Below are 66,252 nucleotides of genomic sequence, written 5' to 3' on the forward strand. Positions count from 1 at the left end.
TGCCATGGACAGAATGGTCCCAGTGGCCAGATGGGGAGAAGGGGGGCTGCCTCACAGAAGCTGGCATCTGGCAGGTCACCTGTCTTTCTCTTCATTGTGTCTGAGGCCCGGGAGTGAGCCCAGCAAAGGCAGAGCAGTTCATCAGCCTCTACCAGCCTCAGTTTCCCCATGGGAGGAATGGGGGATAAACACAGGGTTGTCGTGAGGCCCCAGGGCAACCTCACCAAGAAGTGAGGGCAGAGCCAGGGCTGGGCATGGACGATGGGGAAAGTCTCTGCCCAAAGGGGCCACAGGCTGGTGGGGATTGGGGGTAGGATCCATGCACAAATAGGAAGAATGTGCCAGCACAGCTGGCACCAATATAGCCACCCAGGGGAGGTAGCCTACTGTGTGCCTGGGGCTGGGCTACACCTTCACAAATTTCATTTAATCTTGAGGGTCTGGTCATTCTAGATGGGCCTGGGAAGGTTGGGCCACCCAAGCCCAGCAGAGGGAGGAAGCAAAGGACAGGCCTTGGAGCCGGTCAAAAAGGGGGTTGGCATGGTGTAATGGATGGGGAAATGGAGCCACCCGCTACGTTTACTTTGATGTTAGAGAGAATGAGAGAGATGAGATGGAGAGGGGGGGAATAGATTGTTCCTCCCCTCTCTTTCCTTGGTAAAACCAGCACCAGTTGTCTTAAGAATTACAGAGTATATCTCTTCAGAGACTGGTTGAATGTAAAGTCAAGGACTGAAACATTCTTCTTCCTTGAGAAAGTATAGCTCTCTTCCCCAAGCTTCAGGTCTCTCTCCCTGGATGAGGTAGGCACTTGATCTAAGGAATAACTATTTATTCTAAAGGGACACACACAAGATAGGGTAAATAGGATTATTGGGTAAGGAAGTGGGAAGTAGGAGATCCCAAAGGCTGACAACTGACCCCCTCCCCTAATCCTGAAGGGTCAGTTGTGAGAGCTGTCTTGACTTCTGTCTACCCAGGTTGTAGTACTAAGTTCAAGGACAGACTTTAGGGGATAGAGAGGATAATCTTTGGATGGATGGCTTTATGATCAAAGTCCTATCCACTCCTTTTCTCATCAGCTGGATCCAAGGGCTTTGAGTTCACAGAGAGATGGTCAAATGCTCAGAAGGTCTTTTTGCTTCAGAGATTTCTCTTAGACCAACCACCCTTGAGGAGCTCCCAAAGAGAAGTGAAGTAACTGCTTTTGAGTCTTCTCAGCTCCTCTGTTCCTCCCTAGAATTCTGTCTTCCTTGCTCCTCCCCTGCTTGGGTTGCTTTTTTGCATGCTGAATTTGACTTTCCTCTCTTACAATGGGCAAAGGCATAGAAACAGGCCAAGCGGAGTGAGGAGTCCTAGCCCTGAGCGGGTCATGTGACACACACAGGCGCGAGCGCTAGGGCAAAGCAGGAAAGCGAGAGTTGAGACACTTCCGCCCTCACTGGCGCTCTGGGGGAAGGGGCGGGGCTTAGAGAAGCTTTTCCGCCCGGTTCCAGGGAGAGGGCAGACGGCTGTCGCGAGACTTGAGGTCGGGGCGGGGCGAGAGGTTCTCGCGAGATTTCCCTCCCCTCTTGTGAGGCCGGGAAGCCCCGTTTCTCCCTTTCCTCTGGCTTGCCTCGCGGAGCCTGCACGGTAAGTGCCGTCTGTGGCCCAGAGTGCGGCCGGGTCTCCGAAGGGCCGCGGGGAACTCGGGGGTGGGGTAACACGCAGGTGATGTCCCTCCACGTGGGTACCGGCGGTCGGGGATGCCGGGCCAGAGTGAGTGCCCCCGGCTGAGCCCCGCCGCCCCCTACTCTACACAGATGCCGGGAGTCACGGTGAAGGACGTGAACCAGCAAGAGTTCGTTCGGGCCTTGGCTGCTTTCCTCAAAAAGTAAGTGTGTCCTTGCTCGTGGCCAGGGTCCGGCAGGACGGGCGGGTGCGGCGCCCACTGTACAGCCCCAATCTGAGGGGTGAAAGGAGGTGGCGGCCCTGGCTAGGCCCCTCCCTTCTGGGTTCCCAGACCGTGGAGCGAGGACGTTTTACTGCATCCAGGTCGGCCTGGGGCAGGCCGGGGTCACGGCTTATGGCTCCTACCGGGAGGAAGAGAAGTGGCGTCGCTGATTAGGCTACTGCTGGGTCCCCCAAGCCGGGACACAGGGGGGCGGAGGTCGAGGGGAGCTAACACACTGCTGGGCCAAGTGGAGCCTGGCGGGTGAGGGGCGCCCCGTATCACGGGGGTCCTCAGCTTCTCCTTAGGGTCACTCCCTTCCCACCGCAGGTCAGGGAAGCTGAAAGTGCCCGAGTGGGTGGACACGGTTAAGCTGGCCAAACACAAGGAGTTGGCGCCCTACGATGAGAATTGGTTCTACACGCGGGCTGGTGAGTGGCGGCCTCTTCCGGCTGGGGTTGGTGCGGGGCAGCCTGGAGGATTGAGTGGGGAGGGTTAGCGCCTTTAGGCTCCCTGTCCTTGGGAACATGCCCCTCCCCCCAGGCTGGGACCTCGGGCTCCTGAAGAAGCCTGTGATCTCTGGTCGGGCCCCCCCAGCACCTCTCTCCTGCATGACTTGAGGCTTCCTGGGTAACTACAACCTGTGGAGTCCAGGCTGGGCATTAGAAACAAAGTGGGAGGGTGCCTAGAACCCAAGACCAACCCCAGCCGCCTCTCCCCAGCCTCTACAGCCCGACACTTGTACCTGCGGGGTGGTGCTGGTGTGGGATCCATGACCAAGATCTACGGTGGGCGCCAGCGCAACGGGGTCATGCCCAGTCACTTCAGCAGAGGCTCCAAGAGCGTGGCCCGAAGGGTCCTGCAAGCCTTGGAGGGCCTCAAGATGGTGGAGAAGGACCAGGATGGGTAAGAGGAGAGGTTGGGGGGGGTACCCTTCTTCCTCCCCCCACCCCAAGAAAACTAACCCCAGGAAAGGGGCCCCCATGGTAGCAGCTTGAAGTCTCTCCAGCCCTGAGTTAGACACAGCTGGGTGTCCTTGATCTCAGAAAGTGTAAACTTGTGTTTTCCTTCTTGGTGTTTTAGCTGCCCCCCCCCCCCCTTCAGCTTCTCCTCAGTTTACAGCTCCTGGAGGGAGCCCCTCCTCTTCCTTTGAAAGATTAGGGAGCCTGTGGTGTGGGGTTCAAACTCCAACTCCCTACTAGGCTGTCCCCCAGCCTGCAGCAGAGGGTTTGGTACAGTTACCTTGGAAACAAGGCTTGATCTCCATCCCCAAAATTGGGCCCAATAGCTCAGGCCCTGAATTGGCCCCATCCCCCAGGGGCTGAGGTTCTTAGGAAAGCAAACGGCACTGGCTCACCCCAACCTCTCCGGGCTGGCTGCTTCAGGGGCTCTGGGAAGGTAATTTAGTGACTGTCGGCTTTCATTAGGCCCCTCGTTAACTTTTCCCAATTGATTTTTCTCCTCCCCACAGAGCTCTGTGGATGGAGGCTTTGCAAGCCCTGTCAGCAGGTGCTGGGCCTAAATAGCCTGAGCAGGACTTGGGGGTCCTGGGTTCTCACCCGGGGTGGTGGGGGGGCTGCAGCGAAGCCTCCTGTGCTCTAACCTGCTCTCTGCCCACCTCCAGGGGCCGCAAGCTGACACCTCAGGGACAGAGAGACCTGGACAGAATCGCAGGACAGGTGAGGCCCGACGAGGGAGGGGATGTTTACCCAGAGCATTCCCCACCCTGGCGTCCCCCGGGCTTGGGAGTCATGGAGGCAGAGGAGCCCTAGACACTGCCTAGCCCGGCACCCTGACCTTTGTAGATAAACTCTTCTCAGAGGTAGTTGCCAAACCCAGCATTTATTAAGCTCTTAACTGTATAAGTATGTTAAGCCAAGGCTCAGGAGCTCTTCCTTTCTCACAATTACTGGCATGTTGTGTCTCTGCTCATTAAAATTGCCCCGGTGGGCTAGAGCCCTCTTCCCTTTGCTCTGTCTTGATGCCCACCACAAGAGGGGACTGGGTAACCCCAGGGCACTGGTCTTAGAGCTCTGGCCAGGAGGGCTTCCTTTTCTGCTTGGGTGCCTTGTGTCTGCTGGGGCAGCACAGCCGGGCTCTTCCTCACCTGGCTTTCCTCTCTTCCAGGTGGCAGCTGCCAACAAGAAACATTAGGACAGACCACACCGGATTCATTAATAAATTGCCTTGTTCGTAACTGTCTGGGTCCTCCCTTTATTGACCAAGGATGCTGGGGGGGGGGGGGTGACTGGAGAATGGGGACTGGAGGCCCGCCTGCTACAGGCCTTTCTTCTGGATGGATTTCCAGTGGCCCCTATGTGGGGAGAGGGATGGGGTAGGAAGGAGTGATCTTGGAAATTGGGAGGGTCTTCCCTGTGGACATTGTCTCCTCTTGGCCTGTTTTCTGATCAGTTTTATGGCAGGCAGGCGAGGCACTGGGACCATCGGCCACAAAAGGAATGCATGGGGAGCCAGTTGGGTACAGTAGAAGGCAATGGGTGGCTGAGCCCCTTGTGCTTTAGGGCTTTCTAAGGCATTCGTCAATGCTGGCTCCCAGCCACTCCCAAAGCACCCCATTTGTCCAGTGTGGGCAGTGGTGGGTCTGGTTTGTCTGAATAGGTCCTTGGGAGGAAGGTGCCCTGCCCAGGGCCCAGTGGGGCTCCTTCAGGCCTAAGGCTTCCCTGAGCTCTGGGGCTGGGATGGACCGGACCCTGCCTGGCTGGCCCACGCTTTTGGGCCACAGTTTGTTCTTGTGTACCCTGAGGAATAGGGCGCTTATCCTGGGCCGAGGTGAGCTGTGGGCCAACGACCTGCCTGCAGGGCACCCGTCCCAGCATCCCCAGCTTTCTGCTGCCCGGGGAAGGGGGAAACAGCCCTTCAGGGGACCCTGACCCTTGTCTCCTTAGGCTGCACCCAGGGTCAACGGGGGGCTTGCGGGGAGCTGCCTGGGCTCTGCACAGCCACAGCTTGGGCTGTCTGGGTACACGTGTTCTCCAAGCGGAAACTCCTAGCCCGAATGGATCTTCGCGCCTGCGCACAGTGATGTCCTCTGTCCCCAGCGAAGGCCACGCGGTGGCGCCAGAGGCCGGCGTTCCCTGCTCCAGTGGGCCACAACTCAATTGGCTGTGGCAGCGCGCGGGGGTGGGATGAGAGCGGGGCCTCTAGTTCTGATTGGCTGGCGTGAGGAGGCGGGGCTCAGCGCGGGAAATTGATATTTGGCCCACCAGCTGGTGCTCTTTCCACCTCTCCCCTTGGTCTAGATTGAGCTTTTGGCGCAGATCTCCAGGGCAGAGCCGGGGGCGGGAGGTGCAAAGAGGCGGGCGCAGACTGCGTGACCAGCCGAACTTCCCAGCCATCCAGGCTGCTCAAGAAGGACCGAGAACCTTCCGGGGGAGCAGGGAAGGGAGACTCCTACCAGATGGATTGCATCCTGTGGCCCCTGGGGGCCTTCCTAGCCCGAGATAATGCCCAAAGGGTATTGGGGCCCTGAGACGGGAGGCCTCGGTGTGTAAGGTCGCTGCCACTCTAGAACTAACATCTCTAAAATAAGAGGTTCAAGGCAGAGGGATGATGGAAAGGGTCTGACTTCATCAGCTTGAGTAAGTTACAGAATGTCAGAGTGGTCCAAGGATCTCAGTGAGGGAAGTTGGGCCACTCCATGCCTGCATAGGAATTCCCTCCAGATGATCCACCAGAAGTTGTCATCCAGCCTCCCCTTCCCTTGTCTCCCACTCAAGAGTTCCCTTTCTCCCAGGGGAGCCCATTATTTTCTTTGGGCTAATTCTTCCTGACATCAGGTGGAAATCTACCTCTTTGTCTCCTACATTCACCTTCTCATGCCAAGTACAAGTCGAATCTGTCTTCCACCCAATGATCCTTCCTTCACAGACACAAGGGCAGGTGGTATCTTGCCTCACTCATCCCACTTAACACACACTCAGTGCCTACTATGGACAAGACGACTTCAGAGATACAAAGGAAAGGAAATGGATTAATCTCTGATCAAACTGGAATGTTTCCCTAAACAACACAAGAACAAAACAAAGGACTCCTCAACTCAGTATGAAGGAAATGATGGAGTCTAGGGAACATCTGGAGCAGAGAGTCTTAACCTCTTCAGTATCATGGACCCCCTTGAGAGTCAGTCTCATGAAGCTTATGGGCCCCTGCTCAGAATCATGTTTTTAGTCAAAGGAAATGCTAAATGTTAGTTTAGTGAGGGAAAAAAATCTATATTTTTCCCATGCAAGTAATGAATTTCTGAATCTATCCATGGACCCCCTTGGAGTTGTATAGTTCTAAAGTTAAGAATTCTTGTTCAAGAGGAACAAGGGGAATCAAGGGGAAAGAATCAGCAATGCCTCTAGTGGCCTCTAAAAAGAAAGAGTCACTTGTTGAAGCAGGAGTCATCTCAGAGAACAGATTGCTCTGAACCTTCTCCCTTTCACTTCTTAGAAAATGCAACAAGAGATAGGGGGCGTTGATGTCTTTCTCTTCTTCACCATTAATGATGCCATTCAGAAAAAGCATCCATGAGAGCAGAAGGAATCTAACTCAAGCTAGTCAAGAAATTCATTTGGCCAGAGGAGTTGAGGGAACTGTCCCTGGAGCTGAGATCCTGCATGGGAGATGGTGGAGAATTTTGTGGCTCTGAAACATGGATGCCAATTCTTCCTCCAAGTTCAGAGTAGTCTCATCCAGGCAATAATTTCATTTCAAGCGCAAAGGGAGCCACCAACCTCATCCAGGAGCAGTTTCAAGGGATCTTTGGACCCTTTGGAGCAACTCACCCAGCAGAGATGCAGTGCCCATGAAGAGCAGAGTAAAGACATGAGAAAATATATTCAGGGGAAGGGAGTCAGCAGCTCTGAAGGCCATGTGTGTTTTTCCTTAGCCATATGTGATCCCTACAAGTGTGCCTCTCCCCTTATGAATTCTGTGGACATTCTTTCCACTGACACTGAGTACTTAGAGGGAAGCATGTCCCAACTTCATGAGGAAGATGTTGCTACTATACCTTCTTACTTGGCTTGCCTTTTCACTAAATACCTCAACTTTGATTTTGGCAAGGAGAAACTTTGGCAGATTTTATTTCTGCCTTCTGTCTAGGTGGTCTGTAGTATACTACGAGGACAAACATTCCTTCTGTTTCTTCTTCCATTTATTTTTCCTCATGTTTCTACCCTCTAGTTCCTCCACATTTCCTCAAATATCTTTTAAATATACAGTGTTACTCCATACTCCCCCCAATTTTATCTATTATATTTCTTTCTACCCTTAGATAACTATAATCCAATCATGAGCTCCCTTCCATTATCTTATCAGTTCCTGCAAATTCAGTTCAAAAGGTTGAATTTCCTTCTTTTCATGAATCAGTCATGGATTTATTAAGTACTTATTATGTGGTAGGCACTATATACTAAGTGCTAAAATCCCAGCAGCCTAGTCTAGTGCCCCATGCAGTAGGACTTTTGCTGACCTGACAAATATAAAGAGTGAAATGATCCTTACTCATCATGAGCTTACAGTCTAGTGGGGAAGACATTCTAATTGGGGAGCCAAAAAGTACATGTAAAAATATAACTAGCATAAATATCTCTTGTTCAATTTATTTATTACCTCTTCTTTATACATTTGTGTATAGCTATCTGAGCCCATGGATTTTATTGGATTTTGGTCTCCTGTGAATTATTGGACTTAGCCACTACCAGTCTTCCTTTGTTGTAGCTGCTCCTTTCCATGGTGGCAGATCTATGGAGGGAGGAAGTTTTCTCCCTCTTCCTCACTTTTTTATTCTTTAGCCTTCTCCATAAAAATTGTCAGATAAGTCAAATCCATATATACACACACATATATATATGAGCACGTGTATATATTTCTCTCAAGTCATATTTCTCTATAAAGAGATGTCTATGTTTCTAGATCTCTCCCTCCCTCCTTCCTTCCTTCTTCTTTCCCTCCCTTCCTCCTTTCTTCTTCCCTTCCTCCCTCCCTCCTTCCTTCTTTCCTTCTTCCATCCTTCCCTTCCTCCCTTCCTCTCTCCTTCTCTCCTTCCCTCCCTCTCTCTCTCCTTCCCTCCCTCCCTCCTTCCTTCCTTTCTTTTTTCCTTCCATCCTTCCTTTCTTTCTGCCATAGTTACTTTCCTGGTAGATCATGGAAATGCTATCAGCATCTCTGACCTAGATTTTAGCAAAGCCTTTGGCAAAGTAGCTCCTGCTATTCTTGTGGACAAGATGGAGAAATGTGCATGAGATCAGAGGTATCAAACCCAATAGAAATGGGGGCCACTAACCCAGACATAAGGATCCCTGCAGGCCTCCTATTGAAATGTAATGTTATCTCTATCTTATTGGATTTTTATTTATTTTGCTAAATATTTCCCAATTACATTTTAATCTGGTTTGGGCAGCCCCAGGAGCTGTGCTTCTGCATCAGGGCTGGATGCGAGGAGCAGCCCCCAAGTGTTTACTAGCTCTACTTAGGGGATGGTCTGATTAGGTGGATTTGGAACTTGTCCAATGAATGAACCCAAAGAGTTGTCCTCAATGGTCAGTTGTTAACTTGGAAGGAGTTTCCCATGGAGTACCCAGTGTGCTATTTGGCTTCTTGCCACCTCAATGAATGCCATGAAGACTTTCATTCAATCCAACCCAGTCCAATCTAATCCAGTGAATTAACATCTATTAAGTATCTCTTGTTCAGTTGTGTCCAACCCTTCCTGATCTCATGGACCATTGATATCTATGGGGTTTTCTTGGCCAGGATACTAGAGTGGTTCACTATTTCCTTCTCCAGTGGATCCCTTTGTCAGGTAATTAACTGACAGCTAGGAAGTGTCTGAATCAGGATTTGAACTCAGATCTTTCTGTCTCCAGGCCCAGTGCTCTAATAATGAAGCATAGTTGTCTCTGCATTAGGTAGCTACCATGTACCAAAGAGCCAGGGATATGGAGGCAAAAAATGAAAAGTATCTGCCCTAAGGAGTCCTGAGATAGTTGCTGTACCTCCATTACAAAGTGGTTTTGAAATAACTCCTTTGAAAATCACTCTAGAAGATCCCGATCAGCTCTCCCTGCTCCTTCTGACATACACCAACAAGTGTGGTCTAAAGACATCTCTTCCTCAGTTTCTCTCGCACTAAATCTGCAGATGACCCAGTGTTTGGAGGGTGGGCTGATTCAAGGAATGCCAGAAATCAGGGGCCAGCAACATCCTGAGAGACTAAGATGGTGGGCTTAATGCAAAGTTCTACTTTGGGGTTCCAAAGCCCAACATCCTACCTGCAAGGTGGGAAAAGAATAGACGGAGCAAAGTTCCTCTAAAGCAGGTCAGGGGGTTTTAGTGGACCCCAATCTCATTAGAGTCCCTCCTGTGAAGTGACAGCCTCGATGGAACGTGAGGCCACTTTTTAAGAGGCATGTTATTCAGGAGCAGGAGGTGACGGTCTCTTGTTCATCCTTCCTTTTCAAAGAGGGACGATGACATCATGGGGTGATCCTGACTCGTCTAAGAATCGCATTTATGGGAGGCCCAGTTGTCCAAAGTCATCGGCCTCGCCCTGTCTTCCAGAGCCATCCAAGGCCAGTGGCAAGACCAAAGCTGGGATGACGGTAATGGGCTGTGACGATCTTCATGATGCAACCAAGCTCCGTGGAACAAACTTCTCATCCACCCACTCTGTTGGGACGCTTGCCATAGACCTCTTCCAACTCGTCAACACGCTTGAGGTCTGTTGGTTTTGCACATCTGTGGAGAAGGTTTTGCAGGATCCAACGATATACATAGGATGCTCCCTGTCCATAGATTATCATCATTATCAATGCCTGGAATGGTGAGATCAGGGAGAGGTACAAGACATTAATTACCCAGAGAGTGTAGAGGAGGCCAACTAGGATGGGGGAGCTCCGGGAGTTCATGCCAAATGAGGATTCGTGCAGAGAGCTGGGCATGTTTAATCTAGAGAAGGTGGGGAATGGAGAGGATCATGGGAAGGGGGAGATTGAGACTGACTTTAATGATTTGAAGGACTCGCACACAGAGGGGTCATTAGACATGTTCATCTTGGCTCCAAAGGGCAGAACGAGTGGGGAGAAGCTATGGAGTCAGATTTTGGCTTGATACCAGCAGGTGTGGGGGATTCCTTATAATTAGACTTGCAAAAAGTGGGCTGGATGGGCCCAGGAGGTAATGAGTTCCCTTTTGGTGCAGGCTAGGTGATCACTTGTCAGGTAAGCTGAAGAGAGGATCCTCAGTCAGGTAAGGGTTGGACTGATGGCCTTGGAAGCCCCTTGTAACCCCGAGTCAATTCTGTGATTCTGAGGCCTCTAGCCAAATCCAATTACTTGCCATTTCTTGCCTCCCAGAACCCATTCTATTCTCTTGCACCAATGAGATTTTAGAAAACACTTTACCATTGTTTTTCTTTCCTTTCAGAGATGGAGGGTTGGGGTGGAGAGAAAAGGAGAGAGATGTGGGGTTCAAGCGGCATGGGCAAACGAGACAGACAGAGAAATGAGGGGTGGAGAGAGGTGTGGGATTGAGAAAGCTAGAGAGACAAGAGACGCTGAGAGGGATGGAGAGAGATGGGGGGTTTGGAAAAAAGGGAGATTGATGAAGTGAGGGCCTGAGAGAGCAGGAAAGAGTTTAGGGATTGAGAGTCAGCAAGAGAGAAGTTAGGGATTGAGAGTCAGCAAGAGAGAAGGGGAGGGAAAGAAAGAAAGAAAAAAGAAAGGAAGAAAGAGAAGAAAGAAAGAAGAAAGAAAGAAAGAAAGAAAGAAAGAAAGAAAGAAAGAAAGAAAGAAAGAAAGAAAGAAAGAAAGAAAGAAAGAAAGAAAGAAAGAAAGAAAGAAAGAAAGAAAGAAAGAAAGAAAGAAAGAAAGAAAGAAAGAAAGAAAGAAAGAAAGAAGGAAGGAAGGAAAGAAGGAAGGAAGAAAGAAGGAAGGAAGGAAAGAAGGAAGGAAGAAAGAAGGAAGGAAGGAAAGAAGGAAGGAAGAAGGAAGGAAGGAAGGAAGAAGGAAGGAAGGAAGGAAGGAAGGAAGGAAGGAAGGAAGGAAGGAAGGAAGAAAGGAAGGAAGGAAGGAAGAAAGAAAGGAAGAAGGAAAGAAAGAAAGGAAGCAAGGAAGCAAGAAAAGGAGAGAAAGGAAGAAAGGAAGGAAGAAAGAGAGGAAGAGAGGAAGAAAGGAAGGAAAAGAGAAAAAGAAAGAAAGAAAAGGAAGAAAGAGAGAAAAGAAAGAGAAAAAGGAGGAAAGAGAGGGAGAAAGAAAGAAGGAAGGAAGAGGGAAGGAAGAAAAGGAGAGAAAGGAAGGAAGGAAGAGAGAGAGGAGAGGAAGAAAGGAAGGAAGAGAGAGAGAGAGAAGGAAGAAAGAAGAAAAAAAGGAAGGAGGAAAGAAGAGAGGAAGAAAGAGAAAAAGGAAGGAGGAAAGAAGGAAGAAGAGAGAAAAAGAAAGAAGAGAAAGAAGACAGAGAAAAAGGAAGGAGAGAAGAGAGAGAGAGAACGAAAGAAAGAAGAAGAGAGAAAGAAAGAAAAAAGAAAGGAAGGAAGAAGAAAGAGAAAAAAGAAAGAAGGGAAGGAAGGCAGAGAGAAGAGAGATGGAGAATTGGGAAGAGAGAGATTGGGGTTTCAGGGATGTCGCATTTGAGGTGCCTCAGGAGCATCCAGGCTGACCGGAGCCCTTGGTCAAGGGCCGAGTCTGTAGGCCTGAAAGCGTCTCCTAGAAGTAATTCTCCCTGTGGAAGTGGGGGATGGGCCCAGGGCCAGGCACATGGAGAGCAGAGCAGAGGCCACACAGGGAGGCCTGACAAGAGGCTGGCTGGTGCCCTGGGGAAGGACGACCTTTTGTGGTGGGAGCAAGCTCTTCCCATTGGTTGGTAGGGCCGGAAATGGGTGTAGATGACCCTTTCTAGAGTGGAGGGCAGAGACATGGGCTAACTTGAGGGGACAGCTGGGTTTTATTTTCATTCTGAACTTGAATAATGAATAAATTAATCAATAAACATTTATTAAGCACCTACTGTGTGCCAGGCAGATAGGGGGCACAGTGGATAGAGTGCCCAGCCTGGAGTAAAGAATACTCCCCTTCCCAAGTTCAAGTCTGGTGTCAGACTCATACCAGCTCGGGGACCCTGGGTAAGTCACTGCACTCTGCCTCAGTTTCCTCATCTGTAAAATGAGCTGAAGAAGGAAACAGCAAACCACTCTAGTATCTTTGCCAAGGAAACCCCCAATGGGGTGACAAAGAGTTAGACAGGCCTGAAAAGTGCCGGGCCCTTGGGTTATGCTCCGGGAATACGAAGTGCCTACTATGTGCACATACAACAGGAGGACAGGAGCTCCCGTTCTGTCTGGGCAGACCACAAGCAATAGACAGGACAGGAACTCTGGTCCAGACCCGTCTCCTAATTGGACGGAGGAGGAACATGGGAGGAGGTGGCAGAGCCGGGACTTCGGCAGGACAATGAAAACCCTAAAGGCTTCAAAGACTTCAAAGAACGCTAGAGCAGAGGGCGCAGACGGGGCCTGGGGAAGGTGCTGCCTGGGACACGCTGCCCCCCTCACTGCAGAGCTTCCCTTTCGGGGCCTCAAGGCCCTCCTCCTCCCTCAGCTGCTTCTCCCATTGGGCGGCTCCAGCTGGGGGCCGCCATATTGGGACCGGCCCAGGCTGGCTGGGCTCTTGGCCTCTGAGTGCTCTAATTCTTAGAGCTGAAGCGCCTGCACCCCACACCCTTTGAGGCCTCCGATGGCCTTGCGGCCCCCTTGGAGTGGCGCCTCCTCTTTTCACGTTGGCATCAGCCCGCAGTAAAGCACAGTACAGCCTCCTGCCTTGCCCCGCCGAGGGCCCTCCCAGCTGTGACATGCTCTGCCCCAAAGGCCCGCCTGTCCGGAGGGCTGGCCCCCGGGAGCAGTGGAGCTCATCTCCTGGCAGGGGCTCTGCAGGAAGCATCGCCTACGGGCAGACGGCACACTCTTTCCCAAGCACTGTGCCAGCCGGGATGATGCCCGGCCTGAGCCTGCCCTGCGCCCTTCTCCTCGTCTCTGCCCTGAGCCCTGGTAGGTGTGGGCATTGGCATGGAAGGGAAGGAGGGTTTTGGAGAGGGACCCAGAGGCGGAGAGTTCGGGGGTGAGGTTGGCACAGAGAGGAGCCGGGGCGAACCGTCGCGCCAGCGATCGCCGGGTCTGCTTTGTAGAGGCAGGAACGGAGACCTAGAAAAGGGGCAGGAGACTCCTCTAAGGTCCACACCACAGAGCGTCCGAGCTCAGATGTCACACAGACTCAGCCCATCACGTGGGGAAACTGAGGCAAGGCACTCCCTGAGGGCCCCACGTCCCCTTCTTGCGGGGTCTCTAGGAGGCTCTCCCTTAAACTCTTTGGCAGGAATGTGGAAGGTGGCTGGGCTCTGGGGAGAGGGAAGGCTGGTCTGAGGGGTCTGGAGAGCCAGCCACGGAGAGAAGGGGCCCTCCCGTAAGGTCTGCCCTCCTATGGCCTCCTTGCTCACCCGGGTCCCTCCCTGCACCCCTCCAGCACCAAATCTGGGTGGGATTGGGGAAGGGGAGCTGGGGCGGGAGGGGATTTGGAGAATTCCTGAGCCTGAAGTAGAGCAGAAAGCCCCACGTCAAAAGACCTGGGCGCCTTGTGCATGGTGAGCCTTTCCTCTGCCCTCACCTTGTTGGGGGATGCTGGGTACTTCCCTGGCCCTCTGGGGCCTCTCGGCCCCCTCCCACCCTGGCTCTCCAGGGGGTTGGGCTCTGACACCCTACGGGTCAGTGACTCCAAGGGTGAGCCAGGCAAGTCCTCCTCCCTCCCTGGGCCTGTTTTCTCATCACTGGACTCTCAGGGCTTCAATTAAATAGGCCCAGACAAAAGCTTCCATTTTCTGGGATCCCAGAGACGGCCTAAGAGCTGGGAGGGGCCTTAGAACAGAGAATGTTAGACCTGGGAAGGATTTTAGAACTGAAAATGTTAGAACTGGAAGAGGCTTTAGAACAGGGAAGGTCAGAGGTGGGAGGGAGCTTAGAACGTGGAATGTCAGATCTGAGAAAGGCCTTAGAACAGGGAATGTCAGAGCTGAGAAAGGCCTTAGGACAGGGAATGTCAGAGCTGGGGGAAACCTTAGAACAGGGAATGTCAGATCTGAGAGGAACCTTAGAACAGAGAATGTCAGAGCTGAGAAAGGCCTTAGAACAGGGAATGTCAGAGCTGGGAAGGATTTTAGAACTGAAAATGTTAGAACTGGAAGAGGCTTTAGAACAGGGAAGGTCAGAGGTGGGAGGGAGCTTAGAACGTGGAATGTCAGATCTGAGAGGAACCTTAGAACAGAGAATGTCAGAGCTGGGAGTCTTAGAACAGGGAATGTCAGAGCTGAGAGGAACCTTAGAACAGGGAATGTCAGAGCTGAGAAAGGCCTTAGAACAGGGAATGTCAGAGCTGAGAGGAACCTTAGAACAGGGAATGTCAGAGCTGAGAAAGGCCTTAGAACAGGGAATGTCAGAGCTGGGGGAAACCTTAGAACAGAGAATGTCAGAGCTGGGGGAAACCTTAGAACAGAGAATGTCAGATTTGAGAGGAACCTTAGAACAGAGAATGTCAGAGCTGAGAAAGGTCTTAGAACAGGGAATGTCAGAGCTGGGAAGGATTTTAGAACTGAAAATGTTAGAACTGGAAGAGGCTTTAGAACAGGGAATGTCAGAGCTGAGAGGAACCTTAGAACAGAGAATGTCAGAGCTGAGAAAGGCCTTAGAACAGGGAATGTCAGAGCTGAGAAAGGCCTTAGGACAGGGAATGTCAGAGCTGAGAAAGGCCTTAGGACAGGGAATGTCGGAGCTGGAAGGGAGCTTAGAACAGGAATGTCAGAGATAGGAGGGAGTTTAGAACAGGGATATCAGATCTGGGAAGGAGCTTAGAACATAAAATGTCAGAGCTGGGAAGACCCTTAGAACAGGAATGTGAGAGCTGGGAGGGCCCCCAAGAGGTCAGACCAGGAAGAGCCCCTCCCTGTGCCCCCCATAATTCACAGCTTTTAGGCATCAAGTTTGGGGCTGTCCCTTGGCACACATGAGCTGGAGGCTTAGAGATCCTTGCTCTTCCCTGTCCCACACTGCCAGGCTCCCAGACCTGGGCTCTGCAGGTGAATCCTGGCCCACCCTCAGTGACGGTGCCCGTAGGGGGCATAGCCCAGCTGCCCTGTGAACACGACGGGGGCCCCAATGCCAACGTGACTTGGTGGCGAGTCATTTTGGGCAACTTCTCATGGCCCAAAGTCCAGGTGGCGAAGGAGTCTGAGCTCAATGGGACCCTGATCCTCTGGGGAGTGAAAAAGAGCGATGGAGGCGTCTACCAGTGTCGGGTCTCCATCAGGGGCAACCCAGCCTCGGAGTCCTGCGGCACCTACCTCAGGGTTCGAGGTGAGTCAGTTCCCTCCGGCCTGCCCAGAAGGTTCAATGAAGCGACTGGCTGGTCCTGAGGGATGGACAAGCCCCAAAGCTCTCTCAAAGTGGGTTAGGTTGTCATGGCACCCTTTCCCCCGCCCTTACCTCTCCCAGACATGGTCATCCTAATTCTTCAGCTCGTCCTCTCCTGGAGGGCGCCCAGGTCTCTCGGGGCCCAGGTGTCTGGAACCCCGGAGGAGGCCAGGGAGAGGGCAAAGCGTTTCCAACCACCTTCCCCATAGGGGTTCCAGAAGCTCTCTGCCAGACCTGAGAAATCCGAGGCCTTTTGCCTTGGGGATTGGCCTTTAGTTTCTTCTGTAAAATGGGTTCATGTGTAATGTGGAGATGGACTCCATGACCTGGGGGTCCTCTTCTAGTGAGGACCTGAGCACGGAGACTATTCCTATCCCCGTTTGACAAGTGAGAGCTCTGAGACCCACAGAGACGAAGGCACGTGGCCAGGCTCATCTAGATGCTCAGAAGAGGCCATGTTTGATTCTTCATGACTCCATTCGGGGTTTTCTTGGCAGAGGTGCTGGAGTGGTTGGCCATTTCCTTCTCCAGCTCATTTTCTAGAAGAGGAAGCTGAGGCCAACAGGGTGAAGTGACTGGCCCAGGGTCACACAGCTAGGAAGTGTCTGAGGCTGGATTTGAATTCAACTGCAGGTTGGGTGCTCTATGAAGAGGCAAAGACAGGACCATGTTCAGGACTGGCCACCATACTTTTCCCCTCTGCTGTTGAGGAAAACAATATATAAGCTTGGAGTCTTGGAGGGGAGCTGGTGGGACTTTGGCTCTGCTCTTGTCCTTGCCTCCATGGCCAGCTCCCAGGTTGGGAGGGTGGAGGGGGCAGGGGTACGGGTGGCCCTGGGCATTCTGGTCCTGGTGGGTCCAGGCAGGGCTGACGCCCAAGTCAATCTCTCCCTTTCTTCCCCCTCCCTAGAGCCAATACCTAGACCCTTCCTGGACATGGGAGAGGCCACCAAGAACAGGATTATCACTGCAGAGGGAATCATTCTGCTTTTCTGCGCTGTGGTCCCGGGGACCCTCCTGCTCTTCAGAGTAAGACTCCCCTGGGGGACGCGGGGCCTTGTGCTTGAATCCTGATCCCCAAGCCCCATTTCCTAGGGACCTAAACCATCTGGACCGCCCAGTCCCCTCAAAGACCTGGCCATCCTGATCCCATAGGCTCCTCTTCCTTCCCCGCAGGGACTTGGGCCTCCGGGATTCTCACCACTCTGTGGACCTTCGATCCCACTTGGGTGGACCCGACTCCCCCTGCCCAGGCTTCTTTGGGCCCGCTCTCCCAGTTCCTGCATGTACTCCTTTCTAGCAGTTAGCAAGTTCTCCTTGATGGAAAGGGGGCAGGCCAGCCACTTCGGGATGGCAAATGCAGGGGGAGAGGGGCAGTCAGAGCCCAGCTTTGCATCCCAGTTCTTACGGTGGGCAGGCTGCCTTTCCTGGCCTCAGTTTCTTTTTCTGTAAAAGGAGGGGGGGCTAGGTGAGCTGAATCCCATGGTCCATCTCTGCCAGCTTTTAAGTCCCACGGCCCCATGATCCTCTCCCCTTCTCTGGCTGATCCCTCCCCATCCCCACATCTTTCCTCCCTGTAGAAGCGGTGGCAGAATGAGAAATACGCTGTGGACCACCTGGACTACTATGATGATGAGAACCTGTATGAGGTGAGACCCCTTGGGGTGGAGAGTCCAGGGAGAGAGCTGGGAGGATCAGGCTCTGCCCCTTGGCCCGAGGTGGAGGGAAAGCCCCAGCAGATATGCCCTCCTCCCTAGGCTGACCTCCAGCTTCCTCCTCTCCCCTCCAGGGCCTTAACCTCGATGACTGTGCCATGTATGAGGACATCTCCCGGGGCTTGCAGGGGACCTACCAGGATGCCACCACCCTCAGGGTGGGGGATGTCCAGCTGGAGAAGCCGTGAGGGCCCTGCGTGAAGTCTCTAGCTTCGACCTGCCTTAACCTGCCCCGTTTAGGTCTTCTGACTTGTCCCGCTCTCCGTCTCCTCGGGACCAGATGGTTTCCAAGGTCCTTCCCAGCTCTGACGTTCCATGTTCCTAAATCTGTCCCCTTTGCCCTCTCCTCCCCTCCCTTCCTGGCCCTTACTTCTAACTTGCTCCCCCGTAATCCAGGAGATGCCTGAAGCAGGATCCCCCCAAAGCCCCCCAAGCTTTGTCATGGCCACTAATGATCTAATAAATGTGGGGCCCGTTGGGAAGAAGGGGCTCCATTCGCAGCAGGAGAGGTGGACCCATGGACTGTGTCTAAGCCCTCTTCCGCAGAGCCAGGGGTCTCAAAGCTTGACCCTCCCCACTTAGAGAACTTGGTATTCTCAGCCTCCGGCTCGGACATCCTCCCTGGCTAGCCTCCACCGCTCTGGCCCGGGGACTCTGGTGTCTGGTCTTCCTCTCTCTTGAGGCCCAAGTCCCCAGTTCTTTGGAAACCCACCGAGATGGGCAGGTCTGAGATGTTCCTCCCCAGCTGGGCCAAGTCTCCCCAAGCTGGGGAGTAAACAAGCCCCATCCCCCCTTCCCCCCCTCAGCACCTGCTGCTCCACCCCTCCCTTGGGGATGGGGGTGAAACAGGAAGTACTTGCGGGAGGGAGACCATATGGGGATGTATCTCTGCCCTGCACAGGGGCCGGGGCATCCTGGTTCCCTTCAAGCGTTCTTTGGCATCCTCCGTCCCACCCCCAGCCCTTGTCTCTCAGGTCTGATGGCCACCCTGTCTGGGCCGGTGAGCAGCAGGGGAGAGAGGACTCGGGCCACGAGTGGTGGAGGGTGGAGAGCAGGGCCCGGGACGAGATGCTCGGGCTCCCAGAACCCATCTAATGGGGGTGAGGGTTTGCCACGGGGATCCCTATCTGGCGCCCTCCCTTCCCTAGCCCAGTAGAGATGAGCTTCGGCGGGGCCCTGGGCCAGCTGAGCCCACATTTCCCTGGGCTGTAAGGGACAGGGCTTAGGGGTTAGGGCCTGGACTTGTGGCTTCATTGGCACAGGGCATTCCCTGCTCCCTCTGCCCCTTGTCATCCTAAAGGGTTACCCGGGGGACCAGGACTTGTCCAAGGCCACACAGTCTATGTCAGGGAGGGGATGGAAACTTTGGTTTGCCTGACTTGGAAGAGGCCTCTCCATCGATGGCGAGAAAGCGGAGCTCCAGGACGGAGAAGCCTGTTATCCAAAGGGATGGGGAGGGTGCAAAAGGGGAGTTTTCCCGACCTGGAGGGAACCACCCACTCCATCCGATGGCCTCCAGGATGAGAAAGAGCAGAGGGATGGGGAGATAGGCAGGAGGGGTGAGATCTGGTGTGGGAGGTGAGAGGAAGAGACAAAGACCACAAGACAGGAAGAAACAAGCAGAGAGAACAGGAAGACACTGAGAACCACCCAGAGACCAACAGCTAGAAATACAGAGACTCACAGAGAAACAGCCGGAACCCCAATCGCGGGGTCATCCCAAACGCTTCCTTCTCCCTCCCTCCCGTAGACAACCACTGGCCAAGTCTAGTCAATCCTTCAACATCCTTCCCTTTACCAAACTCAGTTGGCCTCAGGCCTTCCTTGCCTCTTGCCCAGACTATTTTCATGTCCTCTCAGCTGGGCCCTCCATCCTTTCTGTTACTGCCAATTATTATCTAAGGCATAGATAGATCTGAGTCAACTGCCCTGCTCAATGAACTTCAAAGGCTCCCAGACCTCTGGGCTACAACACAAAATCCACCGTGGAGTAGAAAGCTCTCCCCAGTCTGGCTGCATTCTTCCTTTTCAGACCTCCCCACAATTCTCCCTTGCACGCCTTCCCCTTCAGTCAGACTGGTCCTACCCCCCCCCCCTTGGCATGTTTATATGGGCTGTGCCAGAGGCCTACAATGACCTCTCTCCTCAGCTGTGCCTCTCAGATCCTTCTCATCATTTGACACTCAACTGGGGTATCACCTCTTCTGTGAAGCCCTCCTGAATCTCTTTTACAAATCTCACCCTCCCAGATATTTTTAGAACATTTTTGTATCTTTGTCCTTGCTGCACTATTAGTATTTTGTGGCCAAATAAATGTAAGCTCCTTGAGGGCAGGGAGTGTGTCTTTCTTCCTTGCTTCCTTCCTTTTTGCTTGGTTCCTTCCTCAAGAGTCCAAAATGGGGCCTTGCATGTAATAGGAGCTTAATAAATGTCTGCATTGAGACAAAGAGACACTGAGTCACACAGAGAAGAAAGAAGAGAAGAGACAAGTCAGAGAGGAAGGGATTTAGGAGAGAATGGTCAAGGAGTCAGGCAGAAAGAGAAAAAGACAGAGAGATGAAGACATGAGAGAGAAAGGGAGAGACAGGCCCACAGAGAGAAGAGAGAGGGGCAAGGAAAGAGATGAGAAATACAGAGAAAGAGCGAAAAGAACACAGAGCAAGAGAAATGAGAGAGGAGAGAGGGGAGAGAAGGGAGGGAGGGAGAGAGAGAGAAAAGAAGGGAGGGAGGGAGGGAGAAAGAGAGAGGAGAGGGGAGAGAAGGGAGGGAGGGAGAGAGAGAGGAGAGAGAGGAAAGAAGGGAGGGAGAGAGAAAGGGGAGAGAAGGGAGGGACAGAGAGAGGAAAGAAGGGAGGCAGGGAGGGAGAAAGAGAGAGAAGGGAGGGGGGCAGGGAGGCTAAGAGAGAGAGAAAGAGGAGAGAGGAAAGAAGGGAGGGAGAGAGAAAGAGGGGAGAGAAGGGAGGGAGAGAGAGGAAAGAAGAGAGGGAGAAAGAGAGAGGAGAGAAGGGAGGGAGGTTAAGAGAGAGAGAATGAGGAAAGAGGGGATAGAAGGGAGGGAGGGAGAAAGAGAGGAGAGAGGGGAGAGAAGGGAGGGAGAGAGAGGAAAGAAGGGAGGGAGAGAGGGAGAAAGAGAAAGAGAGAAGGGAGGGAGGCAGGGAGGCAAAGAAAGAGAAAGAGGAGAGAGGGGAGAGAGGGGAGGGAGAGGAGGGAGGGAGAAAGGGAGAGGACAGAGGGGAGAGAAGGGAGGGAGAGAGAGAAAGAGAGGGGGGAATGGAGGGAGGGAGAGAGAAAGAGAGAGAAGGGAGGGAGGGAGAAACAGAGAGAGAGAGAGGGAGAGGGAAAGGGAGAGAGAGGGGGGAAGAGAGGGGAGAGAAGGGAGGGAGGGAGGGAGGGAGGGAGAGAGAGAGAGAGAGACAGAGACAGAGAGAGACAGAGACAGAGACAGAGACAGAGAGACAGAGAGAGAGAGACAGAGACAGAGACAGAGACACAGAGCGAGAGACAGAGCGAGAGACAGAGAGAGAGACAGAGAGACAGAGAGAGAGAGAGAGAGAGAGAGAGAGAGAGAGAGAGAGAGAGAGAGAGAGAGAGAGAGAGGAGAGAGGAGGGAGGGGAGAGAAGAGATAAGACAGACAGACAAAGAAGGCAAGCAGACAGGAAGAGAGGCAGCAAGAGAGCTATCAGAGAAAGTGATGAGAAAAACAGAAAGGGGGAGAAAGGGGCAGAAAGGGGTAAGCCAGCAGGCAGGCAGGCAGGCAGACAGACACGCAGACAGCCAGATAGGAGAACCAGGCGTCCTGAGCCAGAGGAAGGGAGGGGCCGGTGGCAGGAGCCCCTGGCTGGGCAGACCGAGGCAGTTCAGCACTGATAGTGCCCCAGGGCCAGAGAGACAAAGACGAGGAGGGATCCAGGTCGGGACAGGGACCGGTGACTGGGAAAACAAGAGAGAGGAAGAGAGAATCTAAGACGGGGCCCACTGGGCACCCCCGGCTGGGCTGAGCCTCCCGCGGAGGAGGAGCTCAGAGCCACTGGCAGGGAAGGGGAAGGAAGCTGAGGGGAGGAGGTGGGTGTGGGGTGTGGGGGGACCCCTCCCAGTCAGGGCAGGAAGCGGGGAGGGGCAGGAGGGCCAGGGCCTCCGGAAAACCGGCCCAGCTCCGTTTCCTGCCCCGCCGGAGCCAGGAAACCCAAGCCGGGACCCACGGCCCGGGATCCCCATACCCCTGTACCCCCAAGACCTTTGGGGATCTCCCCGGCCTAAGCCCAGGTACATCTCTCCCACCTCCTCGCTTTCTTTAGCACCCCCTGGGCTATGCTTCCCTCCGGTGGCTGAAAAGCCTCTCACCTGGGAGAGAGGGTGGCTAAGGGGAGAAGGAGCGGGCAGGACAAGGAGGAGAAGGGGTGCAAGGAGAGCTGAAGGGAGAGCCAGGTAGGAGGAGGAGGAGTGCCAGAGCCGGGAGGAGCACAGAGGGGAGAAGGAGGGGAGCAAGGAGGGATGAAGGGAGAGCCAGGTAGGAGGAGGGGAGAAAGGGGTGACTAAGAGGAAGCCAGACCCGGAGGGATGAAGGGAGAGCCAGACAGGAGGAGGACCAGCAGGCACCGGGAGCTGAGGGGAGAGCCAGGCAGGAAGAGAAGGGGTACAAGGAGGGATGATGGGAGAGCCAAGTTGAGGAAGGGAGAGGAAGGGGCGACTGGAGGAAGCCAGACAGGAAGATTTGAGGAGCCCATGGGGCGCAGGGGGCCCTAAGGGTGAGGTGGGGGGGCAGGGGGTACATGGCTCCGGGAGGGAGACGGTCAGGTGGTGCGGAAGTGATGGGAGAAGTTGGGGCCAGGTGGAAGAAAGGCGGTGGTGCTGCAGAGAGGGTCTATCCCGGCCGGGACGGGGTCCCTCAACTGGGAGATGTTGGGGATGGAGCTGCAGGGGCTGGGCTGGGCCAGGCCGGGCAGGGCAGGGCAGGGCGGGCTAGACACCACGCGAGCGCCCTGGGTGGGGTGAAGGGTGGGGGTGGGGTGGAGGGGGCGGGGCTTTTGCAAACTCCAGTGGAGCAGTCGAGAGCGCGGAAGGGACTGGTCCTCCAGCTGGGTAGAGAGGTCCGCATCGGTGCCCTGGGAGCAGTCGAGTGTTGGCAGCCTAGAACGGCCCCAGGCGGTGATGGGGAGCAGTGGAGTTGGGACTGCGGCGTGGACCACTGTGGGCGGACTAGAGAGACCTGGGCGGGCCTCCGAGAGGAGTAGAGCTGGGAGGAAAGGGCTCACGGGGGTGGCTAGAGCGGCTCGGCCAAGGGAGGGGAAAGGGGGCGGGGGAGTCAGGGAGCTGGAGCCGCAGGACCAGGCTTCGGAGCAGGTGAGGGTCTCCCCCCAGCCCCGACCCTGTAGACATCCCCATGAATCCTGTAGACACACCTCACCCCCTCCCACCCCATATAATGTAGACCCCTGTTTCCTTTAGACACGCCCCATCCTTACAACCCGGGGACCCTGTAGGCACCCTTACCTCCCAGGACTCCGTAGACCCCGTGAATTCGGCCCATCCTGTGCAATCCCGGGGCTGTTTTGACACTCTGTTTAATAAACATAGACCCATGAAGCTTAAAGACGCCCCTGGATCCTCCAGACAGACCCCGCCCTTCACAACTCTGGGACCCTCTAGACAACCATTGTGTATAATGCATAGACTCCTGGGTCCTATAGATGCTCCCACCAGAAAGGTCCCCCAGACCCTATAGACACGCCATCCCATGTAATTTATGTAGAATGAAGCCTGTACCCACTTACACCCTATATCCACAGGCACAGCCTCACTCTGCCTAATCCCAGACCCTATAGACCCTCACCTCCGAGAGCTTCCTTGGACCTTAGAGACATTCCCACACTGAATAATCAGGGAAGACTAGATGCCCCTGCCCCCAGCATTTCTGGACTCCTGCCCTCTATAATTCATTGTAGAACTAGGTAGCCCACAGACCCTATAGACACCCCTCTCATAGAATTTCTGAGCCTTGTAGATACCTGTCCCCTACAGATGTGAGCAACTAGATAGTCCAGAGGGTTGAATGGTGTCAGAAAGATCTGAATTCAAATCCAGCCCCACACACTGACTAGCTGTGTGATGATGAGCAAGTCACTTAACCCAGCCTGTTCAGGTTTGAACCCAGGACCTCCTAGCTCTATCTCTTGAGCCCCATAGACTTTTCAGTCTTCTATGCTCCTCAGTCTCCCCAGAACCCCCTCCCAACCCAAGAAATCTGGGCTCCTGCAGCTTCCCTTTCTGGCATCTTCCTGTCCCTGGAGAGATTTCCAGCATTGCTGAGTTCCTGTGCATGTCACCCCAGGCTCTTCTTTAGGGACCCTCCACCCAGCCTGGAGTGCCCCCCTTCCTGCAGCCCAGATTGCATTTCCATCATTTCACGGGTAAATGTCCTGTGAGTGAGGCCTGGGCCCAGGCCCTCGGGGGATGACCCAGAGGTCTGCTGGGAACCCGTGCCCTCAAGGATGCCCAGGCAGGGCTGGGGAGGCATCCAGAGAAGCCGGAACTTGGGTGGGGCATTCCAGGCCCAGGAGGAGTGCAGTCAGCTTCTCAGAGCCCAAGGGGCTCCTCTGCCTGGAATGTGGAGAGCCAGAGGAGGGCCCTACAAGGTGGCCTTGGAGCCAGACCGAGAGAGGGCAGCCCGTGGGGGTTCTCAGAAGTGAGAAATTCCACGTTGAAGTTGGGTCATGGGGCACCTCTGAAGGGCCAGATAGAGGCCTCAGGATGATTGCTTGGGGAGGGGGCAGCTGGGTGCCAGGCCTAGAGATGGGAGGTCCTGGATTCCATTCTGGCCTCAGACACTTCCTATCTGGGTGACCCTGGGCCAGTCACTTCACCTCCATTGCTCGGCCCCTCCTGCCCTTCTTCCCTGGGACCTGTGCAGTGTTGATCTGAGATGGAAGGGAAGGGTTAAAAAAGCCAGACAGATGCTTGAGCTGCTGGGTGCATGGCTTGATGGCAAGGGGCAACCTGGAGGCAGGGAAGAGATGATTGAGTGCAGCGACTCGAAGGGAGGGGTGCATGAGGGTGGTTTGGGGCCTGCCACGGGGATGGTGTCCAGACCAGGGCCGGATATACAGGCTGGGACTCAGGGATGGTCATCAAAGCCATGAGGGCCCATGAGGCTGGTTGTAGAGAGAGCACATGGGGGCAGGGGTACCAAGAGCCAGGGCCATCCAGGAGGCTACCAGGGAGCTGGCAGATGGGGAGGAGAAGAGGCAGGAAGAAGCTGGGGCACAGGGAGCATGGGGGAGCGCAGGGTGGTGCCCACTGGAGCCTGAGCTGGTTCCCACCAAGAGGTGGCACCTCTGCCCTGTTACTGGCTCTCATCCCTGTGTGGACCCTTATAGAGGCCTCAGGTGAAACTTTGAGGGTAAAAGTCCCCTGAAAGGGCTTCAGCCAGCTCCATCCCCATGAGCACCCCCAGGTACTGGCAGGGGCCCAGCTTTTAGGGGTGATGACTATTTTGGCAGCCTTGGGCTCCCTGGGCTTCCCCAGACCAACCTCAGATCCATAGGATTCTCCTCTGACCTTCTGTCCCCAGAGAGGTGTATTCTGGGAGCCCCCAGGGACCATCTCCTCTACCTCAAGGGCCCTTGGCTCTCCTTGCCTTGGAGAGAGGCCTCAGGACACCCTGGAATGTCCCCTCCTGTAAAGCACTTTTTATTTTAGACCCTTCCCTTTATCAGTGTTGGGGCAGAAGAGCAGGAAGGGCTGGGCAGTGGGGAAGTGACTTGACCAGGGTCACCCCACTATGAAGGGCCTGAGGCCACATTTGAACCCAGGGCCTCCTGCCTCCCGGCCCGGCTCTGACCACTTAGCCACCTGGCTGCCCCTGTAAAGTGCTTCTTCTCTGCACAAAGTCTTTCTTATCCAGGCTCCTGCCCAGGCCCGGTCCCTGTATGCCAAGGGTCACAGGACCTTCAGTTATCCTGTCCAACTTCTGTTCTATAGATGGGGAGACTGAGGCCAGAGGGGGCCCCCAGCTCCCAAGTTGCCCTTAAGCCCTAGAACATGCTGGTCACCTATGGGACCCCCAGCTGGATGGGGCTTCCTGGAGACCACAGTGTCTCTAGAGCTGCCCCCCAGGCCCTTAGGGAGCCCCTTTTCCTGGCTGAGTATATGGGATAGGGGAGAAGGCCCAGGCTTGGGGGGCTGCAGAGGGGGAGAAGGCCCAGGCTTGGGGGGGGTGTGGAGAGGAGAGAGCTGAGGACCCCCACCCTCTGCCATGGGGGGGAGGGTGAAACCCAGTCAGGCCTAGATGACGTCCCTCCCTGGGGACGTGGGGCCTCCCCTCCCCCTCTCCTCTGGGCTCTGCCCCCTGACACTGGCACACTGGGGCCTACTTGTCTGTGATTAATGTCCTGATTAGACAGACTAATTAACGCCTTGCGGGAGGACAGCCCGAGGGCCTTCTGATCGAGGGGGGTGCAGGTGGGCAGAGGGAGAGCCATACCGGGTCCAGAACCCTGAGTCCTTGGAGGGGCTGGGAAACCAGGCATCCCAGGCTGATGGGAGTGGGGGCTGGGTCCCCCACAGGGCGGGGGCTCTTGGGTTTGGGGGCCCATGTGACTTCCTGTTTCAGGAAGTGGGGCCGGAGGGTGAAGAAGACGACATCCGGCCCCCAGCCTGCTCCGATCAGATCAGATCAGGGCTCCTCGTCCCCCAAAAGGCTGCACCCACCCCCGGCTTGGCCATGGCCCCAAGCATCTGAAGGGCTCTTTGTGGGTTGGGACAGAGGCTCCATTGAGGGAAAGGCGGGTGAGGGGAGGCTCTGTTTACTCACCTCCCCACCTGGGCCAGGAATGTGTGAGTAACCCAGGCGTCTGGGCTCCCAGCACGGCCTGGGCCTCAGCGTGGCCCCGTCTCTTCCCACAGCCTCAGCTCAGCATGGAGATGGAAGATGCAGCCCGAGGGGTAAGTGAGTGCCCTGGGGGGGTGCCTGGTGGTGGTGGGGCTTCAGGGAGGCCTGCTGGGGGACTTGGGGGGCCTGGGGTCATCTCTCTTCTCCGCTGTCCCCATCTTCCAGGCCCCTGGCCCGACCCGGCCAGCCCCGGTCAGCATCATCGGAGCCGAAGATGAGGACTTTGAGAATGAGCTGGAGGCGGTGAGTGGGGCCCCGGCTGAATGTCAGACTGGAAGCGGCCTTGGATGTCATAGATGGAAGGAATTTAGAGCCTAGAATGTCAGGGCCAGGCCCTAGAACAGGGGGTGTCAGGGCCGGGGGGCCTTAGAACATGGAGTGTCAGTGCTGGGAAGGAGCCTGGAACAGGGGCGTCGGGGCCGGCCTCGGGCCCAGAACATGGAATGTTGGGTCTAGAGAGGTCGGAGGCGGCTGCTTTCTGGATGGGGAACCAGGCGGTCAAGAAGGTAGAGTTTTGGCCTGGACAGCCAGAGTGGGGATCCCCGCCAGCATTGTGCTCACAGCCTCCGTCTCTGCCTCCTCTCTGTGCCCCCTTCCCCAGCACCCGGAGGAGCGGAGCAGCGAGTTCCAGAGCCTGGAGCAGGTGAAGCGGCGCCCGGCCCACCTCATGGCCTTCCTGCACCATGTGGCTTTGCAGTTTGAGCCGGGGCCCCTGGTGAGGCCTGGGCTCGGGGCTCGGGGCTTTGGGGGGCCAAGGCTGGGGCGTCTGGAGTGAGGAGGCCGATGGTGGGGCCTCAAGGCCAAAGAAAGGGCCATCCGGAACCGGAGAGCATGGCCAGTGAGGTCTGGAACCGGCCGGAGGGGCCTGTGGGGCCTTGTCTAGAACCAGGCCCTTCCTGGCCTGGATGGGCATTTACACCCGTGCTTCTGTCTGGGTGGAGAACAAGGAGCCTCACCTCGGAGCCTGGGAGCTTCCGAGAACTTTCTTGGTTTCTGTTCTGAGACAGAAGAGTGATGAGGGCCTTGTCCAGGGTCCGAGGCCTCGCTGGGCCTGGTTCTATCCACTGGGCTGCCCAAGTCCATGAACTTTAGAAAAAGTCTCTCCCTCCCTCCCCGTCTTTCCTTAGAATTGGTTTCCTTTGTTATTTGGGACTTTAAACGCCGGATTCTGAGCCCACCTCCTGGCTGCCCAAGGGGTCCAGCTCCTCTAGGTCCCGGGAAGGGGCACCCTGGAATTGGGGGATCCTGGTGGGGGTGAAGAGGAGCCCCTTAGGGGGCCCCCAGAGCCCATGTTGGAGCTGGGAGCTTCCTAAGGAGAAGGGTGCTGGCTGACAGGGGCGAGGGATGGCCTGACCCCCACTCTCCCCGCAGCTGTGCTGCCTTCATGCGGACATGCTGACCATGCTGGGCTCCAAGGAGGCCAAGAAAGGCTTTCAGGACTTTTACCACAACTTCCTGGAGAAGACTGCGGTGAGGACGCCCCCTCCATCCCCATTCCCTGCCCTCACCCCCTTTCATGTCCACCCCCACCCCTTCATTAGGCTTCTTGTCTGGGCAGGTCCTGCGTGTGCCCGTGCCCTCCTCCGTGTCCTTTGAGCTTGGTAAGTTGTAGCAGGGGGCGGAGTGCAGCCCCCTGTGCCCACCCTGCTCCCCATGCTGTCCCTTGTGCCCATCCTGCCCTCTGTGCCCTCCCTGCCCCCTGTGCCTTGCCTGGCCCCCCCCCCCCCCCGTGCCTGTCCTGCCCCTGTGCCCATCCTGCCCCCTGGACCCTCCTTGCCCCCTGTGCCCACCCTGTTCCCCATGCCTATCCTGCCCCCCATGCTGTCCCTTGTGCCCACTCTACCCTGTGCCCTCCCTGCCCCCTGTGCCCACCATACCTGCCATGCCCACTGTGTCCATCCCCTAGACCGCACACGCCCAGAATTGCTTCCTGAGGATGTGCAGCGGCGATTCGTGCAGGAGGTGGTCCAGGCCCAGCAGAGCGCAATCTGCCGGCAGCTCGAGGACTTCCGGTCCAAGCGGCTCATGGGCATGACTCCTGGGGAGCCGGAGCTGTCCCAGCTGGAAGCCTGGGCGGCCCGGGACCGTGTCAGCTTTGAGGGCCGGGAGCGCCTTGTGGCTGAGAGGCTCCTGACCCGCCTGGAGGACATTCAGTGAGTGACCCTGAGCTTCCTTCCCTCCGGCCCCCTCAGCCCCCTCTCCCTGCCCTCTGCAGCCTCCTCTATGCCTTCCTGGGGAGGGAGGCAGGAACAGTGGGCTGCTCCCTGTGCCTCCTGCAAAATGCCTGCCTAGTTGCCCCGCCGGCCCTGCTCCTGCTGGGGCTCCATCGTCTTTGGGCCAGGAAGGAAACTGGCTGATCGGCCTTTCCCCAATCCTCTCCCACAGCCCGACCATCTCCACAGATGAGGAAAAGAGGTGAGCCCTGGGATCAGGCTGGGGGCTGGGGGCTGGAGGAACAGGACCCTGGGCCCCTTGGGGTTGGGGGATCCCTGAGGGCCTGGAGAAGAGCCCCATTCCTCTCTCAACCCCCAGTTCTGGGGAGGGGGCTGGGGGGTGCCCAGGGCCCAGAGCGGATTAGCTCATGGTCCTGCGGCCCCCAGTGTGGCCATCGTGAGCGCCATCAGCTCCTACATGCGATACCTCGGCGTCCGGACCAAGGGCAGCGACAAGAAGGCCCGGGGGAACTTCTTCCGCAAAAAGGTGCCTCTTCTGGGACTTCTTCCACTCTGGTGCCCCCAGACCCTCCTGGGGGATAGGGAGTTGTCCCAACCCTCTGACCGCCCTTCCTCCACAGAACCGACGGGCAGACGATGCCCCCAAGTCCAAGAAAGGCCTCAGCAGCATCCTCGATGCAGCCCGATGGAACAGGGGGGAGGCACAAGGTGAGGGCAGCTGGTCCCCAAGCCGGGCTCTGGCCCCTGAGATCCATTCCCTGATCCCCCAGGCCTGCCTTCTGGTTATTTGGGGGAACTGGGAGTGACCTCCTTTCCCCACTTCTCATCTCCCGTCCTTTTATTTCAGCTCCTGACAGCCGACACCCTAAAGCTGAGAGTGATGGTAATGAGCCAAATGTGGGGTTCCCCTGTCCTTGGGGCTTGGGTTGGGGTTGCTACTGTGGGAGGCCAAGGGATAGAGGGGACAGCCCTGATGCCCGGCCCTGCCCTCACCCAGGTGAGAAGCCGGGGCTCCCCGAGCGGAAGACCATCCATGTGACCCCCCCAAGGGGGGTCGTCGGGCCCCCCGGGCTGGATGCTCCTGGTGTCACTGTGCATCCCCCTCCAGGTGAAAGCCCCGACAAGGAGCCAGGTGAGAAAGAGCCCTGGGGAGACGTGACTCTTATGAGTTTGTGGGTCTGAGGTTCCCTGGGCTGCACCGAGAGCCCAAAGGTTCCATGATGCTTGTGGGGGTCTGGGGCTCTAGCAGTCTTTCTTCGAAGGCCTTCGGGTTCCAAGACCCAAGCAAGCTCCTACTGAAGGGCTCTGGGTGCCCTCAGCGATCAAGAATGGAGAGCTCAGTGGAGAAAGGCAGGTCCTGGGCTCCAGTGTAGCCTCAGACGCTTCCCAGCTGGGTGATCCTGGGCCAGTCACTTCACCCCCATTGCCGAGCCCTTACCACTCTTCTGCCTTGGAACCGATAGCCAGTACTGATCGAAGATGGAAGGAAAGGGTTTAAAGTGGCTCCCCGCCAGGGAACCCCTGAGCAGACTCCTCTAGATTGGGGTTGTGTGTGTTGGGGTCCTGGCTAGCACGGGCCTTTGCCTTCTGGACCCCGGCCATGGGTTCCCTCCCTCTCTGAGTTCCCTTTGCCCCGGTAGGCCTTCTCCTTCTGTCAGGCTCTCGGGGCTGTCCCGGAAGCCCTCCACATCCCAGGTCCCTGCTAGGCCTCCATCTCCCCTCCCAGCCCCACTGAGCTGGGCTCTCAGCGCTGCCTCCCAGGCTGCCCCCTTATGGTGTCACCAGCTCGGCGGCAGGGGCTGCCGCTGGCCAAGGCCCGTTGTCTTCTCAGGCAAATCGTCCCCTAGTATGAGTTCATTCTTGGCCGAGGGAAGGGGCCGCCCAGGTGGCGCACATTCTAGGAGTTGGAGCTCCAGACATCCAGATCCTGGAGGCCGCAAGCCTTCTGGTCTTCTTCCTCTGCAGGGACTGACCCACCCCAAGAAGTGGGGGACCCGCCGCCCCAAGGCCCATCAAACTCTGAGACCCCTGTCCTCCCAGAGAGCAACCCAGAGGATGGGGGTGACACTGAGAGGTAGGAAGACACCTGGGGCAAAGTGGGGGCCTTCAGATTGGGGCTGGGGAGAGGGGATGGGAGTGGGAGGGGGCGTCTGCTTGGGGAGGAAGGGAGCTGTTGTCAGTCCTGCCTGCCTGCCCGCCCGCCTGCCTGCCTGCCCGCCTGCCTGTCCCCCTGCTTTCCCTCTCACTCCACTCCCCACTTGGGTGCACTCAGTGGCGGATGGAGCCTCAGCTTTGATGGAGAAGGCTGAAGCCCTGGTCCCTGCTCGCCCCTTCCCAGCCCTCTGGCCCTCTGGGCTTCAGTTGCTCCTGCTCCAAGTGAGGACCCTCCTAGCTTTGCCTCTGAGCCTGACCAGGCCAAAGGCCAGAGGGTGGCACCAGAGCCTGACACGGGACCTGAGGGAGCCAGAGAATGAGTGCCAGGCTGGGAGGGGAGGGGGAGAAGAGCTGGGCTGAGCTCCATGGGGAGGCCCTGAGATGGCAGGCCCCAGACCCAACCTCTGAGGACAGGTAGGATTGCTGTGGGACTCAGTCTCTGGGCAAGACCCAGCTTTGAATTCATCTCCCTGCTGGGGCCTCCCTCGTCCTGGGCTCAGCTTCATGCTGTCGGATGAGGCCTGGGCCCTTCCAGCCAGCACTGACCTTTGGGGTTCTCTGACGGGCTTTGTGACCTTGGGCCAGTCCCTTCCCCGCTTGGGGCCTCAGTTGTCCCTTATGGAGGAAGGCTTTGGACTAGACGGCCTCTAAGCACCCATTTTCTGTCTTCCTGTCTCTTTTCCTGCCTCTCCTTCATCTTCCCCATCTCATCTCCCTCATCTTCTCCTCCCTCCTCTCTTTCCTCCTCCCTCCTCTTCTTATCTACCTTCTCTTCTTCTTTCTCTTATCTTCCTCCTTTCTTCCCTCTTAACCTCCCTCCTTCTCTCTTCTCCCTTCTCATCTCCCTCCTCTTCTCATCTCCCTTCTCCTCTTCTCCCCCTTCTCTCCTCCCTCCTTAGCTCTTCTCCCTCCTCTTTTCTTCCTCCTCCTCCCTTCTCTCCTCATCTCCCTCCTATTCCTTCTTCTCTCTCCTCTAATTCTTCCTCTTTCATCTCCTTCCTCCTCCTCTCCTCCCTCCTCATCTCTTCTCCCTTCACCCCCTCTTCCCTCCTCTCCTTTTCCACCACACTCAGCTCCTGCCTCCCTACAGTGTCACCCCCCCAACTCGCTACATGCTGCCCTGGGGGCCTCGCCCCCCTCCTGGTCAGGGGGGGCGGGCACTGCCCCCTGCCCGTCCTCGTGCTGCTGCTTTGGGAGACCTGGGGGGTGGGGCCCATCTGGGGCACCTCTGACCCTGAGCCTGCTCTCTCCCCAGAAAGTGGAAGAGGTGGGTGCCTGGGCCCTGGGGTGGGGGAAGGGGTTTGCCCCTCTCCCCCACATCTTCCTGGCCTCTTTCCCTCTCCCCATGAACCACCCTACCTACCTGCCCTTAGGGGGAGATAGGCCCCCCTGGAACAGCTAAGTATCTGATGGCCCCTCTTGGGCTCTCCGGAGTCTGCCCCCCACCCAACGTCCCCTTCCTCACAAGTGCAGGGGTGGAGTAGCTCCTGGAATCCACTGTGGCCCAGGGTGGGACTCGGGCTCCTGCTTCTCCTCCCATTGGGCCCCTTTCCCTGCCTCTGTCCCCTCTGGGTTCCCACAGTCCCTCATGACCTGCCCCCTCCCCAGCCTCCCCCCAGCTGAGGAAGCACAGCCTGGAGTTCTGACTCTGCCTTCTCCTTCCTGTTGCATGTTCTTCCCCACTGGCTCCCTGTCCTGTCTGTCCCCTTCCTTTCTGTTCCCCCTTGTGAAATTTCCCTTTTCTCCATTTCCCTTTGCCTGATGGCTATTCCCTTTCTCCATCTCCCCGTGATCTCTGGCCTGGTCATCCCCCATCACTACCTTGGTCTCTTTTCCAATCCGTCTCACCCCTTGGCCTCTGCCCTGGTCTCTCCTTTTCTCTCCATCTTGGTCTCCTTGACCCCGAGGTCTCTGTCTCCCCTTGTTCTCTATCCTGCTTTCTTGACTCTCCTTGGTCTCCATCCTGGATCTTGCCTCCTATTGGTCTCTGACCTGGTCTTCCCCATCCCTGCCTTGGTTTCTCTCCCCTTGGTCTCTGTCCTGGTCTCTCCATCTTGGTCTCTGTCTCCCCGTGGTCTCTGTCCTGGTTGTCTTGGTCTCCCCGCACCCACTTGGTATCTCTCACTCACCTGGGGCCCAGACTGTCTGGGCGATTGGGGCGCTCCGAGAGCCTTCGGGTGACTGATCGGCGCCGGCCTTCCCGGGGCAGCCTCGGGGCCAAGGGCCGAGCAGGGGGCCGCTCCCGAAGTGACGTGGACACAGACCCTGGCTCTGCCACGGCGGCCCTTGGCTCCGCCCGACGTGCCACGTATGTCTTCCTTTCCTTCCCCCCCCCCATGAGCAGGAAAATGGAGGGTGCCTTGGTCACAGAGCCTGGGGGTTCGGGCGGTCAGATGGAGGCCTTGGCGTCGGCAGTGGCGGGATGAGGGCAGACCAGGTACCCAGATTACAAAGCCCAGAGTCCCTCATAGCTGCTCATCCCACAGCCCCGAGCCAGGTGATGACGGGGAGCCAGGCCGTGCAGGGCTCGAGCTAGAACCCGAGGAGCCCCTGAGCTGGCGGGAGCTGGTCCCCCCTGACACCTTGAATGGGATGCAGAAGAACCAGGTGAAACGGCAGGAAGTGATCAGTGGTGAGTTGAGCTCCTCGCCCTGTCCATACCTCTGCTGGACTAGATTTCCCTCCCCTCTCCTGGAAAGGCTCCATCAGCCCTTCCAAGCTGCCTGATCCCCAAGGGGCTCCATCTCTACTGACGTGCTGCAGCCAGACCCTGACATCAGAGCTGATATCTGTGCCCTGACCAGGAACCATCTCCCTTCCAGCCCCAGGTTCCCTGGTGACCCTGCCTCTCGTGATTCTTCACAGATTCCCTCATCCTCATAGCTCTTGGGCCCCCTAGTCTTTCCTCCATCTCCTAGGCTTCCCTGCCTGCTCCCTGCTCCTTTCTGTACCTAGTGGCTCCCCCTTAGGATGGCGGGCAAAGCCCTTGTGACATTCCTGCTGCCCAGAAACGGGCTCATGGCTCTCTTGTCCTTAACAACCTCCCATCACCACCCCCCAGCCATTGCCTCGTAGCTCCCCTCCCTTCTCCAGCCTTGGCATCATTGTTCTCCAAAGCTGCTTTTACTCTCTCCATGGCCAAATCCACGGTTTGGGCCTGCCGACCTGGGTTCCCCTCCTCTGTTCCCTCACCGGATCATTCTCTTATCACCATCTGCCCCCCTCCTACGCTTGGTGATCTCATTTTTTCCACAGGTTTGATGCCCATGTCTAAAGTCCAGCCTTAGTCCCTCCTGAGCCCCATTCCCATAGCACCCAAAATGCCACCTGGATGGTTCCAAATGAATGTCCCATAGGCATCTCAGATTCAGCCTGTCTAAACAGAATTCATTATCTTCTTGCTGCTCCCACCCAAGCATCCCTGTTGTCAGGAGCACCACCTTCCTGTCCTTCGAGGCTCTCTGCCATGGGCAGTCTCAACTCCTCCCTCCTTTAATATAGCCAGGCAGCCTCCAGATCTCCAGAAGACCCAAGTTCAAATTTGATTTCAGACCCTTAGACATCAGAATGTGTGCCCCTGGGTAGATTGCTTAATCTCTGTTTCCTCATCTGTAAAATGGGCGTCGTAATATCACCTTCCTTCCACAGTTGTGAGAAAAAAGGACATATTTGTAAAGCTCTTTGCTATGAAAACGCTGGCTGTTAGCAGGCTCTTCCGCTGTTCTCTATTGCATGGAAGAGCACATATGGACTCTCCAGACATTTTGCACGCCTTCCAGTCTGGCTGCAGCCTAATCTGTAGACTCGTTCCCCGTTTTTACTCTCCCCCCGCCCCCGTGTGTATTTAAGTGTATACTTATATTCGTGAAATACAATGTGTGTACCGTTCTGATAGAATGGAAGCCCCTCTGGAGGGCCGGAACGGGTTCTTCTTTATTTGTGCCCAGTGTCTTGCTTAGGGCCTGGCACTTCCTAGTATTAACAGACTGTTCCCCTGACCCTGGAGGGCTTATTACACCCTGACTACCCCTGCCCCCATCTGAGGCTGCTCTTCCCAGGGGGCCATCCTGTGCTCTCCAGCCCCCGGTAGGATGGGCTCTGGATCTCTCCTTCTGCCTTCTAGAGCTGCTGGTGACAGAGGCCGCCCATGTGAGGATGCTTCGGGTCCTGCATGACCTCTTCTACCAGCCCATGGCCGACGGTGGCTTCTTCACCATGGCTGAACTACAGAACATCTTCCCCAGCCTGGATGAGCTGATCGATGTGCACTGTGAGTGGGGCCGGGCCTGTGCTTTCCCCATGCTCCGGCAGGGTTCCGGCTGTCTCACTGACTGTCCCGTCCTCCCCTGCTGCCCAGCCCTCATCCCATCCCCCTCCCCACCCCCACCTCGGGCATTTTGGGGAGGAGACCTGATGAAAACCTCCCTGTCCTGGCCAGCTCTGTTCCTAGAGAGTCTGATGAAGCTACGGCAGGAGAGCGGTCATCTTATTGAGGACATCGGGGACGTGCTGCTAGCCAGGGTGAGTTAGGTGCTGGGACCCAAGACTTCTAGGCTCTCCCAAGATCCAACCCCCAGAGGCCACTGAGGCCCTGAGTTCCAATCTGGCCTCAGACACTTCCAAGCTGAGTGACCCTGGGCATTGCCCAGCCCTCACCGCCCTTTTGCCTTGAAACTAAGACATGATATTGATTCTAAGACAGAAGGCAGGAGTTAAAAAAGGAGTGAGCCCCCCCCCCCAACTCTCACCTCCTCATTTATGAGGCCAGGGTTCGAGGTTTCCTGGGCTCATGCATGCCTACCAATAATCTTCCCTCAGTTCCATGGGCCTGAGGGCGCCTGGTTCCAGAAGATATCTTCTCGCTTCTGTAGTCGCCAGTCGTTTGCTCTGGAGCAGCTCAAGGCCAAGCAGCGCAAAGACCCTCGATTCTGTGCTTTTGTGCAGGTTGGGCCTGGGGGCTGGGGGCTCTGAAAGGGGTGGGGGCCGGGACATCAGGCTGCCTGGGTCCCCAAGTCACCTTTCATCCTCTGTCTCCAGGAAGCAGAGAGCAGGCCCCTGTGCCGGCGGCTCCAGCTCAAAGACATGATCCCCACCGAGATGCAACGCCTCACAAAGTACCCTCTGCTCCTGCAGAGCATCTGGCAGAACACAGGTGGGCCCAGGTGGGACAGGAGGGGAGGAGGCAGTGGCTGGTGGGGAGCAGAGCTGGCAGCTGCCCTCAGAGGGCCCAGGTACCATAGGGGAGCCGGGAGAGCCCCTGGGGAGAATCAGAGACTCAGGACCTTAGCTGCCTATTCGACATGTGTTGCCTCAGTTGTTCCCCAATAAAATGGGCTTGTGCCAGATTGTTTCTAAAGGGCCTTGGGCCTCTGGCGTGGGGGGGGGGAGTTGGGAGCTGGCTGGGGGAGGGGGGTCTCCAAGGAGGCCTCTCAGTGTATCCCTGCCTGGCCCTTTAGAGGAAGAAGAGGAGAAGAAGAAGGTGGAGCAGGCGGCCGAGTGCTGTAAAGACATTCTGCATCATGTGAATCAGTCTGTGAGGGACATGGAGGACTTCCTGGTGAGGGTCCAGGGAACTGGGGGTGGGGGTGGGGTGTCGGGGAAGTGGGAGGCATCGGGCTGGACTCTGTCCTTTGTCTGCAGCGGCTCAAGGACTATCAGCGCCGGCTGGACCTGTCCCAACTCCGGCAGAGCAATGACCCCATGCTGAGTGAGTTCAAGGTGGGTCTCGTCCTCACCCGCAGCCCTGCCTCTCCCCAGAACCCCCAGCAGCGCCCCTCCCCCCTCCCATCCCCCTGTGACCCTGGGCACCTCCCCTCCAGAACCTGGACATCACCAAGAAGAGGCTGGTGCATGAAGGGACCCTGACCTGGAGAGTGACCAAGGACAAGGCCGTGGGTGAGTGGGGGGGAGCAGGCTGGGCTGGGGGGGCCGAGGACCTGGCCGAGCCTGACCCCTGCCCCCCCCAGAGGTGCACGTGCTCCTGCTGGACGACCTCCTGCTCCTGCTGCAGCGGCAGGACGAGCGGCTGATACTCAAGTCCCACAGCCGGACGCTGACCCCGACCCCCGACGGCAAGACCATGCTTCGGCCTGTGCTGAGGCTCACCTCCGCCATGACCCGGGAGGTGGCCACTGGTGAGCGGGGCTGGGCCGGGGCCAGCCACGGGGTCCTGGGAGCGAGGCCGGCCCAGCGGCTGACCTCTGCTCCTCCTGCAGACCACCGAGCCTTCTACGTCATCTTTACCTGGGACCAGGAGGCCCACATCTACGAGCTGGTGGCCCAGACCGTGTCCGAGAGGAAGAAGTGAGCCCTGGGCACCAAGGGGGCGCCGGGGAGGAGACCCCCGGGCCGGCCGGCCGGCGGCCCCTAACTGCCCTCCCCTGCTCTGCCCTCCCCCAGCTGGTGCACCCTCATCACTGACACCGCCGGCTCTCTGAAGGTCCCGGCACCCCCCGGGCGGCCCCGGCCCCGGCCCAGCCCCACCAGGTGAGAGCACGCTCCCCTCCCTCTTCCCATTCTCCTCGTCCCCCGCCCCTGACCCCCATCCCGCTCTCCCCCCAGTGCCCGGGAGCCCTTAAACAGCATCTCGGAAAACGGCGGCAGCGGCAGCGGCAGCGGCAGCGGCAGCGGCAGAGACGCCCCCCAGCAGGAAGGTGAGGGAGGGCCCCGTGGGGGTTGGGGTGGGGGCCCGGGAGGCAGCCGCCTGAGCTGGCTCCCTGCCCGCAGCCAGCCGTTCGGACCGCATCCTCAGCGACCTCCTGCCCTTCTCGTGCCCCGGCCCGGAGGGGCAGCTGGCAACGGCTGCCCTTCAGGAAGGTAAGCCGGCGTCCCGCCTCCTTTCCCGCCATCCCCTGCCCCCTCTGGCTCCGCCCCCGGGCGCTGACCCGCCCCCTCTGCCCCTCAGTTCAGTCCCTTAAGCGAATCCTGCTCCCGCCTGAGGAGAACGGGAGCGGGCCCCGCCCAGAGGGTGACGGGGTGCCGGGGGCTGCCCTGGGCCCAGCGGCGATGCCGGAGCTCCGGGAGCGGCTCCTGAACTTGGAGGAGAACGTGAAGAAGCTGGAGGTGAGCGCGGAGGCCCGGCGGGGGCGAGGGGAGGGGAGGGGAGGGCGGGGCCGGGGCTGGCTGGGGAGGGCCTCCTCTGAGCCGCCCCCCTTTCAGGAAGTAGAGGAAGAGTTGTGCCGGCTCCGCTTGGTCCTCTCCCAGCTCCAAGCGGGCAGCCCCACGCAGTCCGGCTGCTCCTGAGGGCCCCCCTCCGAAGGTAAGGCCGCGGCGCGGGGGTGGGGCGGGGTCCTGGGAAGGCCCGTGCCGGCTGGCTCCGCCCTCAGCACCCCTTCTGCCCGCAGGCTCTCTTCTAGGGAGGACGAGAGACGGGCAGATGCCAGGTCAGCCGCGACCTCCATCTTCGGGAGGGAAGGACGGCTGCAGAGGAGAGGCGGGGGGCCCCGAGGCCGGGGCCCGGACACTCGTCTCCCCCCACCTGGACGCGTCCCGGGGGGCTGCCTGCCCGAGGCCGCCCTCCTGCAGTGCCTTAGCTGTCGCGCAGCGTTTTCTATATCGAGGTTTATTTTTAATATATACGTGTTTGTCTGTACGTGTGATGTGGTGCAGCTGCCGCTTCCTGCCAGTGGGGCCTCCGTTTTCTCATCTGGGGAATGGGGATAACACCACCGGCACTACCTAAGGGAGCCCCGGGGCCTTCAGCCGGTCTCTCCTCCCCTTCCGTCTCAGGATCAATACTGTGTGTGTGGGGGGGTCGTCAGTGACTTGGCCGGGGTCACCCAGCCACAAGTGCCTGGCTCCGGACCTGGCCCTGTCCTCGGAGTCCTCTCGCTGCCCGCTGGGGTTGAGTCTCCAGCCAAGCCCCTTCCGTCAACCCTGAAGAAAGTGCTCTGGAGCCCTTCTGGAGCTGTCCCGGGTCCTGTCCGCGCCCCCCCAACACGTGACTCAGTTTGCCCGTTGTTTTTTCTCCTTTTTTATTTTTGTAATAAACTTCCGGAGCGGGGGGGCGGGCGGATTTATTGCTCTGAGCCCCCTGGCCCGGGGTGGGGTGGGCACGAAGGAGCTCCTCCTTCAGACACAAGCACATGACCACTAGGCTGGGGCGGGGCTCACAAACACGTGGGTGGGGCCGGGGTGACACCATATTGCACTTTGGAAGGGGGCGGGTACAGCTGGGGACTCCTGGGGCTGGGGCTGGGGCAGGGGGAGGCTTGTGCACGAGAACCGGAAGAGGTCGTCTCGGACCCGGCCCCGCCGGGCACCTGGGGAGCAGGCCCTCGGCCCTCGTGACGACGAAGCCTGCGTCCGCTGCGCCCGGGGGAAGGACGGGCTCCGGGGGGCGGGGAGAAGGGTACCGAGCGGCCCGCTGGTCTGGGGGAGGCTGCCCTGTGTCCTCTCCTCCGGGGGGCCGGCCGTGTAGGAAGGGCTTCTCGGAGCCAGCTCGGACCCCGGCGCTGTGAGTCTGGTCATTGCAGAGGAGACAAGCCAGGGAGGGGAAGGGATGGCCCCGCGTCCCCTGCCCGTCCCGGGCTGGGCTGTGGGCGCGAGAGCAGCTTGGAGAGGAGAGACGGACCCTTCTGGCCTGGCAGGGAGGGAAGCCCGGCCCCTCTGCCTGGGGAGGAAGGGCGAGATGTGGGGGCGGCTCGCTGGGGCACGGAAGGGACCAGCCGTACCTTCCTTGCCCTGGGGCGGAGCGGGGAGGTGAGCTTGGAGGGGGAGGTGGGGGAAGAGACCCTGGCCCCCGGGGGAGGGAGGCAGGATTCCCGGCGCCCTAGTCCCCTGTCCCCTCAGCTCCCGGGCCCGCCTCGGCCCCCCTGGCCCTCGGGGGGGCCCGGAGCGCCGTCGTCACCCTCACTGTCCGAGCTGCAGCCGCTGACGTCGGTCACCTCCAGCTCCGAGTCGCTTTCCTCCTTGGGCCCCAGAGAGGGAACCTCGGGGACCCCTGTCCCCGGCAGGGCCAGACGGGCACCCGGGGCCAGGCTTGCCCTCTGGGATCCGGGCCCGTCTCCCGTGGGGCCTGCCAGGAGTGGGGCTGTGGCAGGGCCTCCTCCCCCCGGCCCCGCGGGCAGCTGGCCCAAGGATCCCGCTAGGGGGTTGGGGTAGAAATGCGGGGGGTACAGAGAGGCGGGCAGCTTGGGGAAGGGGCTCGCCAAGTAGGGGTTAAAGTTCCAGGGGTACTCGGGGAAGGTGCGGCCGTAGGGGCTCAGGAGGGCCGGGGGTTTCGAGTAGCCAGCAGTACCTGGGGGGAGTAGAATGGAGAGCGAGGTCAGGGGGGCCTCCACCCCTCGAAGACGCCCCTGTCCCTCCCTCCCCCCTCCCCAGAGTCTCACCAGAGCCCAGGAAGGGAAATGGCCCGTCCAGCCGGAGCTTGTCCGTGTCGGGGGCAGAGAGGTGTTGGGCAAACAGAGGGGTCCTACTTCCGGGGTCCAAGCGCGGGGTGGAGAACAGGCTCTGTAACGTCTAGGGGTGATGCAGGAGAAGGGAGGTCCAGGCTTTCCCCTTCCTGCCTCAAGGACCCAGGCGTCCAGAATCCCCCGCCCCCCCCCCAGTTTTCCCATGAGCCCCTTCGCCTCCTTGGGGACACTCCCCCAGCAGGTACTTGCCTTCCCTGCCCTAGAAGCCCAGCTTTAACTCGGGGCTCAGGGGAGGTTGGCTCACCTCGGGAGTGAGGGGAGGCCCATCGGGCCCCGCAGCGCCTCCAAAGGGGCCGGGGGCCAGCAGCAGGGGGGCTGTGGCCATGTCCAGCAGCGGGTAGTTGACCAGCACGACTTTGCTGAAGTTGAACTTGTAGGTGAACCTCTTGCCTTTGGTCTTGTGAAGGATGCGCTTGTTGTAGTAGTAGCTGCAGGGGGGATGAGGGGGGGCCCAGGGAGTCAGCCCCATGCCTCCCAGGAGGATGTCACTCAGGCCAATGCCCTCGTTTTTACAGATGAGGAAACTGAGGCCAAGGGAGCTCTAGGGTCACACAGCTAGCGAGGGGTTTAGCAAAAGGAGAATATTCTGGACTGGGGCTAGATCTGGGTGTAAGAAGCACCCTCCTTCCCCAGTGAGAAGTCCTAAAGCCCCCTCTTCCCAGGGAGCCGGGTGTCTGCACCTCTCCATCCTCCAGCCTGCCTAGAGCCTTGGCACCCTTGCCCCGTTAGGGACCCAGCCATTGTGAATCCTCTCCTGCTTCTGCACCGGCCCCCTGGGGACTCCGGCTGTTCCCCCATCCTTCCTGGCAGGGCCCCTGGCCCCTGGCTCACCGCAGGGCCCGGCTCAGCTTGTCGTAGTTCATGTGGGGTTTGCACTTGCGGATCCCCCACAGGCGGGCCACCTCATCGGGGTCCTTGATGACAAACTCGCCGTAGTCCCCCTGCCACGCAATGACACCCTGGTACTCTTCCTTTTGGAGCAGCTCCAGGATGAAGTGCCACAGCTGGATCTGCCGGGAGCCAGGCGAAGACTCGGGCTTGTAGGCCCAGTCGGGGAAGGCGAAGCCTGGGGGGAGGAAGGCAGAAGTCAGGGCAGAGGAGGCAGCTGGGTGGCTCAGTGGATGGAGAACCAGGCCCAGAGATGGGAGGTCCTGAGTTCAAATCTTCCTAGCTGGGTGACCCTGGGCAAGTCCCTTCACCCCCATTGCCCAGCCCTTACAGTTCTTCTGCCTCAGAACTAAAACACAGTATTGATTCTAGGGCAGAGGCATCCTGACTCTCCAGCCTCTTCTTACTTGGGCCCCCAACATCTTTCCAGTTGAAGACTCAGGAGTCCTGATCCCCCCACCCTCTTTCTACTTGGGATCCCCCAGCCTCCTCTCCTCTGAAGTCCCACAGGCTGTCTCCGAGGGGGTGCCTCAGTGTCTCGGGGCCAAGGGTTGCCAGTACTTGCTCTCACTTCCCACCTGGGGCCCAAAGCCAAGGACACTTTTGATCCCAGAAGCCACCTTCAGGGGCTTTGCATCCCCCCAGCTCGGGGTCTCTTAGGCTCTTGGGGTCCCCCCCCATCTCCCAGATAGCCTGGCCTCTTCTCAAAACCCATCACCATCTACTGGTGGGAGAAAGGCAGCCTCGAGGGCTGTGCAGGCAATCCTGGGCCTCTCTGTCCCCCAGTCCTGGCCGCCCAAGTCCAGAGAGACAGACACCCCAGGGATGCAAGCACCTGTCACCCTCACAGGTATGGCCCAGGGGTGCTCCTCAGAGGAAATGCCCCCATAACCTTCCCCCGGCTCTCTGACAAAGTCCCTTGCCCACCCCCTCACATTTCAAGGGAGCCAAGGACCAGGGGCAGGGTGTGGGTGAGTTGGGTCACACTTCGTTTCCCTGGACCCAAGTGTCCCAGCACATGAATGAGCGGCCCCCGGGGCCATGTTCCTATGGACAGTGCTGAGATCTGTCTACACACAGCTTCTTCCCCTCAGAATGATTATGGGAGTGAAAGGGCATCTCAGGAAAAGACGGGCAAAGGAAACCTTCTTAATGGCCAGCTTTGGCCCCCTCCCACCCCCGCTGTTCAGCTCCCCATCTCCCATTCCCCACTGGCCACTTGCCAATTCTCCAGGCTTGTCCTCCCTGGACCATGCCTCCATCTCCCAAGCAATCTCCTCCTCTCCACTCCACACCCATCCTCCGTGATGGTCTGCTTCCTCCATGTTCTGGAAGCCAACCCCCCCCCTTCCTGCCACCTTCCAAACCTTGGGGTGACTGGAGGAAGCTTTCCATTTGGGAGAGAAGACAGAGTGGAGAGACAGACAGAAACCAACAGAGATGGGAATTTGGGAGAGACGCATGGAGGAATTGGGAAAGAGACAGGAATTAGGAGAGACAGAGATGGAGGAATTAGGAGAGACACAAAGATAGAAATTAGGAGAGAGGAACTGGAAGAGACAGATGGGAGAATTGGGAGAGAGCAACAGGAATGGGAGAGACACAGAGATGGAGGAATTAGAAGAGACACAAAGATAGAAATTAGGAGAGAAAGAGGAATTGGGAGAGACAGATGGAAGAATTGGGAGAGAGACAGGAACTGGGAGAGACAGAGATGGGGGATTAGGAGAGACACAGACAGAAATTAGGAGATTGAAAGAGGAATTAGGAGAGACAGGAATGGGAGAGACAGATGGAGGAATTGGAAAGAAACAGAGGAACTGGGAGAGACAGAGATGGGGAAATTAGGAGAGATAAAGAGGAATTGGGAGAGAGACAGGAAATGGGAGAGACACAGATGGAGGAATTAGGAGAGAAGACAGAGAGAAATTGGAAGAAAGAGGAATTGGGAGAGACAGAGATGGAGGAATTGGGGGGGAGATATCAAAACCACGGTGGAGTAGAGAATGAGTGAATGACAGAGACGAAACAACGACAGAGATGGCAGAGACACCTCTAGTGAGAGCCAGAGATGCGGCAATGTAGGGGAGAGAAAAGGGAAGGCGGACAGCGGCGCTTGGGGAGGGCCGGGAGAGTTACCCGGAGTCCAGAGTGCGGGCACCGGCGGAGTGAAGAGCAGGTCCGAGACGCAGTTACAGTCCATGTTGGGAGCGCTGCGGAGAGGCCGGGAAGCCAGAGATGCGGAGGGAGACAGAAAAGGAGAGACAGAGACAGAGAGAGAAGGGGGTGAGGCGAGGGGGCCCATGGGCCCAGGGGTCCTTTCCCCACCCTCTCTGGCCACTGTGCCGAGACTCCCCCAATCTTCTCCGACTTCTCTCGTTCCTGCCTGGGGCTCCTACATCCCCAGCCCTCTCCCTCCCACCTCTCAAGGCCCCAGACTCTGGCTTTCGGTGTCTCGCCCTGCCGGCTCTCCCCCAGCTTCCCTCCTTCCCCATTGCTGAAACCACAGCTCCCCTCACATCCTCCGTCTGCTCTGGGCTCAGGAAGCCCCGTCTGGCTCAGGCTCTCTCTCTCTCTCTCTGCCGTTGCTTCTGGCTCTGGATGTCTCTCTCTCTGTGTCTCTGTCTCTATGTCTGTCTCTGGATATAACTGTCTCTGTCTTTCTCTGGCTCTGAGTCTCGCTCCTCTGGGGCTGTCATGACTGCTTCTTTCACTGTCTTCTAAGTCTCTGTGTTGATTACTACCTTCATCCTCCTCCCCCACCCCCCAACTAGTGCAAACACAGACACCTCCACAGGCACATCACACGCACACGTACACACCAGGTTCTCACAGACACCCCACACCTAGAGATACACCTCAGCCAGCCTTACAAAAGTACCCCACCTGCTATTTCTATCTTCCATGCTACCTACGGCTCCCCTTCCCTCATCTTTCCCTCTAGCTTCCATCTCCTCGTCTCCCTAGTACTCCCCACTTACCCCAGATCTCTTCCTATAGCCCCCCCCCATTTCTCCATCTCTCTGGATTTCCCTCTGCTACCCCCACCTCTGTCATCTTCCTCCATCTCTCCCACCTCATGTCTCTGCAAACGGCTATCCAGGACCCAGGTTTACCTATCTTCCCCCCCCCCCCCTTCCTCTACTATCCAGCTTTCCATTTCTCTCCCCCATCTCCCTTCATCTTCCCATCTCTATTTTTTTGCATCTGTTCCCAATCTCCCTTCTCCCTTCATTTTATCTCCACCTTTTTCTCCCTCTTTCCCTCCTCTCTTCTGTCTCTCCTCTAGCTCTCTCCATCTCTTCTTCATCTCTTCCCCACCTCTCTTCCCTCTCCTGCATCTCTCCCTCCTCTCTTCCCATCTCATTTTTCTCTCCATCTCTCCCAGTCTCTCCTCCAGTCCTCCCTCATCTTTCCCCATCTCTCATCTCTCTCCATCTCTCCCAGTCTCTCCTCTAGCCCTTCCCATTTCTCCCTCATCTTTCTCTATTTCTCATCTCTCCCCATCTCTTCCCCCCGGTCCCCCATCTCTTTCTATATCTCCCTTAACTCCCTCATTTCCCCATCTCACATCTCTTCCCCATATCTCCCCCTTTCATTTCTCCTCCATCTCTTGTCCACTTCTCCCCCGTCTTTCCTTCATCTCTCCCCATCTCTCTAGCTTTCCCCCATCTCTCTCCTTGTCCCCCCCTCTAACCCCCCGGCTCCCCCTCCCTGGGCCAGCTCATTTCCGTGTTGGTTTTGATTTCTCTTCCCGACGCTTTCAACTCCCCGCCGCCTCCTCCGGACACGTTATAACGAGGAGCCGGGGGACCGCCCGCCCGCTCCCTCCCAAGCCCTCCCCCCGCTGCTGCCAACCCTCAGTTTCCCCCTCCCTTGTCTCTCTGCCTCAGTCTCTGTCTCTGCCTCTCTTTGTTTCTTCTTCTCTGCCTCTCTCGTTGCTGGCTTGCTTCTTTTTAAGGCCTGCCTCTGTGTGCTTGTGTCTCCATTTCTCTCCGTCTCTGCTTCTCCTGGTGCTCTCGCTGTCTCTCTCAGTGGCCTCTCCCTTCTTTGGGGCTGCCTCTGGCTCTCTTTTTCTGCCTCGCCATCTCTATTCTTTCCCCCCTTAGCTCTTTCTGTGTCTGTTTCCCCATTTCCTTCCCTCCCTTCTTTTCGCCAGGTCTGTGTGTCTGTCTGTCTCTGGGCATCTGGCCATCTTGGTAGAGTTCGTGTGGCTTTATCTCCCTGCCCATCTCTGCCAGCGTGCCATCTCTCTCCATCTCTAGGGCTCCTTGGTGGGCATTTCTCGCCTTCCCTCTCCCCTCTGAGCCTCTCGCCTGCTTCTCTTTCTGTCTCTGTCTCCCCCTCCATGTCTCTCTGTCTCTCCGCTGGGCTCCCTGGGTCTGTCTCTGTCTCTGCCAGCTACTCCCACCCCCAACCTCTCGCTTTGATCTCCCTCCCGCCCCCGGCTCCCCTCCAGCCCCATTGATTCCCGATCGACCCAGAGGAGCAGGAAGGAGCCTGGGGCAGCCCAGCATAGCCCAGACGGAGGGTCCAGCCAGGATGGGGCAAAGAGCTGGGATGGAAGAGCAGGGGCGAAGCTGGCAGTCTCTGGGGCTCCCCCTCCCCCCAGCTCCCAGCCTCTGCCTCGGTCATCCCGGCCTCCGAGGCTCTCTGGGTCTCTGGCTCGGCTTCTCCTCCTCCCCCTCCTCCAGTCCGGGGCTGAGACTCCCACTTTCTCCTTTCCTCACTCACACAGGGATGGGGGCTTCGGGCAAGTTTTAATTTTTAATTTTATTTTGCTTCCTCTGCCCCCCCCCCCCCCCGCCTGGCCCCACAGCCCCCAGCACAGAGAGGTGCGTGTGTGCACAGATTGGACACACACAGAGAAACACCCCGCTCCCCGTCACACACTCACACACTCACACACACTCACAAGGTGTGCCGGCGCCCATCTCTGTTCCTGCCCAGACCCACAGCCTGCCGCTGCGCAGTGTCTAATTGTGGGTGCCCCCACCCCTCTGCCTCTGTGTCCCCTGCTTCCCCCTTCCCCTCGAGCTGGGATTTAACCAGTTGTTTTGATTCCTTAAAGCTCCCGCAGCTGCCTCTGGAGCTGCCTCGGGCCTGGCTCCCTCCTCCCCACCCTTCGCGGCCCTCGGACCCCTCCCTCTCGCCTTCCCTCCTCCCTCCCCCTCCTCCCCGGGACACTGTCTGCACAAGTGGAATGAAAATTGATTTTTTTTTTTAAATTTCATATCGTCTCCGGGCTCAGTCTAAGAAGGAGGCACCGAGACATGGCCCAGGCCCCCGAGCCACACACTCACCCACAGATCCCTCGCACACACACCTCCCGCCCGGGCCCACATGTGAGCCAGTGAGGTGTGCTCACACCCATTTCTGTGCCCCCCCCCCAGACGTGCCACTCCCCCCAAATGAAAAGCCCCCCCACCTGGCCAGACACGCTTAGTTACTCATTCAACAAACACAGCCGGGCCAGGGGCACAATCCTGCCCAGATACACACAGGGGTCTACACGGGCACCCAGGCCCCCCATCTCCCCGGATTCTGCAGCCACTGCCCGCCACCCTTTCCTGGCTTTCAGTGTCTGTCTGTCTGTCTCACGCACACACTGCAGATAAAGACATTCACTTCTGCGGGAAAGAGAGCTGGGGTGGTGGGAGGCTCAGGTGGGGTTCGGCCATGGAGTGTCCAGGGTTTGGCTCTGAAAGAGCCACTAATCAGACAGAGGAGAGGAGCAAGAAGAACCCCGGCTCCTTCCACCTGGTCCCTTCTCCCTCGGGGGCTCTGTCTGTCTGTTTGTCTGTCTGGATCTCTCTGTCTCTCTCCTGGTGTCTCTGGGCTGAGTGGGCCATTGGGGGAGGGGGGGATGGAAGGGAGGGGAGTGTCTCCCGGGAGGTGGGAGCCGCAGTGCCACGCGCCCCGCCTACCAAGCAGAGCTCCAGATAGGGGGCTGGAGATCTGGGAGCTCTGACCCATCTGGTCTCCTTCTGCCTCAGCCAGGCAACCCCAGAGCTGGAGGAAGAGACAGCAAGCCAGAGACAGAGTCAGGGAGAGAAAAGGAGCAGGTCTGACAATGGGGGGGGGGCAGAGAGTGAGAGAGAGAGAGACAGTGAGAGGGAGAGTGACAGACAGGGAGGGAGAGAAAGGGAGAGAGATAGAGAGAGTGAGAGAGGACAGGAAAAGGGAGGGAGAGAGGAGAGGGAAAGAGGGAGGGAGAGAGAGAAGGAGAGAGATATAGACAGTGAGAGAGAGATGGAGAGAGAGAGGAGAGGGAGAGAAAGGGAGAGAGAGACAGAGAGGGAGAGAGGACAGGAAAAGGGAGGGAGAGAGAAGGAGAGGGAAAGAGGGAGGGAGAGAGAGAAGGAGAGAGATATAGACAGAGAGAGAGACGGAGAGAGAGAGGAGAGGGAGAGAGAGAGAGGGAGAGAGGACAGGAAAAGGGAGGGAGAGAGAAGGAGAGAGATAGTGAGAGAGAGATGGAGGAGAGAGGAAAGGGAGAGAGAGAGAGAAGGACAGGAAAAGGGAGGGCGAGAGAGAGGAGGGAGGGAGGGAGAGAGATAGACAGTGAAAGAGAGATGGAAGGAGAGAGGAAGGGAGAGAAGAGACAGTGAGAAAGAGAGAGAAGTACAGTAAGAGGGAGGGAGAGAGAGGGAAGGAGCGAGGGAGAGACAGTGAGAGAGAAGGAGAGAGAGGGAGGTAGGGACAGAGACAGAGACAGTGAGAGAGAAGGAGAGGGAGGGAGAGAGAATGAGAGAGACAGAGGAGAGGGAGGAGAGAGAGAGAGAAGGAATAAGGGAGGTGATGGGCAAACAGAGAACGAGAGACCCAGCCCTACTGAGAGAGAGATCATGAGATGAAGAATGAGAGACTGGTGATCCCTAGGACTGCAGAGAGCACAGAGAAACATTGACCAGAGAGAGATTGAGGCAAATCAGGGTGTAGGGGGACCAAGAGTGAAGACTAAAAAGACTGAGAAAGAGACTGAGCCCCAGAGGTGAGCTAGTGATGGAGAGACCTGGAGTCAGAGAGAGAGGGATGGGGAGTGGGGGTGGGGGTGGTAACAAACATCGACCTCAAGAGAGAAGGAGAATCAGGAAGAAACATGAAGTATAGACAGTGTGGACAGACAGGCAGACAGACTGATCTATCAGAAGAAGCCAGAAATGAAGAGAAAGAGAATGGCAGAGATGTGGAAAATTGAGGGATTAAGGGTCGAGGAAGAGCAAGTGGCTGAGAGAAAATAAGAGAGGCAGAGATGGACATGAAGGGGGTGGCGGGGAAGAGCATCCAGTAGCAGTAAGTAGGAAGGCCAATGCTTGGCGACAGCAAAGAGATAATTTGTTAATTCATCACCATGATATCCCATCTCCGACTCTTAATTAGTCAAGTAAGGTCTGTCCCCCTGAAGGGGAAAGGAGAGAACCTGGCATTGCTAGGGCCCAACCCCACAGACTAAGGGAAAACTGAATGTCCAGGGGGGGCTAGGAGAGCCGAGTGCTTTAACCAGTATCTATTCCCGTCTTCATTTTCCCCTCTGCCATAACCCCGGCCATCTCCAGCACTGTCTTCGTGCCCATCTCCACCCCTAACGCCACCATCATAATTTCGATCCCTGTCTTCATCCCATCCCTAACCTTACCACCATCGCTTTTCCCATCCTAATCATAGCCCCAACCTCAATTGCAATGGCATTCCCAACCTTAGCTCCATCCTTCTCTGAGATGCCATTGTAATCCTTCTCCCTATTCCAGTAGAACGGGGCCAGAGAGAGAGAGAGAGAGAGCAGCAGAGACATCATAAGATTTTCGAGCTGGCCGAGACCTTAAGCTTCACGTCCTCTGAACCCCTTGAGAAAGAGGGATGGAGGACTGAGGGATGCCAAAGGACAGAGAAGGGTAGCTATGTTTAGGGGACAAGAATGGTGGAACAGAGGGAGCTGGGACAGAAAGTGAGAGGAAAGGGACAGGAGGCAGTGGGAGAGGGTTGAGGACAGAGGGATAGGGAATGAAGAAAGGAATGAGGGTCGGAGATGTGGAAGAAGGGAAAGGGGGATAGGAGGAGGGAGAAACAAGATGAGCAGGCAGAGGGATCATAAGACTCATTGGAATTTTAGAACTGGAAAGCACTTTAGTAGAGGTCATTCAGTGGAATCGTGTGAAGTGAGAGAATGAAAGAAGGCCAAGTATGAGACAGAAACAGGGGAAAGAGACCTTGGAAACAAATATTGAAACCAGACCAGAGGAATGAGAGCACCAAAGGATAGGAGGACAGAAGACTGATGGTCCTTTGGGATAGAGCAAAAGACTGGAAAAGGGATGAAGAAGTTAAAGGCCCAGGGTGAAAAATGGGAATGGAGGAGAAATTGTTGAAGGGCAAAGGAATGAGGCCTAAAGAACAGGGCAGAGGACAGAATAGAGAGGTGGAAGACAAAGATGGGTGGATAGAGAAATGAAGGGACAGAGTGATAGAGTGGCAGAAACATGGGAGTGAGGGAAAAAATGAGGACGGGGAAGAATTCCTTTCAGAGATAGGAGGATAGAAGGATGGGGACAGAGAGATGAGGATGAAAGATTAAAGGACAGAAAAATGGGAAGAGATGGATGAAGAGCATAGAACCAGAATTCTGAAGGATAGAAAAATAAAAGGGTAGGGGACAGAGTTAAAGAATTTTGGACAGAAGGAAGGGAATTTAAGGTTAAGGTGACAGAGGGAAGAGAAGAAAAGGAGGGAGGGACAGCAGGAGAGGAAAAGACTGGGGAAAGAGAAGGAAGGATCTAGAGAGCAAGCAAAAGATGGTGACAAGAATGGAGGGGCAGAGAGATGGTGGACCGAGGAAAAATGGGAAGATGTTTAAGGGACCCAAGATAGGAACCTCAAGATGGGAGGAATGGAAGAGACAAAGGGATGAAGAGACAAATGTCTAAGGGAGAGGAACAGAGTATGGAGAAATGGAGGAGTATGGCTATGTTCAGGTAGAAGGATGGGGGCCAGAAAGATAGGGGTCAGAGGAAAGGCACTTTCTAGTGATGAGGGCTGGGGGAGGGGGAACAGAGAAAGGGAATGGGAGATAGAAGGATGGGAACCAGAGATGAAGGCTAGAGGAACAAGAACAGGATGAGGAGCAGAAGGATGGGAGGCAGGAGGTAGAGAAGGGCCAGAGATCAGGACATGGAGGTCCCCAGGACAGAAGCGTCCAGACCAGTGGGCCTGGACAGGGCCAGGGACTGGGGGGCGGAGGGTGCAGGACTAAGGCGGCCCGGGTGGGCGGCCGGGCGGGGGAGGTGCTAATTCAGCGCCATCGATCAGGCGGGATGAGGCCATAAATTATTGTGACAAGATGCAATCCCGGGCCCAGCGCCTCTGCCGCCGCCGATCGATCCCCTAGCCCGGGCCCCGCCGCTGCCACTGCTGCCGCCGCCGCCCCCGCCCAGGGGCCCTCCCAGGGGCGCCCAGGGAAGCCCCGCCCCCAACTCGGAGACCCCGCCCTTGGTCTCGGAGCCCCTGAGCCCAGGTCAGGTATATGCCTCCTCAGAGACCCCCCTTTCCTCCTCTTCAGACCCCCAGACTTTCTCCTCAGAGACCCCTTTCCCCAGGTCAAAGAACACCCTCGTTTTCAGACTCCTTCCCCAGCTCAGACTTCTCTCACTTCAAAGACCTGTGTCCAAGGTCAAAGACTTCTTCCTCCTCGGAGATCCCTTCCTTCTCCTTCTCGGGGACCTTACCTCTATGCTACCTCAGCGGCCTCTCTGCCAGGTCAGAGACTTTTTCCTCCTCAAAGCCTCTTCTCCCTGGGCAGGGAGCCCTACCTCACCCCCAGAGACCCTATTCCTCGTTAGAGATTCTTCTTCCAAGTCAGTCCTTCCTCCTTTTGAGGCTCTCAGGTCAGAGACAAGCCCAGAGAACACTCTTCTTTCAGTCCTCTCTCCCTTTCCCAGAGACATCTACCTCTCCTCAGTGACCCCTCTTACTTTTCAGAGACGGCTCTCTTCTGTTCCAAGCCTCTGTCCCAAGCTCAGAGCCCTTTCCTCCAGACATCCCAGTTCCCAGCTCCTCAGAGACTTCTCTTTGACTTTCCATGAGGCTTTTCTCACCAGCTCCTTCCTGGCTCCTTTTCCCTCCTGGTAGTACCGTGTCCCCATGGATTCCCCTTCCCCTCAAAGATTGTCCCCCTCTAAAACCCAGGTGTGCATACCTCTGCCCACACACACTTCCACAAGCTAGCACGCAGCTCTGGAGAGAAGGTGGAAGAAACTGAGCTGAAGAGACAGAATTCTGGGTATCCCCCACCTCGATTCTGAGGAAGGTGGGAACCCTTAAAGGAGAGGAAGAGAGGCAGGAGGAGGCAATCCAGCACCTGGAAGGGGATGGGGAGGGAAAGGGAGGGATAAGGAAAGTGTGGGCTGCTTACGGAGGTGTGTGTGTGTGTGTGTGAGTGTGAGTGTGTGTGTGTGTGTGTGTGTGTGTGTGCTTGGGAAAGGAACTTTCCAGACAAGCTTCTGGTCCAGCTTCTTCATTTTACAAAGAGGGAAACTGAGGACAAGAGAAGGGAATAGGTTTGCCCACAGTTAGGCACAGGTCTGCAGATAACTGTTCTGGGGCTCCACATTTGCTTCACCTTCTGAGAGTATTGTGTGTGTGCGTGTGTGTGTGTGCATGGAAGTGGGTTCCCTGTGATAAAGTACAAATGGGGGAAAAGGAAACTGAGCCATGGAGGTTAGAAGGATGAGGACCAGGGGTGGCAGCTCTGAGAACTGTGAAGGAAATGATTTGTGGGAACAACTGTTGCCTGGGCCAGGTTTGACCCCCAGGGCCTGGAGGCAAAGATGGGCAGCAGTGTTACCTGAGAAGACAGGTGTGGGGCCTCAGTGTGACTTAGGGACAGGTGTGTTGGCCAAGTTGTGTCTGAGGAGCCAGATGTGGGCTGGGGCTATCTTTGGAGGCAGGCAGGTGGGATGTTGTCACCTGATAGGACAGATGTGGGCAGTGGGGTTACTTGAAGGACTGGGGGGGGCAAAGGTATTATTTGAGGGGAGGGAAAGCTGTGCTCCAAGACTAGGATGACCTTGAGAGGGAGGGTAGCCCATGAGTGGATCCCAAGGGAGGGCCACAAGTCTGTAGAATGGGTATCAGCTGGGGGAGCTACTCTCCCACAAGTGATAGGTGTGGATGCCAGTCCTTAATACCTGACATTTCTGTTTGAGGTTTGCAGGGCAAAGGTAGGACCTGAGGACAAATGAGGAACAGGAGGGCTTGGAGGAAAGGACAAGTAGCTGAGGGTCAGAGGAGTCCCCTCGATGGGTAGAAGGGAAGTGTAAGCACTTCCCAGTAGGGCCAGGGCTCACGGATAGGTGGTGCCTGAGCTTGGACCCAGGGTAGCTGGCTGCTCTCTGTGTCCAAACAGGGGCAGGCAGGCTGTTCCCCCGCAGTGACAATGCTAGGGGTCATCTGTGGACAGCTCCCTCTTTGGGGGATCGGGTGCTCTCTTATATGGGGAAATGGAGAGAAGGTGCTTGGGGTGCTGATGAGGGGCCGGCGTTTGGAGGGATGGCAGGGTGGGGAGGACTGGGGTCACCTGGGAAGGGGCTGGCCGGCTGGGGAGTGTTAGTAGAGGGGCCAAATGTCTGTGGAGGCACTACAGAGCCGGAAAGGTCTGAGAGGGGACAAACGCGGGGAATCAATGGTGACAGAATTAGGGTTTGTGGGGACGGCGGAGGGGGCCCGTGTCCCATGAGAAACCACGAAAGAGGGGCCAGGCTTGAGCCTGGGGGTTGCGGGAGGGAGGGGTGTGACCGGCGGTGCTGCTGGCACCCCGGCCCCAGCTCCCCTCTGCGGCTTCTCTGCTGGGCTGCGGACTGGGGCTGCGGGCGGGCTCCGGGCCGGCCGGGCTGTTTGCGATGCTGAGCGCGTCTGGGCGCCCAGGGGGGAGGGGGCCGGGCCGGGCCGGGCGGGGGCGGGGGCGGGGGGGCCGTTTAGCTATGATGGATCCGCGCGCCGCTTGTCTCTTAATCTCCGGAGCGACCGATCGATTCGCTATTTCCCTTTGTTGCCAGAAAATTCGATCCTGGCCCTGGAATTAGGTCCCCGGCTTAATCTAAGCGGAAACCGGCGGGAGGAGACACGGAGCCAGAGACACCGGGAGACACAAGCAGAGACAGAGACACGGTTTGGGAGGCAGGCAGAGACCCGGCAGAGGGAGACAGAGACAGTGAGAGACCGAGAGGGAGGCAGAGACCCGGAGAGGAGGGCAAGAGACCAGGAGAAACAGAGACCCAGGGAGAGACAGAGGGAGGCTGAGGCACATAAAGAGGGAGCCAGGCCGAGACAGAGGGGGAGACTGAGGCACGGAGGAAGATGGATGTAAAAACACGGAGAGAAGACTGCCGTAGAGACAAGGAGAGACAAGGACTGGGAGCCAGGAGGGAGAGGCAGTGATCAAAGGCCAGGCAGGTGGAGATGCCAGCAATGAGCAGAGTCTGGGAGGCGAAGTGTCCACATCAAGGGACAGAGGCAGATGTGCCTTGAGGGACATGGAGGGACAGATGTAGAGGGAATAGACCTGGAGGAGGGCAGGGACAGGGAGACCAACAGGTAAGACTCTGAGAGTCACAGAGTCAGTCAAAGAACAGAGACAGACTAACACTGAGAGACAGGAGAGAAAACAGGAAAAAGTGTTTGCTTTGCCCAAGCTTCTGGAAGATGAAGCTCTCCAGTGGCCTTAGGGTCTTTAGGAGCAAAGCAGGGATGGAGCTGGAGGGAAAATAGCGCTCTCTCTCTCTCTCTCTCCCGTCCCTCTCCCCCCCTCTGTCTGTCTCTCTGAATGTCTCTCTCTGACTCTCCATCCCTCTCCTCTCCCCCCTCTGTCTGTCTCTCTGAAGGTCTCTCTCAGACTGTCCCTCTCCTTCCCCCTCTCTCTATCCCCCCTCCCATCTGTCTCTCTGAATGTCTCTCTCTGACTCTGTCCCTCTCCTCTCCTCTCTCTCTCTGTCTCTCTCTCTGTCTCTGTCTCTCTCTCTCTCTCTCACACACACACACTCATATCCAGAAACATTCACACTTACTCTGCTATGCTTAGACTCACATAGACCAACCCTGTGAGACACAATTACACACACACACACACACACACACATAGCAGTGATAGATTCCCTGCCTCAGTGGGCCCCATCCCTTGATTCATCCCCTGTCTCCTCAGTCTGCCCTCATGGATCATGGGGCCCTGAACCCTAAGAACCTTGACTCTCAGTCTGTTTCATCCTCTTACCTCTGATCTTTCAAACCTTTCATCTTATGGTCTCTCTTCTTATCTCTGACCTCCATGCCTCTAGATACCTGTATCTTGACACCCTTCTCTATCGATTTTTACTTCTGTGTGACCTTGGGCAAGTCATTGCACTTCCCTTTCCCCTGGTATCCATCCTTCCCTGTAAGATGACTCCTTGGAGAAGAAGGCCTCACTTGGGCATCTATTAGCCCCTGATCTCTAATCCTAGGTCACTGGTCTCTCCTTATCTCTGACCCCCCCCCCATATTTCTAAATATGTCTCTGATCCTCTGTCCTCTACTCCCTGTTTATCTCACCCCATTTTCTCCAACATCTAGCCTCCCTCATTCCAGACACCCCTCATCTCTGATCCCCATGACTTCAACACCCCCTTTCTCTTTGACTCCCATGCCTCTGCCTCAGTGCCTTCCCAATAGCTACATTTTCCCTTGTCCCTTCTGTTCCCCACATCCCAGTCTCCCCTCCATGTCTCTCAATCTGTCTGTAGCCTTTGGTCTTCTTATCTTTTCTCTCTACTCTCCCTCCTTTCCCTTAGTCTCCTTTTCCCCTGTGCCTCAGTCTCCCCTTCTGTCTCTACTTTCCACCCTTCTGTATGTCCCTCAATTTCCCATTTTCTTTGTCTCTTAGGGGACCAGGGTCCCTCAGTTTCCCTTTTTGTTCCTGTATCTATCTACTTGCCTTCTCCCCCACTTGGTCTCCTCTGTTCCTGTCCTTCCCTTCTCAGCACCTCTGTTTCCCCTTCTTTCATTGTGCCCATCTCCTGTTCTCCATATATGTCAGTCCCCCAGGCTTTTTGGCTCCCCTCAGTGTTCCTCAGTCTCTCCTTCAATTCTCATTTGGAAATCTTCCTAAGCCCTCCCCCCTCATTTCACCCACCCTGCACCCAAAGGCCCAAAGGACGAGGCCCCCTAGCTCCAGCCCCCCCATACCCTGCCCCTTCTACTCACTTTCCGGGGCTCCGGATCCCTGGGGAGTTGGCAGGGCCAGGCGAGCTAGTAGGGAGCGTCTAAAGTTTGGGTCCAGCGGCCATGGCTCCCTGTGGATGCCTGAGGGAGGAGGGAGAGAGGGAGGGAGGGAGAGGGACACGGAGAGGGTGAGAGAGAAGAGGAGAGGAGAGGGGAGAGAGCCCGAGAGACACAGAGACACGGAGACGGAAAGCCAGCCACAGCCACAGCCACAGGGAGGCGGGAGACTGAGGCAGCGCGAGGCAGAGACGCCGAGAGGCAGACAGAGATACCGAGAGATAGTTAGAGAGAAAGAGAGACAGAAGCACCCGGGGGAAGACGGGGGAAAGAGAGACCCGCAGAGAGAGAGAGATCAGGAGAGAGAGGGAGAGGAGCGGGAGCCCGGGGGCTGGCCGGGGTGGGGGGCCGGGCCGGGGGCGGGCTCTCGGGGCCCCCTCGGCTGTCTCCGCCTCCTCGGGCTCGAGCTCCGGCTCCGGCTCCGGCTCCTCCTCGCCTGCCAGCCCGCCCGCGCAGCGCTGCCTGGGCTGGGGGGCCCGCGGCGGCTCGGCGGCCGCTCGGCTCCGGGGCCGCAGCTATATGGAGGCGGCGGCAGCGGCTGGGAAGGAGGGAGGAGGGAGGGAGGGGAGCGGAGCAGGAGGAGGAGGAGAAGGAGGAGGAGAAGGCGGAGGGGGAGGAGGAGGACGAAGAGGAGGAGGAATAGGAGGAGGAGGAGGAGGAGGAGGAGGAGGAGGAGGAGGAGGAGGAGGAGGAGGAAGAGAGGGAGGAGAGGAGGAGGTGGAGGCGGCAGCGGCAGGGGAGGACGACTGGGGGGGACTGAGGGGGGGCGGCCCGGCCAGGGACGGAGCCGATCGATGGAATATAATTTTGCTCAAACTCGGAAAATAAAGTTCAGAGCTGATCAAATTTGAAAACAGATGTCGAATCGCGACTCTAAATAAGGTTCGATCCCTGGGCCGGCGTGGAGAATGGGGAGGGGGGGCCGAGCCAGGCCGGGGAGGCTCCCGGGAGGGCGCCCACACCCAACCTGCCGACCCCGGGCCGCCCAGCCGGACTCAGGGAGGCCCCACGGACCACCTGGCCACACGGCCACCTGGCCACACGCCCGGACTGAGGGAGAGCCAGGGCGGGCCTGGGCCCCCCCGGCCCCCGGGCTCCGGGCCATCCTGGGACCCCGAGCCCCGCGCCGCCCCCGCAGAGAGGCTCTCACGCACACACGCGCCCAGAGCCAGGCACTCACACGCACGCAGCAAGGCGGCCGGTCCCGGAGCCGAGGACACGCACACAGTCGCGGGGCCCTCGGCCACACACGCACTCACACACTCCCCCCTCACACACGCAGTGACAGGGACCGGCCCCCAGCCCCGACGCCGGCTCCGCTCCCACTGAAAGAACAATTAAATATCGACCGGCCCTCGCCGCCTCCGGAGCTGCCGCCTGGCCCGGCCAGCCGCCCTCCCCGCCCGCCCGCGCGTCCGCCCGTGCCCACAGCCCGGCCTGGCCCCCCTAGGCTTGGGCCTCGGCCGCCCCTTCTCTCCCTCTCCCCCCGCCCCTCCTCTCTTTGTCCCCGGCCGGGCGGCTCTCCGGGGCTCCCCTGCACGCCGGCGCTCCGAACAGGTGGCCTGCCCTCGGGGCGGCCCGGCTCTGCCCCGCGGTCCCTGCTTCTCCAGCTCACTAAACAGCCCCCTCCGGATCAATCTAAGGCGCTGGGCTGTGGCAAACACCCCCGCCTGGCTCTAGCCCTTCCAGTAACTAGAAGGCAGCCGGCCGTAGCTCCCCCCCCCCCAGGCACAAGCAGCACCCCCCAGGCCACCGTGGGGGACAGGGGACCCCCCAGAAGGGGCTTGAATCCCGAGGGCAGCCGGGTGGCTCAGCCCAGGGAGAGCCAGGCCCAGACACCCGAGTCCTGGGTTCCAATGTGGCCGCAGACACTGCCTGGCTGGGTGACCCTGGGCCAGTCCCTCGGAGCCAGTCCACAGTACTGATTCTAAGGCAGAGGGTGAAGGCTGTAACAAATAGAATGAAGTCCTAGAGCTCTTCCCTCTCCCTGGACTGCCCAGGGCCAAGATGACCCCCTTCCCAGCATGCCTCTCTCCAGTCAGAGCCCGGATAGCCTGGAGCCAAACCCCACCGGCTGCCTCGGTGGAAGACTCCGCCCAGCCTGAGCCCTGCTGGGGATTGGGGGTTCCTCACACCTGGCCTCGGGGCTTTCCAGCCTTCACGTCCCCCCCAACAGGCACACCCGGAGGGGCCCAGGGAGGGAGAGGAGGAGGAGAGGAGCCCAGGAAGAGGCTGACCCAGAGGGCTTCTGGGCCTTCCCATTTGCTGGGCGTCTGGGGAGAGACTTTGGGGAGAGAGAGGGCCTGGGAGGGGCAGAGGAAGGGCCGTGTGGGGGAGAATGCGGCCCGGGATGCGGGGAGTCAGACAGAGGGAGGCCCAGGAGAAGCCAGACAGATTGGAGGGTCCCCACAAATGACAAGACAGACAAATGGCTCCCGAGATGGGGGGGCCAGACAGGGAGAGGTCTTTGGGGAGTGTCAGATAGACAAACGGACAATCCGTGAGGATGCCAGCGAGACAGCAGGAGCAAGGGCGTCCCTGGGGAGCATCCTGCCAAGTCAGTGAAGGTGCCAGGGAATTGGTAGGCTATTAGAAAGAACGCTGGATTTAGAACCTTAGGACCTGGGTTCAAGTTCCTGCTTTGTCATTGATTTCCTATGACCTTGGGTAAGTCCTTGTCTTTCTCTGGACCCCTCCCCCCTAAAATGAATGGTTTGTAGATCTTTTCTAGGCCTTAAGTCTCTAGCACAAACTCATCCCGTTCCCAGACATCCCCTCCCTGATTTTGTCCATCTGTCTGGGATCCTTTGAGCCCCCATCCCGATTCCCAAGGAAGGACAGAGAGAAAATGAACAAGTCATTTATAGAGAAGAGGCCGACGTCCTAGATGATATGACCATAGATTTAGAGTTTAAAAGAATCTTAGAGACCTTCGTTTTACAGATGAGGAAACTGAGGCAGGGGTCAGTTACACACGTAGTGCCTCAAACCCACGTTCTCTGACCCCAGATCCAACGGTTTCCCAAAGGGCGTCTGGCAGATAGATGGGGCTTGTGTTGAGGGTGCTGGCAGGCCCCCAAAGACAGGTGGTGATGCCAGGCTGGGCTGTCGGGGCAGTGGTTACTGGGACCAGGGAAAACCCAGGGTGGCTGATGAAACCTGGCCAAAGCTGGCCAGGGCAGGGGCCATGGGCACAAGGGCTCAGGTCCTAGGCAGTGTGCTGGGAGGCCGAGAAGACTCCAGGAGGGGGACCAAGCTGGACTGGTGGCTAAGTAGGGCAAGGATGGGGGACAGAAGTTGGGCCTGTGCTCAGAGGGGCCAGGAGGGAAGAAACGAGGCTTGTGGTCACTGAGGGTCTGCTGGGTTTAGAATTCAGATCCCTAGACTTGAAATTCCACTGCACCCAACCGTCATGGAGTCGAGGGGAGAGGCAGGCTTCTGGAAATGCCCTTGGTGGAGATATTGGGGGACGGAGGCTGGTGGGATGGTGGGGAGCAGCTGTGGCCATGGCACCCGATGATCCGGGTGTCTGAGAAGCAGGGGAGGGTCCAGAGATGGGAGTCCTGGGCCATGAAGCCAGGTTGGGCCACGTGTCCGAGAGAGATTGAGGAGGGGAGTGTGGGCTCCTGGGGAGGATGGGGCCAGCCTTGGCTGGGCTCCCCTGCCATGATGGGGCATGTGTATCCAGGGGACAGAAGCCGGGGCAGGACCAGCTGTACCTCAAGGCTGGAATCAGGAAGGATGTCCGACGGCTCAAAGGACAGGGGAAGAGCTATGAAGGGGGCTCTGGGGCCAGATTTGCACCCTACACGCTTCTTCTGGGGGAATCTTGGCATGGCATATTTCAGAGGGCAGGGTCTCTGGGCAGTGGGGTCTGACTTATGCTGTGTTTAGGAGGAATGGGAGGGGGCAGTGAGAGCTGACTGGGAGTTGGGGCCAGGTTCTGGGGCCTTGAGTTTGGGGTGGGAACCTAATTGTGTCTGGGAGGGATGGAGGGGGCCGGGGCAGTGGGGTGTTTCCTGGGAGAGAAGCTGAGGATGGGAACTAGGATGGGCTGAGGTTGGACTTCGTGGGGACCCTGGCTGAGTCCTGAAAGGAGTAATGGCGCCAGCCAAGGTCATCATTTGGCTCAGCTGGAAGGGGAGCTCAAGATGGTGGAAGTGGGCAGGGGCCGAAATGTGGCCAAGAGCCTGGAAGAGGGAACAAGACTAAGAGTTTTTCAGTGTGGAGCAAAATTGAGGCAGTGGAAAGGAGGGCTGAGAACATGCCCACAAAGGGGGGGAGGGTTCCTGGGGGCTGGGAGTGCTGGAGGGATTAGAGGAAGGGTCCAGAGATGGTGAAACCAGCCAGGCTAGGGATGTGTGTGTGTGTGTGTGTGTGTGTGTGTGTGTGTACTCACACGCACGGGGGGGGGGGGGGAGGGTTGAGTATGTGAGCTGAGGGGAAGTGAGTGATGGGGTGCTGGAGAGGAATTGAGTAGTGAGGCTGGGATGGGGGAATATGATGGGGCCGGGGTGTGAGAGGTGGGTCTGGGGAGGGAATGATGGAGCTGGGGGAGTCAGTGGTGAATGTGGGGAGGGAGAGAGTGGGGGAGTCAGTGGAGAATCTGGGGAGTCAGTGGTGAATGTGGGGAGGGAGAGAGTGGGGGAGTCAGTGGAGAATCTGGGGAGTCAGTGGTGAATGTGGGGAGGGAATGATGGAGCTGGGGGAGTCAGTGGAGAATCTGGGGAGGGAGAGTGGGGGAGTCAGTGGAGAATCTGGGGAGTCAGTGGAGAATCTGGGGAGTCAGTGGTGAATGTGGGGAGTCAGTGGGTAGACCTAGTCTAGATGAGCTGAGCCAGGTGTCTAGAAGGGATGTGTCAGAGAAGAAGCTGATGAAGCAGAGAGATGCTGTTGGATGAAGGGCAATGCCAGGGCTGGGCTTTGGCAGGGACAAAAATGGGAGCTGTTCCGGGGGCAGGGAGAATGCTGGCCCCGCTGGACTATTTGGCTAGCCGAGGGGACGTGGCTGTTGGGGGAAAGACTGTAGCCCTGCATCTGGGAGTGATAGCTGGCCTGTCTGTCCTGGAAGGGTGTGTGTGCCTGTGACCGGAGAGGGAGTGGTGGCAGCAAAGCAGTAGATGCCGTGGCTGGGGCCATGGCTGGAGGTGCAATGGGGAGGCTGTAGGACCAGGCTTGGATTCTCTGTTGTGATTTCGGAGTGGGAAGGGGAGGGAGGATGTGTTGGGCTGGGCTGGGGAGTGGGAGCTGGCCCAGGTGCCTAAACCTGAGCTGTGTTTCTCTGGGGCCGCACACAGCGGGCCCGGGGCTGGAAGAGGGATGTGCTCTGGGCAGTAGATGGTGGTGGTTGGTGGGTCTGGATGGGAAGGCAGCAGGGGCAGAGACTGGGCAGCAAGACCAAGCCCAGGAGGGCTGGGTAAGTGGGTTGCATAGGAGCTGGGTTTGTCGGAAGTGAGGCCAGGCCTGGGAGGGATGTGGGGCTGTATGCTGGAGCTGAACAAGAACCCCGGGCAGCTGGCAGGGACCACTGGACCCCAGAGGGATCTGAAAGGGGCGCACAATGAGTGCAGGGGTCTGGGAGTGGGCTGCTGATAGTCAGGGCAGAGACAGTGGGCAGCAGAGCTGATGAGGGGCAGGGGCAGAGACCATGGAAATTGGGGTTCCAGGTCCTATAAAGACACGAAAGGGGCAGGTAACGGGTACTGGGGCCTGGGAGTACGTTTGTGGGGTGCAGGGCAGGGAGCCTGGGCAGCTGAGCTGGGAGGGGTGGACATGAGTGGGGACAGAGGCTGGGGCTGTGGGCATCCTGGAGGGAGCTGAAGGGAGCAGGCAGCGAGTGCTGGGGTGTGGGGGAGGTGGAACACTGGTGCTTGGCCCAGGAGTAGACGCTGGTGGGGCAGGGGCAGGGGCAGGGGCCATGGGCAGCGGGCAGCGGGGCCAGGTTGGGCCAGCCGGGCCATGTGTCCGGCGGGAGGCGGCAGCAGCCGCGGCGGGCACACGGAGTGGGTGTTTGCGGAGCTGTCGGCTCTGGTGGAATTATGAAAAATAGCAGGCATCGGAGCCGGCCTTCAGCTTCGATTAAGGGAGATGGGACATGACAGGTGCGATCAATACGCAGCCGTTCTATAAAGTGTCAAGTAATGAATCAATTTCGACTAAATTTTCCATTTTTCAGAGGCCGTTCTCCGAGAGAAGAATATCCTCTTTTGTAAAGATATTATTATCGATTTCGGCGGCAATTTGACATCAGGGGTAGTTAATTCCACTCAGAATAAAATTGAAAACACTTGAGAGAGAAAAGAGAGAGGCGAAGAGTGAGACAGAGGGAGAGAGAGAGGGAGGGAAGGAGGGGCAGGGGAGGGAGAGGGGAGAGGGAAGGAGAGATGGAAAAGCGAGACAGAGGAGGAAGAAGAGATGGAAAGAGTGAGACAGAGAAGAAATGAGAGAGGGAGAAGAAAGGAGAAAGAGGATAGACTTAAAGAGAAAGAAATAGGGGGCAGAAAAGAGATTCAGAGAAAGGGAGAGGAAAGGAAGGAGAAAGAAAGGGGGAGGGAGGGAGGGAGAGAGAAGGAAAGAAAAAGGGAAAGTGAAAGAAGGCAAGAGGGAAGCTTGAAGGACACACAGAGGGAAAGAACTGGAGAGAAGCAATGAGAGGGAGGAAGGAATGAGAAAAATAAGGAAAGAGAAAAGGAGGGGAAAGGCAAAATAGGGAAGCAGAGACAGAGGGAGATAATAACAGAAAGAAAAAAGGAAGGAGAAGGAAGAGTGAAGAATAAAAGAAGTGATCTAGAGAAGAAATGAAGCTGAGAGAGAAGTTAAAAAGGGTGGGGAGAGAGAGAAGGAAGTTGTGAGAAAGATAAATAGAGAGGAAAAGATAAAAATAGTGAGAGAAGAAGAGGGACAAAGAGAATGTGGGAGTGTGAAACATGAAGAAAAAGAATGACAGAAGAGGAATAAAGGAGAGGGAAGGGGAAGAAAATAGAGAAAGAAGGAAAGAAACTGAAGGATGGAAGGAGGAAGAAGGACTGAGATAAAGGAGAGAGATGGAAAGGAAAGGAAGGAGCTCTAGAGAAAGGGAAGGAGAGAATAAGGTGAAGGAATGGAGAAGGGGGAGAAGAAAGAGGGAAACATAAAGAAGGACAGAAAAGGGAGGAGCCATGGGAAAGAGGATGAGAAAGACAGAGGAAAAGAGAGAATGGAGAAAGGAGGAGAGAAACAGGGACAGAAATGAAGTCAGGAGGAGATAAAGAGTGCAAGATAAATGGAGAGACGAGGAAAGAGATGAGGAAACAAGAAGGAAGGAGGTTCCAGAAGTAAGCAGAAAACTTGAGGAAGAGATAGAGGAAAAGATGAACGCATAAAGAGGAGGAAAAGAAAGCAAATAGGGTTGAGAGTTAGCAACAGAAAGGGGACCTAAAAGAATCTATGAGAGGGAAGAGACAGAGAAGAGAGAAATGGAGGGAGAGGAAGGAAAGGAGAAAAGAGTCTGAAGAGGGAGAAAGGAGCAGGTAGTAAAGGAATGAGGAAAGAAGGAATGAGGGAGAGGGCACAGAGTGAGAAATGAAAAGATAGAGGAAGGAAGGAGAGGTGGAGAGAGGAAGGGAGAAGGAAAAAGATTAAGGAAGAAAGGAAAGGAGGGAAGAAGGGAGGAAGAGAGAAAGGAAAGAAAAAAGAAATAGGAAGGAAGGAGACAAGAATGAAGAATGGGAGGAGAATCAAGAAAGGAGGGTGAGAGACATCTCTGTGAAGGGATGGTCACAGAGAGGACACCCAGTGGGGCTGAGAGATGGAGAGATGAGAGCAGAAGAACTAGAGAGTGAGAGAATGAATAGATAGACATTTCTGCTTTTGACATGAGATAGAACTCAAGGGGGGTTCGAGTGGCGGCAGAGATACAGAAAAACAGACAAGAGAGCTATGTAGAGAACAGGGGGAAAGAGTTAACAGTAGAGATGGAGGTAGAGAGACAAAATGCCAGGGACAGGTAGGAAGGAAATGATAGAGAAAGGTTGGGAGACAGAGGATAACCCGAGGGGCTGGCAGTTGCCCCCTGAGTCCCAAATCCCCTCTCCCTCCACCAGGACCCCTGACTGTGGACTGCAGAGTGACTGTGTGAATGGACACGGTCTGTGTGTAAGCTTGTGTTAGTGGGTCCTTTTCTCTGTGGCTTTGAGCACAAAGGCTCCAGTGTGTGTGCTTGTGTCTTGGTTTGGGGTTGTGTGTCCTGGTGGGTCTGCCTGTCGGAATGCAAATGCCCTTGTGTGCCCTAGTATCTGGGGGGTGCGGAGGAGCTGTCCGTGGTAGTGTGCTGAACATGTGTCTGCTCGGCTCTCCCTGTGCATGGGAGATTTGGCAGACGTCTAGGTCTGGATGTGCATGGCTGTTGGCTGTGTCTGGGGGTCCATTTGGGTCTGTTTCTCTGTTATCTGTGTGCTGCTTTCTATGTGCACATTCAGGCATGGCCATGTGTGTGTGCACGCGCCCGCGCTCACAGCCTCAGTGCCTTCTGTGTTCATACCTCATCTGTGCATTTGTATGTGTGTGTGCACAGGGCCCTGAGTCCCAGCCCACCCTGGGAGGGGGCTGCTTAGCGCCTGTCAGGCCCTCGAGCTGAAATCTCCATTTATCCCAGAGCAGGTCATAGCCCAGGCCCCTGGGAGCCAGGAGAGTGAAAATGAGGGAGGGAAGAAGGAATTGGTGGCAGAGAGACAGCCTGGGAAGGAGCAGAATAGGAAAGACCTTGGTGCTAGAAGGGCCTTCACAGGGATGGAGGGCCAGGATGCCTGGCTCCCTGAAGGGAAACAGCTGGAAGAACAGGATGCCTGGGGCCTTGAGGAGCAGAAAATGGAGAGCCAAGATGCCTGGGTTCCTGAGGGGAAGGAGCTAGGGGATCAAGAGTATCTGGGTTCTCTGAGGGAAACAGGAAACAGGATGCCTGGGTCCCTGAGGAGCAGGGAGTGGAGAGCCAAGATACCAGAGTCCCTGAAGGGAAGGAGCTAGGGGAGCAGGATGCCTGGGTCCCTGAGAAGCAGAAAATGGAGATCCAAGATGCCTGGGTCTGTGAGGGGGAAGGAACTAGGGGAGCAGGGGTGCCTGGTTTCCCTGAGGGAAACAGGGACCTTGAGAAGTCAAGGACTGGAATATCAGGATACCTCTATCCCTGGGAGGCTGAGGATAGAGGGATATGTAGACACTTGTGGGAACTGGGGTTGGAAGTTGAGGACTCCTGAGTCAAAGAAGGAGTAGGGCTGGGAGTCAGAATTCCTGGGTTCCCGAGACACCAGAAGCTAGGGTTGGGATTTAGGATTCCTGGATCCTTGAAAGGGCAGGGATTAGAGAATCAGGATAACCTAACTCCCTAAGGGACAGGGGATGGAGAGACACAAGACATCTCTGGGAACTGGAGACTGGGAACTCCTGAGTCCCAAAGGGGGAAAGATTGGGAGTCAGGACTCCTGGGTTCCTGAGACGTTAGAATAGGGGAGGGACGTTAGGATGCCTGGGTCTCTGAGAGGGCTGGGGCTAGTGCACACTCAGGGGCGGGTCAGGAGGGACGGAGTGAGGGGGATAAACTCCAGGTCCAGGAAGTCTGGGTCTGGGAGCAGTCCAGAAAAGCCGCCGTCGGCTGCCCCCTGGTGGGCAGAGAGGACAGGACTGTTAGGAGCCCAGAGAGCAGAGTGGGGAGAGATGGGCACAGAGGCAGAGACCCAGAACGCAGAGACAGATGGATGGGGAGACGGCACTGGAGGAGAGAGACAAAGGGCGGGAGAGATTGACAGAGATGGGGAAGTGAGAGGCCTGAGGGGAGGAGGGGGGAGAGGCGGCGAATGTACGGAGAGAGAAAGAGACAGAGACTGATGGAAAGACAGAGAGAAAAAGGCGGGGGGGGGGGGTGGGGGGGTGGGGGTGGGAGGTGGGTGCAGAGACAGAGCAAAGAGACAGAGATGAGGAGCGAGCCTGAGACGGGGAAAGTGACAAAGAGAGCAGAGGACCGGAGCTGTCCAGAGGCCGAGATGGGGCGAGGAGCCCGGGCCCTGCTGGGCGCCTCGGGGCCGGGGCTGCTGCGGGGTCCAGCCCTGCCCCTCCCCCGGCTTCTAGCCAGCCCCAGCCCCAGCCCCAGCCCCGCCCGGCCCCGCCGGTGGTTGCGGAGGCGACAGGGTGAGTGATGAGCCGCATTACGCAGTTAATCCGCCTGATTGAATGTTTTGCTTTCGCCCAAATTGAAACATTAAACAACAGAGGACGAGAAGAGGCGGTCGCAAATCACTCATGAAAGATTCATCTTCTCCCCGCCCGGCCCCAGCCTTCTCTGCAGCACCCCCTCCTCCCCCCGCTGCCTGGCCCTTCTCCCATCAGCCCCCACCCCAAACCTCCTCCTGCACCCCTCGGCCCCTCTTAATCCTCTTCCCCTTTCTGGTCCCCCCTCCCCCTCCCCTCTTCTGAGGGTCAGACACCCTGCCCGGGGTCCCTCACCCCGTCTCCTTCCGGGGCCTCTTCTCCTAGCCGCCCCTCCCCCGTCGGGTCCTCCTCCTTTCAGCCCCCCTCCCCTCCGCAGAGTGGACCTTCCCCCCTTCAGCACCCCCCTTTCCCGAGACCTATCCCCGATTCGCCCACCCCACCTAGGGCTTCTCCTCCCTTCACTCCCGGGCCCACCCACTCAATCCATCCTGGCACAACCTCTCCCCAGGGTTCCAGGGTTTTCCTGCTCCAGTTCCTCCCAAAGTCTGACCTAGGTCTCTCCTGCCATTTCAGCCAGGGCTTCCTGTAGTATGTGTACCCAGTGGATGGGTGGGGGGCAGCATTCAGTCCTGGCATTCCATCCTGGAGAGATGCCTTGGCAGGATGGATGACCTTGAGCACCTTCTTCCCTTCTCAGTTTCTCCATCTGTAAAATGGGGGAGTTGGGCCGAGATGATCCGTGTCTCAGTCCAAGATGCTTTATCCCGATGGGCCTTCCAACTCTCCCCTTGCTGGGTGACCTTGGGTAAGCCCCTTGCCCCCTCCTATTGGCTTCACCTCCCGCACCTCCCATCCAAGAGCAGAGATCTTCTTCAGCCTTCATTGCGGGGTGTGTGTGTGGGGCGGCAGAGAGAGCTCCCTCCTTCCCTCCTAGGAGGGGGTAGCAGCTGAAACTATCTTTAAGAGCCTGGGGTGCAGGGATTTGCAGTCAAAGGACTGGGGTTCAAATTCCTCTGATGGTTACCTCCTGCATGACTGGGGCAGGTAATTTGGGGCCTCAATTTCCTCATTTGTAAAGTGAAGGGATCCAACGGGATGCCATCTAAAGGACTTCTCTGCTCTGGGTCTAGAGTTCTGTCGTCGCTGTATTGT

The 66,252-nt window shown here is 57.2% G+C and overlaps 5 protein-coding genes across 13 annotated transcripts; 3 read left to right on the forward strand and 2 right to left on the reverse strand.

Moving 5' to 3' along the window:
* The first annotated feature begins 1,498 nt into the window (after positions 1 to 1,498).
* On the forward strand, positions 1,499 to 4,127 carry RPS19 (ribosomal protein S19). Its single transcript, XM_001363693.5, has 6 exons — positions 1,499 to 1,632; positions 1,803 to 1,873; positions 2,261 to 2,361; positions 2,653 to 2,836; positions 3,555 to 3,609; positions 4,058 to 4,127. The coding sequence occupies exons 2-6, from the start codon at positions 1,803 to 1,805 to the stop codon at positions 4,082 to 4,084; spliced, it is 438 nt and encodes a 145-aa protein (XP_001363730.1). The 5' UTR covers positions 1,499 to 1,632; the 3' UTR covers positions 4,085 to 4,127.
* Positions 4,128 to 12,875: 8,748 nt separating this feature from the next.
* CD79A (CD79a molecule) lies at positions 12,876 to 17,604 on the forward strand. Its single transcript, NM_001195409.1, is given in 5 exon segments — positions 12,876 to 12,977; positions 15,030 to 15,329; positions 16,297 to 16,415; positions 16,967 to 17,035; positions 17,176 to 17,604. Coding segments are annotated over 5 exon segments (660 nt in total). The 5' UTR covers positions 12,876 to 12,919; the 3' UTR covers positions 17,290 to 17,604.
* On the reverse strand, positions 17,239 to 26,016 carry LOC130459056 (proline-rich protein 36-like). Its single transcript, XM_056826331.1, has 4 exons — positions 26,010 to 26,016; positions 25,911 to 25,974; positions 22,592 to 22,658; positions 17,239 to 21,031 (listed from the first exon to the last, which is right to left on the reverse strand). Exons 1-4 carry the CDS (start codon positions 26,014 to 26,016, stop codon positions 19,997 to 19,999), a joined length of 1,173 nt encoding a protein of 390 aa, XP_056682309.1. The 3' UTR covers positions 17,239 to 19,996.
* Positions 21,193 to 37,907, forward strand: ARHGEF1 (Rho guanine nucleotide exchange factor 1). Of its 9 annotated transcripts, none has more exons than XM_056797013.1 (29): positions 21,193 to 21,364; positions 25,928 to 26,041; positions 26,154 to 26,231; positions 26,590 to 26,703; positions 27,360 to 27,458; positions 27,547 to 27,589; positions 27,895 to 28,141; positions 28,374 to 28,403; positions 28,589 to 28,688; positions 28,783 to 28,870; positions 29,010 to 29,045; positions 29,160 to 29,294; positions 30,128 to 30,236; positions 32,803 to 32,948; positions 34,440 to 34,586; positions 34,755 to 34,837; positions 35,135 to 35,260; positions 35,354 to 35,468; positions 35,773 to 35,873; positions 35,957 to 36,034; positions 36,136 to 36,211; positions 36,283 to 36,450; positions 36,532 to 36,619; positions 36,716 to 36,802; positions 36,878 to 36,969; positions 37,043 to 37,132; positions 37,221 to 37,378; positions 37,475 to 37,574; positions 37,660 to 37,907. In XM_056797013.1, exons 2-28 carry the CDS (start codon positions 26,015 to 26,017, stop codon positions 37,556 to 37,558), a joined length of 2,745 nt encoding a protein of 914 aa, XP_056652991.1. In that variant the 5' UTR covers positions 21,193 to 21,364; positions 25,928 to 26,014; the 3' UTR covers positions 37,559 to 37,574; positions 37,660 to 37,907. The 9 variants fall into 9 exon arrangements, with proteins under 9 accessions (XP_056652991.1, XP_056652992.1, XP_056652989.1 ...); XM_056797014.1 differs by having other exon boundaries at positions 25,963 to 26,041; XM_056797011.1 differs by having other exon boundaries at positions 26,003 to 26,041.
* A 145-nt stretch (positions 37,908 to 38,052) lies between these two features.
* ERFL (ETS repressor factor like) lies at positions 38,053 to 42,820 on the reverse strand. The gene is made up of 5 exons (XM_056797017.1): positions 42,757 to 42,820; positions 40,561 to 40,795; positions 39,974 to 40,157; positions 39,646 to 39,775; positions 38,053 to 39,554 (listed from the first exon to the last, which is right to left on the reverse strand). The coding sequence occupies exons 1-5, from the start codon at positions 42,818 to 42,820 to the stop codon at positions 39,103 to 39,105; spliced, it is 1,065 nt and encodes a 354-aa protein (XP_056652995.1). The 3' UTR covers positions 38,053 to 39,102.
* Between the last annotated feature and the right edge of the window lie 23,432 nt (positions 42,821 to 66,252).

This window comes from Monodelphis domestica, chromosome 4 (genome assembly GCF_027887165.1).
Source record: "Monodelphis domestica isolate mMonDom1 chromosome 4, mMonDom1.pri, whole genome shotgun sequence".
NCBI classification, from domain to species: Eukaryota; Metazoa; Chordata; class Mammalia; order Didelphimorphia; family Didelphidae; genus Monodelphis; species Monodelphis domestica.

Excerpts from the sequence above, each read along its gene's own strand:
- ARHGEF1 (XM_056797016.1), top strand. The coding sequence starts at position 26,015 with ATGGAGATGGAAGATGCAGCCCGAGGG. Across the intron at positions 26,232-26,589 it reads TTGAGAATGAGCTGGAGGCG|CACCCGGAGGAGCGGAGCAG; the intron begins GTGAGTGGGGCC and ends CCCCTTCCCCAG. Across the intron at positions 36,035-36,135 it reads CCATGCTGAGTGAGTTCAAG|AACCTGGACATCACCAAGAA; the intron begins GTGGGTCTCGTC and ends CCTCCCCTCCAG.
- ERFL (XM_056797017.1), bottom strand. The coding sequence starts at position 42,820 with ATGGACTGTAACTGCGTCTCGGACCTGCTCTTCACTCCGCCGGTGCCC. Across the intron at positions 40,796-42,756 it reads GCCCGCACTCTGGACTCCGG|GCTTCGCCTTCCCCGACTGG; the intron begins GTAACTCTCCCG and ends TCCTCCCCCCAG. Across the intron at positions 40,158-40,560 it reads AAGCTGAGCCGGGCCCTGCG|CTACTACTACAACAAGCGCA; the intron begins GTGAGCCAGGGG and ends TCCCCCCTGCAG.
- RPS19 (XM_001363693.5), top strand. The coding sequence starts at position 1,803 with ATGCCGGGAGTCACGGTGAAGGACGTGAACCAGCAAGAGTTCGTTCGG. Across the intron at positions 2,362-2,652 it reads TTGGTTCTACACGCGGGCTG|CCTCTACAGCCCGACACTTG; the intron begins GTGAGTGGCGGC and ends GCCTCTCCCCAG. Across the intron at positions 2,837-3,554 it reads GTGGAGAAGGACCAGGATGG|GGGCCGCAAGCTGACACCTC; the intron begins GTAAGAGGAGAG and ends GCCCACCTCCAG.
- LOC130459056 (XM_056826331.1), bottom strand. Across the intron at positions 22,659-25,910 it reads TTCCTGGCCCAGGTGGGGAG|AGTGTCAAAACAGCCCCGGG; the intron begins GTGAGTAAACAG and ends TTTATTAAACAG. Across the intron at positions 21,032-22,591 it reads GGTCTACGGAGTCCTGGGAG|TCACCGGTCCCTGTCCCGAC; the intron begins GTAAGGGTGCCT and ends TTGTTTTCCCAG.